The sequence below is a fragment of the Chiloscyllium plagiosum genome, unplaced genomic scaffold, assembly GCF_037043375.1.
Source record: "Chiloscyllium plagiosum isolate Xiang-an unplaced genomic scaffold, Cpla_swu_hap1 HiC_scaffold_29, whole genome shotgun sequence".
NCBI classification, from domain to species: domain Eukaryota; kingdom Metazoa; phylum Chordata; class Chondrichthyes; order Orectolobiformes; family Hemiscylliidae; genus Chiloscyllium; species Chiloscyllium plagiosum.
The window spans coordinates 86,823,378-86,895,466 of record NW_028270167.1 but is presented as its reverse complement, the minus strand read 5'-3'; the positions used below and the strand labels follow the sequence as shown (position 1 = coordinate 86,895,466).

General features: G+C 46.1%; 1 long non-coding RNA gene across 1 annotated transcript; it reads left to right on the top strand.

Annotated features, from left to right (window-relative positions):
* Positions 1–18,056: 18,056 nt before the first annotated feature.
* On the top strand, positions 18,057–66,585 carry LOC148142421 (uncharacterized). Its single transcript, XR_015752093.1, has 3 exons — positions 18,057–18,179; positions 56,227–56,614; positions 66,436–66,585. It is a non-coding gene; the product is annotated as an uncharacterized LOC148142421 (long non-coding RNA).
* The last annotated feature ends 5,504 nt before the right edge of the window (positions 66,586–72,089 follow it).

Below are 72,089 nucleotides of genomic sequence, written 5' to 3'. Positions count from 1 at the left end.
GTTGGGCCACTCCTTCTTTTCATTCAGACATTTACATCTTGCAAAACATTCTCTTGGCCAAACAAACCACAGCAAGTCCATCCAGGTTAACAGGGATAGAATGTAAAGTGTAAAAACAATTTGATAACATTTGCAAGATCCTTTGCTTCAAACCAATTTAATGCCAATGCTCTGGTGGTTGTTTTCAAACTCTCCTCAAGGTGAGACATTTATTCAGCAACCAACAATTCAATGTGTGTGTTTAATTAAATACACTCTACAAAAGTATTGCATGCAATAAATACTGTCAGAAGCAAGTACTCCATCTGAAGAAATACTTTTATATTGAAATCTCCACTGAAACCTACTCTTCCATCATAAGATCAGCGGCAATGTGCAATTTACTTAAACAAGCTGACATCTGGCAAGTGGACAACCTGACAGTGAAGCATTGCCTCACCACTGCTCCTGATAATGCGTCAGTCTGTATACTCTGAAGTTTAGTTTGCTTCCATTTAAATCAAAGATTTTAAATATTTCATCGTTTGTAACAAATTTGAGTTCCAATCATGAGCAAAAGCTCAACACGATTTCATCATTGAATCCAGGGGAAGGTAAAGATTGTTGTTAATTAAAGGAAGCGGTGCGTAAAGCTGACGTTGGGTGGGAGGGGCATCATGTAGTTCAGTGGGAATGAACAGGTTTCTTTAAAACATGCTGATGTTAAACCCCAGGCCTGGGGATTCAGAACAACTTTTTAAATTCAGGACAGTAGGACTAAAAAAAAAAATGAATTAAGAGAGAAAACAACATGAAATTAAACCAGTGAGAGAGATGAAAGTGTTTGACAAAGCTTTCTACAGATAAAGCGAAAGCTGATCAGAAAATACAAATATGTACTAGAGTGGCAGCGAACGATCATGATCACTGCAACCAATATTCTGAGTATTTCGAAGGTTGATCTTCAGATGTTGGGATTGTATTAATTTTCAGTACGACTTCTGTTCACTAATGACCAATTCATGGATCTGCTCATTTTCACTAGGACATTGCTTCTGTTGTATTATTGAGAAGTGGAGTGAATGTTCCTCTCTGAAGACAGACCCAAAATATCATCTTTATTCTCAGTTTTTCACAGCGTCACAATGGCAAGTTTTCCTGCCTCTGCCAGTTGTCGGTGCATAACTGTCTTTTCTGATTACCTTTTGTTTTATCTCTAGGAACCTATTTCAAACACTTGTTTAGGTCTCATGCCAGTTTAATTTCATATTGTTTTCGCTTACTGCATTATTTTGTTAATCCTGAATTACTGAATACAAAAATGTTCCTAAGCACCAGGCGCAGGGCTTAACGTCTGCTTTATATATATATTCTTTTAAAAAATAACTTTTTTTGAAAAATTCAACCTGTTCTGAGATGTTAATGCACAGCTCTGGAGCATGTGTCGGGACACTACCACTGTACTACAAGATACCTCTTCCACCCAACATCAGCTTTACGCTCGTCTTCATTTAATTAACATCAATCTTTAAATTCCTATGGATTCCATGATCAGATCCTGTTGAGCATTTGCTCATGATTGAAACTCAAATTTTTTACAAATGATGAAACCATTAAAACCTTTGATTTAAATGCAAGTGAACCAAACTACAGACTGTCACATTATCAGGAGCAGTGGGGAGGCAAGGCTTAACTGTCAGGTTGTCCACTTGACAGATGTCAGCTGGGTTGTGTCTTTGAGCAAAGTGGAGAAAGAGAGGTCTGCAGATGCAGGAGATCAGAGCTGAAAATGTGTTGCTGGAAAAGCGCAGCAGGTCAGGCAGCATCCAGGGAACAGGAGAATCGACGTTTCGGGCATAAGCCCTTCTTCAGGAAGGGCTTTCCTGAAGAAGGGCTTATGCCCGAAACGTCGATTCTCTTGTTCCCTGGATGCTGCCTGACCTGCTGCGCTTTTCCAGCAACACATTTTCATCTTTGAGTAAAGTGCACATTATCGCTGATTTTGTGAGGGAAGGTTATGCTTCCAGTGGAGAGATCAGTATCAAAGTATTTCTTCAGATGAAGTACTCGATTCCGACAGTAGAATTGGACACAAAACCCTATTTTCCTCATTAAAAAAAGAGTAGTGTTTATTTAATTACACAGACAGGAGTGTTCCCTCCCAATGGGGAATACTTCAGCGATCCAGGACATTCGACCTCAGACATTTGGATGACCATCCTCCAAGGCGGACTTCGGGACAGGCAGCAGCGAATAGTAGCCGAACAGAGGCTGCCAGCTTAGTTCAGTACCCACAGTGAGGGCCTCAACCGGGAACTTGTGTTCATGGCACACTACAGATGTCCACCATTGCACTATACACACACACACGCACTCCCATATACGCACACATAGATAAGGACGCACGTGGGAAGCTAGGGAAGTAATTTCTAGGCCAGTTGCTGAGATATTCATATCATCGATAGCAACAGGCGAGGTGCCGGAAGACTGGGGTTTGGTTAACATGGATGGGAAAGATGGGAAGGAAAACCCAAGGAACGAAAGACCGGTGAGTCTGACATCAGGGGTGGGACGGTTGTTGGAGTGAATCCTGATGTAAAGCATTTCCATGTATTTGGAAAAGCAAGGAATGATTCGGGATAGGCAATATGGTTTTGTGCATGGGAATTCGTGTCAACATTGACTTGATGTTTTGAAGAATTGTTGAAGATGATTGATAGGAAGGCATTTGGCATGCTTTCCTTCATTGGCCAAAGCATGTAGTATTGGAGTTACGAGAACATATTGCGGCTGTTCAGGACTTTGGTTAGGCCGCTTTTGGAATATTATGTGCAATTCTGGTCTCCCTCCTATTGGAAGGATGTTCTGAAACTTGAAAGCATTCAGAAAAGATTTACAAGGATGTTGCCAGGGTTGGAGGATTTGAGCTACAGGGAGAGGCTGAATCGGCTGGGGCGGTTTTCCCTGGAGTGTCAGAGGCTGGGGGGTGACCTTGTCGAACTTTATATAATCATGAGCAGAATGGATAGGATATAGAGACAAGGTCTTTTCCCTGGGGTGGGAGAGACCAGAACTAGAGAGGATAGGAAATGCGAGAAGGAAGGTATAAAAGTGACCGAAGGGGCAACTTTTTCTCGCAGAGGGTGGTGTGTGTATGGAATGAGAGTCCAGAGTAAGTGGTGGATGCTGGTACAATTACAGAATTTAAAAGGCATCTGGATTGGTACATGACTAGAAAGGGTTTGCAGGGATATGAGTTGGGTGCTAGCAGGTGGGACTAGATTAGGTTGGGATATCTGGTCGGCATGGACGGGTTGGACCGAAGGGTCTGTTTCCATGCTATACATCTACATGACTCTATGAAAGAAGAGCATTGGACATGATCTATATGGAATTCAGTGAGGCACTTGAAAAGGTTCCTCATGGTAAACTGTTTAGCAAAGTAAGATCATGTGGAATATCGGGAGAACTAGCCATTTCACTGTAGAATTGGCTCAAAGGGAGGAGACAGAGGGTGTTGGTGGATGGTTATTTTTCTGTCTGGAGGCCTACGACCAGTGGTGTCGCACAAGGATCGGTGCTGGGTCCACAGTGTTCAATCAGTTACATAAATGACTTGGATGCGAAGATAAGATGCATAGTTCCGAAATGGAAGATGGTTAAAGTTGGACGTGCAGTCGACAGCGAAGATGCTTACCTCAGAGTACAACAGGATCTTGATCAGATGGGCCTCTGGGCTGAGGAGTGGGAGATGGATTTTAATTTAGATAAATGTGAAGTGCTGCATTTTGGGAAGGCAAATTAGGGCACGGCTTGTACACTTTATGGAATGGTCCCTTGGAGTGTTGCTGAACAAAGGGACTTTGGAGTGCAGGTTCATAGTTCCTTGATAGTGGAGTTGCAGGTAGACAGCATAGTGAAGAAGGCATTTGGTATACTTTCCTGTCATGGTCAGAACATTGAGAATAGGAGTTGGAAGGTCATGTTTTGGCTGCACAGGACATTGGTTAGGCCACGTTTAGAACGCTGTGTTCACTTCTGGTCTTCCTGATGAAGGAACGATGCTGTGAAATTTGAAAGGGTTCTGAAAAGATTTATAAGGATGTTGCCAGTGTTGGAGGGTTTGAGCTATTGCGAGAGGCTGAATCGACTGGGGCTATTTCTCCTGGAGCATCAGAGGCTGAGGGGTGAAGTTACAGAAATTTTTAAGATTGAGAGGGGCACGGAGAGGGTGAAGAGCTATAGAATTTTCCCCTGTGTGGGGGATTCCAGAACTGGAGGGCATAGGTTTAAGGAGAGGGAAAAGATTTGGGAGAGATCTAAGGGGGAAATTGTTCATGCAGATGGTGGTGTTTGTATGAAATGCGCTGCCAGAGGAAGTGGTGGATGTGTGTACTGTTACATTTAAAAGGCACGAGGATGGATATTTCAATAGGAAGCGTTTGGAAGGAAATGGGGGAAATGCGAGCAAATGGAACTGGACTAATTGAGGATATTTGGTCTTAATAGACGAGTGGGACCGAAGGGTACTGATCAGCTCCATGACTCCTTGATTCTACTTGGAGCACTGCATGGCAACGAGGCTGGCCCATCCTTCACAACACCGGGAACTGGTAGAACCTCAGTACGGAGTGACACTTGGTGTTTGTGCACCGAGGGTCTATGCTCAGCTTGATGCAACAACACACAAAGTGGTGGGGGGACATCATGTTGAGGGCGATGTTGGGTATGTTCACATACTACATTCGCTTGGCGCCTGCCCCATCCATTGTGCCATCGCCACGTTGTGACCACTTCCGAAAACCCAAAGCTTGATTCTGCACCAATTCACACACAGCCGCCCTCACACGCTCCTGAACACTTTCCCCAATTCGAAACACTTCACCCCTCTCCACACCCACCAGAGGACTACCGTTGGAATGATAATAAGAACACATCCTGCAGTTAGAAACAAGGGGCTCTCGTGTTTGAGACACTGTTATCACCACCTTTGTGTGGCATTGTATCTGTCTTTCTGTTCCTGTCTCTGTTTCTCTTTCCCTGACCCCCACACCCTACTTCTCTCTTTAGTGGGTGTTAGTGGTTCGTTCTGGAGGCTTATAAACAGCGGTGTCCCACAAGGATCGGTGCTGGGTCCACTGTGTTTTCTCAGTTACACAAATTACTTGGATGTGAACATAGGAGGCACAGTACCTAAGTGGCAGATTTCACTAAAATTGGAGGTGCAGTGGATAGCGAAGAAGCTAAGCTAGAGTTAGGGGGGATATGGGTGAAATGCAAGCAAATGGGACTGTATTAATTGAGGATACTTGGTCTTAATGGTGAGTTGGACCGAAGGGTCTATTTCTGCACTGAACAGCTCCATGTCTCTGTGACTCTATTTGGAGCGTTGCAAGGCTACGAGGCCAGTCCCATCCTTCCCAGCACCGGGGACAGATAGAACCATCAATACAGAGTGACACTTGGTGTTTGTGTGCACACAGCCTGATGCAGCCGCACACAAAGGGGGGCCCATCAGGGTGAGGGCGGTGTTGGGTATGTTCATCCCCCCTTATCTACGGTTTTGTACTTGGACTCCCTGCAGACACAGTCTATCCTAGGCTGCCAGATCAAGTGGATGTTGCCTCGGGTGACTGAAACAGTGCAGTTTTGGGGATAGGCCAGATCAGCGCCATGCCCAAGAACAGAGAGTGCATCACACCTGGTAACCAGGTTTTTACTCATAAATGGGGCGGGAGTAGTACTCCTAAAAGACCAGTGTCTGCTTCACTTTGGCCGTGCACTCCTCCCTAGATTTTATGCACACCCCAACCCCTCTGAGCTATTTTCCCAGCACCTTTGGGCAATGTGTCCTGACTGTTTAGGGAATGAAGGATCAGTCAGCCGAGTTCCCACAGAACATGGCCTCACTCTTGCCTCAATTTCCCTTGGTTCCCAAAGTCAGTTGGAACTGATCCCAGATGGTCATGAGTCTGTGCACTGACAGCGGGTCCCAGCAGAAAACGGCGTCAAAATCCGTGTACAGGGAGGCGTTGACCAGCAGGCATCTACTGCTGGAATAGGCTCCCTTTTCTGGGTCACATCCATCCTGATGGACTCAGCAAAGGGCTCTATACAACACACAAACAAGGCCGGTGAAAGTGGGCAGCCCTGCCTCACCCTGGATCTGACGGGGAAGCTTCCAGATCCCACCCGTTTATTGAGACTGCGCGAACGATGTTGTTGTGGTGCAGTCGGATCCAATTGCAGACTCCCTCCCCAAAGCCAGTTTTGGAGAGTAGGTCCCACATGGAGGTGTGTGTGATATTCTGTCAAAAGTCTTCTCCTGGCCCAGGCTGATGAATTCAGTTTATTGAGGACATGACAAAGATGGTTAGTGAGACAAAAGTGGACGATATTGATTTCAGTCCTCCTCATGACAGACTGGTACAAAAGCTTGCTATAGGGATGAGATGGCAAGATGTATACAGAACTGGAGTAGTAGGAAGACAGAGGGGGCAGTGAATGAATGGTTTAAGGAATGGAGACTTGTGATTATTGATGTTCTTCAGGCATCAGTGCTGGGAGCTCTGCTGTTTATGGTCGATTTGGAGGAAAACGTGGTTGGTTATTTAATAGGTTTGCATATTACACAAATATTGTTGGAATTTCAGATAGTGAGGAAGATTGTCAGAGGATACAGCAGTTGGAGTTGAGATTACATATAGTGTGGAAACAGGCCATTTGGCCCAACAAGTCTACACCGCCCCGCCGAAGCGCAACCCACCCATACCCCTACATTTACCCCTTAGATAACACTACGGGCAATTTAGCACGGTGAGAACGTTCAAACTCCACACAGTCAGTCGCCTTAGGCGGGAATTGAACCCTGGTCTTCGGCGCTGTCAGGCAGCAGTGCTAACTACTGTGACATCGTGCCGCCCAACAAAAGGGAGGTGATCCATTTTCAAAGGTCAAGTGTAGATTTAATAGTGAATGGTAGAACCCTTAGGAGTATTAACTTGCAGAGCGCTGTGGGTGTGCAGGTTTACAGATCATTAAAGGTGGCAGCTCAGGCTTTTAAGGGAGTGAAAAATGCCTATGGCATGCTTGCCTTCACTGGAAGGGGCATTGAGGATATGGATAGATGAGTTACGCTGGAGCATCATAGAACTTTAATGAGGCCACACTTGCGATACTCTGTGCAGTTCTGGTCACCGGAAGGATGTGGATGCTTTGGAGATGGTACAAAAAAGGTTTACCCGGATGTTGTCTGGTGTGGGGAAGTTTAGCTGTGAAGAAAGGTTGGATAGACTGGGGCTGTTCTCAATAGAATGCAGGAGGTTGAGGGAGCTGATCGAGGTTTATAAGATTGTCAATGGCGTGGACAGAGTGGACAGTATGAGGCTTTTTTCCCAGGGTTGAAGGGGTACAGGGACCACAGGTTCAGGGTGCGAGAGAGGGAGGAAGGGAGAAGTTTAAAAGAGATGTGAATGACAAGTTTTTCACAGAAAGGCTGCTGAGTGCCTGCATTGTGCTGCCAGAGGAAGTGGTGGAAACAGACACGACAGCAGCTTTCAAGAAACACCTGGACGAAGACATGACTAGGAAGGGAAGAGAGGAATAGGAATCCTGTAAGGGAAGACAGTTGTAGAAAGTAAGGACAAAATGACTTGTCACAGGCTTGGAGGGCCGAAGGGCCTGTCGCTGTGCTGCGTTGTTCTTAGTTCTCTTCTTCTCTGTGTTCTACGATCTAAGACCTGAGCAAGCCGCAGCTCCATGAGAGCTATTTGAGATTGTGAAACAGCACGAATTTTAGTTTCTGGCATTCCAGCAAATAATCAAGATTTGACCAGCATTGCAGAGAAGAAAGGAATCATGATTTAGCTACTGCTACATTGCTCTAAATGGGACCTTGCTGTGCATCAATTGTCATCATGCCATCTTTGCACGCAGTGAGATTTCTCATCAGCCAACTCCTAGGTTTGGAATGCTTTCAAAAACGTCTGGCCTGAAAATCAACTTTCGGCTGACATATTTTATGTTTGATGTTGGTGAGAGAGACAATCCCTGGGATCTTGCTCTGCCATCTCTAAAAAAAAAAATCCCTGACTTTTAATTGATCCCGTTTCTTTTATCCCAGGGAATTATTATTCGCTTGGAAAATCCAAAGAGAGAGTGTGAGAGTTTGGGCAAGGTGAACATTGAAAATGGCATCCGCCAAGAGGAGAACACAATCCTGAGGCCTATTCCACAGGCCGCACTCCGTGGGGCCCCACTTCAGGTGTGTCCCTTTATTTTCCCAAAGACTGGTTTCATCTGTTGGACCCTAGTTTTTTTAACAGTCCTCTGGTTAATTGGGTCCTGTCAGATTATGTGCCTATCATTTTAAAACAGGTTTGAAGCCTGGGGTTAAAGTAACCAAGGTCTTCAGATTTGACACAAAGCTTTTAACTCCCACGTCCCCACCCACAGCGAGTGTCTGAATGACAGAACTTCCCAAAGAGGAAAGTAAAATCCTAAATGTCAAACTGTCTCTTAAAGACTTGTTATAATGTCAGAGTAATAATGTGTGAATGTTCACATTGAGAGTGAGAGAGAGACTTGTAAATGGGAGAGAGGCAGGAGAAAGACAGACAGGGTGGGTGGGAGGGAGAGACATTTGAGATTGTGAAGTAGCAGTTATGTCAATGCCTGTAGTTGCAACAAATACTGAACATTTAAGCAGCCCCCATCAGAAATATGGAACTAATCTTGCTGCTGACAGGTTTCTGCCTGTGAGATCATGCTGTGCTCTGAGAGCCTGCGGCAATGCGATCGAAGCAACGAGCGTTTCAATAAACCAATAGCTTTAATGCTGCCAGGTAGGTCTATAATTGAAATCCCTGAACTTTTTCCCAATTTGATCGTACTCGGGTTTGCTGAGAAATGTTTTGTGTGAAGGAATAACCTCTTGCAGTATAATGTGTTTGAAAACCAAGCCGCCTCTCCAGTTCCAATAACCTTTTTCTCTCCCACTCTATCCGTCCACCCCTTGCAGGAATTCCTATTTTGAAACTACGACAGGACAAGAAATCCTTCCCTTGCATAGACCTTTCCTTCAGAGGGGAGTGGCGGACATCAGCCTGAGGCCTATTCGACAGGCTGCACCCCATTGGGCCCGTGTGAGTTGTGTCTATTTTTTAGCCTGAGGTTTGATTTCCTCTGGGATGCCCTCGATTTTTAAAGGTCTCTGGCTAACTGAGATTGATTGTGGCTCTGTCATTTTAATGCAAGTTTGAAGCCTGTGGTGAAAATAAACAGGGCCTTGGGATTTGACACAAGCATGTTAAGTATCTGACACACAGAACTCCAAAAAGAGGAAATTAAAACCCTGAATGTGAAACTTTCCTTAAAAACTTGGTATAATGTCAGAGTAATGTGTGGTGTGTGGGGCAGGATGGACGAGACAGGATAAAGACAGAGTGAAAGAGCGCGGGGGAGAGAGAGAGCGTTACACCTGGCTGTCACACTGACATCAGGAAAATCCCAGAGGGAACCTCAGCAAATATCCCCACGGTCCGGCCAGTTCTTCGAGGCTACTGAGGGTCATTGTTTAATGTTTTCAAACTGCACAGCTAACCTTTAGAAAGCATACAAATGCTTAAACTGTTTAAAAGGAAAGGAGGAATGATCAAGCTGTTCTGTGCTAGAGTTAACATGACAATGTTCACTGAGATCCAACGAAGTTGAAGTTCTGACATTAATGTCTCAACAGGACAGGCAGCTCTCTGGGAGGGGATTGAGAGACATTGCAATGTGTCTGACACTCTGGGATGGAGACAGTAAACCCCTCAGGGACTAAAAATCTGCAGAAGAATATGTCAAATTAATTCTGATGTTTTTTCTCTATCTGTCGAGAGATAGAGCACCTCCTACTGTCTGGTAGAGATTGTCTGTGGTGGGGGGTGTTCCGGGGTTGGGGGGAGAGAGAGCGGGACAGACAGATTGATGTGCATGTGTGTGTCGAGAGAGAGGGATAGATAGAGATAGATCATTTGGTATCTGCGGCAACAGTTGACACTGAAACAGCTTCACACAGGAGAAAAGAATTAGATTCTCGGGCCGGCTGCTGCTGTAGTGCTGCGCTGGGAACAATGTCAGCTGAGTTGTATCTTTGAGTAAAGTGCACATTATAGCTGATCTTATGAGGGAAGGATATGCTTCAGTGGAGAGATCAACATAAAAGTAGTTCTTCAGGTGAAGTACCCGTTTCTGACAGTAGCATTGGACTCAAAACCCTGTTTACCTCATTAAAAAAAGAGCAGAGTTTATTTAATTAAACATACGCACATTGAATTGTTGGATGCTGAATAAATGTCTCGCCACGAGGACAGTCTGGAAGCATCCACGGGAATGTAGTCATCAAATGGGTCCGAAGCAGAGCGATATGCAAATGGAATCAAATTGTATTTGCACTTTGCATTTACCCCTGTTGACCTAAGAGATGGGTGAATGTGCTGTGGTTCGTTTGGCCATGAGATTGTTTTGCAAGTCGTACTAAATTGGAGGAAGGCAAATTTTGACGGTATTTGCCAAGAACATTCAATGTCGGATTGGAAGCAGATACTCGCATTTAAAGGAACAGCCGTCAAAAATGAGTTAATCAGAGTACAGAAGTAAGGTGGAATACAGGGCGGGTAGATGTAAGGTGGAGTAAACATTCACATTAGAAACCCTGGACTAAAACCCTCTGAAATTGGGTCATGAGATGGGGAATTCATATTTAAACTAAGAGTCAGTGAGCCCTCTGGCTGAGACAGACGAGGCAATATGCAAGCTCAGGGGCAGCTGTCTGGAACAGGGGTAAGATAAAGGGAGGCCCCACAAATGCCTCAGCTAAAAGACAGTGAAGGAGCAAGTGAGGGCTGCAGAAACTGGCGATCAGAGTGGAAAAGTGTGGCGCTGGAAAAGCACAGCAGGTTAGGCAACATCCGAGAAGCAGGAGAGTCAGCATTTCGGCCATCAGTCCATCATCAGGAATGTGGGGCGGGGGGAAGGGAACTGAAAGATAAACTGGGGGTTAGTTGATGGTGGGGCATGGGGGAAGAGAGCTGGGAAGGTGATGGGTAAATGCAGGTGGGGAGAGGGTGATAGGTCGGAGGGGAGTGTGGAGCAGATTGTTGGGCAGGAAGATGGACAGATAGGACATATCACGTGGGCGTTGCTGAATTGGAGGTTTGTTTCTGGGATGAGGTGGGGGTGGGGAGATGAGGAAACTGGTGAAGTTGATGTTAATTTCGCGTGGTCGGAGGGCCCCAATGTGGAAGATGATGCGTTCCTCCTTCAGGTATTTTGTGGCTTGGACTTGGCGTGGTGGCGTCCCAGCTCTTGCATGTCTTTGGGACTGTCAGAGTGGGAGTTGAAGTGTTCAGCCACAGGGTTTGTTTGGTGCCTGTGTCTCAGAGATGTTTCCTGAAACAATCCACAAGACGGTGTCCTGTCTCCAAATGTAGAAGAGACCATTTTGTGTGCAACCGACACAATAGATGAGGTGTTAGGATGCACAGAGAAATATCTGCCAGATGTGGAAGGATCCTTGGGGCCTTTGTCAGAGGAAAGGGGGGAGGTGTGGATGCAGGTTTTACACAGCTTGCTGCGATAAGGAAGGTGTCGAAGTGGAGGGTGGTTTGGTGGGGTGTGTGGGACTAACCAGGCAATTACTTTTGGAATACCTTCTGTGGACTGCTTCCACATTCACTCCGTGACTCGCTGGTGAGGTCCACGCACACCCACCAACCGACCCGTCACTCCCTGCACCTTCACATACCACCGCATGAAGTGTAAAACCTGCATTCAAACACCTTCCTGCTCACCCCTGTCCAAGGCCCCAAAGGATCCTTCCACATCTGGCAACGATTTTTTTGTGCATTCAAACACCTCATCTACTGTGCCTTTTGCTCTTGGTGGTGTCTCCTCCACATTGGGGATACAGGACGACAACCGATTCGGGATAGGCAATATGGCTTTGAGCATTCGAATTCGTGTCTAAATGACTTGATGTTTTGAAGAGGTTTGATGAGAAGGCGTTTGGTATGCATTTCATCATTGGACAGAGTCTTAAGCATAGGGGTTGGGAGAGTATATTGCAACTGTACAGGACATTGGTTAGGCCGCTCTTGGCATATTATGTGCAATTCTGGTCTCCCCTCTATTGGAAGGATGTTGAGAAACTTGAAAGGGTTCAGAACAGATTTACTAGCATGGTGCCAGGGTTGGAGGATTTGAGCTACAGGGAGATGCTGAATAGTCTGCTGCTGTTTTCACTGGTGTGTCAGAGGCTGAGGGGTGACCGTGTAGCATTTTATAAAATCATGATGAGAATGAATAGGATAAATAGACAAGGTATTTTCCCTGGGGTGGGGGAGCCCGGAAAGAGAGGGGATAGGTTTATGGTGAGAGGAGAAAGATATAAAAGTGACCGAAGGGGCAACTTATTGCTCGCAGAGGGTGGTGTGTGTATGGAATGAGCGGCCAGAGTAAGTGGTGGATGCTGTTAAATTACAGCATTTGAAAGGCATCTGGATGGGAACATGAATAGGAGTGGTTTGGAGGGATATGGGCCGGATGCTGGCAGGTGGGACTCGATTGGGTTGGGATATTTGGCCGGGATGGACGGGTTGGACCGAAGAGTCTGTTTCCATGCTGTACATCTCTATGACTCTGTGAAAGCAGAGTGGTGGACGTGATCTATATGGACTTCAGTGAGGCACTTGAAAAGGTTCCTCATGGTAAATTGTTTAGCAAATTAAGACCATGTGAGGCACAGGAGCAAATTAAGGCTGCGAAGGACATTATTTAGGCCACGTTTAGAATGCTGTGTTCACTTCTGGTCTTCCTGATGTAAGAACGATGCTGTGAAATTTGAAAGTGTTCTGAAAAGATTTATAAGGATGTTGCCAGTGTTGGAGGGTTTGAGCTGTAGGGAGAGGCTGAATTGACTGGGGCTATTTCCCCTGGAGCATCGGAGGCTGAGGGGGAACCTTACAGAAGTTTTCAAAATTACGACGGTTATGGAGAGAGTGAAGAGCTCTATTCTTTTCCCCTGTTTGGGGGATTCCAGAACTGGAGGGCCTAGGTTTAAGGAGAGGGGAAAGATTTGGAAGAGATCTACTGGGTAAAATGTTCACGCAGATTCTGGTGTGTGTATGAAATGCGCTGCCAGGGGAATTGGTGGACGTGTGTCCTGTTACTTTTAAAAGGCACCAGAATGGATATTTCAATAGGAAGAGATTGGAAGGAAATGGGGGAAATGCGAGCAAATGGAACTGGATTAATTGAGGATATTTGGTCTTAATAGACGAGTGGGACCGAAGGGTACTGGTCAGCCCCATGGTTCTGTGAGACTATTTGGAATGTTGCATGGCAACGTGGCCAGCGCATCCTTCCCAACACCAGGAACTGGTAGAATCTCAGTACGCAGTGACAATTGGTGTTTGTGTACTGAGGGTCTATGCACAGCTTGATGCAGCTCAACACAAAGGGGGTGGGGGGAACATCAGTTTGAGGGCGATGATGGGTATAATCGCATTCTACATTCGCTTGGCGCCTGCCCCATCCATTGTGCCGTCGCCACGTTGTGGCCACTTCTGAAAACCCAAAACTTGATTCTGCACCAATTCACACGCAGCCGCCCTCACACGCTCCTGAACACTTTCCCCAATTCGAAACACTCCACCCCACCCCACCCCCACCCAGAGGACGACCGGTGGAATGATAATAAGAATACATCCTGCAGTTAGAAACCAGAGGCTCAAGAGTTTGAGACACTGTTACCGCTACCTTTGTGTGGCACTATATCTGTCTTTCTGTTCCTGTCTCTGTTTCTCTTTCCCCGACCCCCACACCCTACCTCTCTCTTTAGTGGATGTTAGTGGATCGTTCTGGAGGGTTATAAACAGTGGTGTCCCACAAGGATCGGTACTGGGCCAACTGTGTTTTCTCAGTTACATAAATTACTTGGATGTGAACACAGGAGGCACATTACCTAAGTGGCAGATTTCACTAAAATTGGAGGTGCAGTGGATAGCGAAGAAGCTTCCCTAGAGTTAGGGGGGATATGTTTGAAATGCAAGCAAATAGACTGTATTAATTGAGGATACTTGGTCTTAATGGTGAGTTGGACCGAAGGGTCTGTTTCCGTCCTGAACACCCACATGACTCTGACTCTATTTGGAGCGTTGCAAGGCAACGACGCCAATCCCATCCTTCCCAGCATCGGGGACAGGTAGAACCATCACTACGGAGTGACACTTGGTATTTGTGTGCACACAGTTTGATGCAGCCGCAGACAAAGGGGCCATCAGGGTGAGGGCGGTGTTGGGTATGTTCATCACCCCTTATCTACGGTTTTGTACTTGGACTCCCTGCAGACACAGGCTATCTTAGGCTGCCGGATGAAGTGGAAGTTGCCTCGTGTGACTGAAACAGTGCAGTTTTGGGTGATGGGCCAGACCAGCGCCATGCCCAAGAACAGAGAGTGCATCACACCTGGTATCCAGGTTTTTTCCCATAAATGGGGAGGGAGTGGTGCTCCTAAAAGACCAGTGTCTGCTTCACTTTGTCCGTGCACTCCTCGCTATATTTTATGCACACATCAACCCCTCCGAGCTATATTCCCAGCACCTTTAGGTAATCTGTCCTGCTTGTTTAGGGAATGAAGGATCAGTCAGCTGAGTTCCCACAGAACATGGCCTCACTCTTGCCTCAATTTCCCTTGGTTCCCAAAGCCAGTTGGAACTGATCCCAAATGGTCATGAGTCTGAGCACTGACAGCGGGTCCCAGCAGAAAATGTTGACAAAATCCTTGTACGGGGAGGCGTTGACCTGCAGGCCTCTACTGCCTGGAACAGTTACCCTTCTCAGGATCACATCCATCCTGATGGACTCAGCAAAGGTCTCTATACAACACACAAACACGCCGGTGAAAGTGGGCAGCCCTGCCTCACCCTGGATCTGACGGGGAAGCTTCCAGATCCCACCCGTTTATTGAGACTGCGCGAACGATGTTGTTGTGGAGCAGTCGGATCCAGTTGCTGACTCCGTCCCCAAAGCCAATTTTGGAGAGTGAGTCCCACATGGAGGTGGGTGTGATATTCTGTCAAAAGCCTTCTCCTGGCCCAGGCTAATGAGGCAGGTGTCCACCCCTGACCTGTATGTAGGTGATCATACATCCTTCAGGAGTATAAGGCGCTCAGAGAGATTGTCCTGCCCAGTACAACACAGATTTGGTTGGAATGGATCACCGATCCCAGAGCAGACCAGACTCAGTTGGTGATGACCTTAAGACAGTATTTTATAGTCTACACGCAGCAATGATATTGGCTTCAATTTCTAATTTCCTCCCTCCTCCCCCTTCCGCTTGTGGATGAGCGTGATGATACCTTTCTGATGTATTTGCTCATGGTTCCTGCCAGAAACAAACTGTCATACACCTCGTGCAGGTCCTGGCCAGTCAAATACCACCGAGCCGAATACATCTCGATAGAAAGCATGGTTTTGTGTAGAAGAGGCCATGCCTCGGTTAATGAATTAAGTTGATTGAGGACATGACGAAGATGACTGGTGACAGAAAAGTCGACGATATTGACTTCAGTCTTCCTCATGACAGACTGGTACAAAAGCTTGATATCAGGGGTGAGATGGCAAGATGTATACAGAACTGGGGTAGGAGGAAGACTGAGGGGGCAGTGAATGGATGGTTTAAGGAATGGAGAGTTGTGATTATTGGTGTTCTGCAGGGATCAGTGCTGGGAGCTCTGCTGTTTATGGTCAATTTAGAGGAAATCGTGGTTGGTTATTTTGTAGGTTTGCATATTATTGTGGAATTGCAGATAGTGAAGAAGATTGTCAGAGGATACAGAAGTTCGAGTTTAATCCGGAAAAATGGGAGTTGATCCATTTTCAAAGGTCAAGTGTAGATTTAATAGTGAATAGTAGAACCCTTAGGAGTATTAACATGCAGAGCGATGTGTGTGTGCAAGTTTACAGATCATTGAAGGTGGCAGCTCAGGCCTTTAAGGTCGTGAAAAAGGCCTATGTCATGCTTGCCTTCACTGGAAGGGGCATTGAGGATATGGATTGATGAGTTACGATGGAGCATCATAGAACTTTAGTGAGGCCACACTTGCGATACTGTGTGCAGTTCTGGTCACCAGAAGCATGTGAATGCTTTGGAGCGGGGACAGTAAATGTTTACCCGGATGTTCCCTGGTATGGGGGAAGTTTAGCTGTGAAGAATCGTTGATAGACTGGCGCTGTTCTCAATAGAATGCAGGAGGTTGAGGGAGCTGATCGATGTTTATAAGATTTTTACTGGCGTGGACAGAGTGGACAGTATGAGGCTTTTTTCCCAGGGTTGAAGGGGTACAGGGGCGAGAGGTCCAAGGTGCGAGTGACGAAGGAAGGGAGCAGTTTAAAAGAGATGTGAAAGACACGTTTTTCACAGAAAGGATGCTGAGTGCCTGCAATGTGCTGCCAGAGGAAGTGGTGGAAACAGACACGACAGCAGCTTTCAAGAAACACCTGGACGAATACATGAATAGGAAGGGAAGAGAGGAATAGGAATCCTGTAAGTGAAGACAGTTTTGGAAAGTAAGGACAAAATGACTTGGCGCAGGCTTGGCGGGCCGAACGGCCTGTCACTGTGCTGCGTTGTTCTTCGTTCTCTTCTTCTCTGTGTTCTAAGATCCAAGACCTGAGCAAGCTGCAGCTCCACGAGATTGTTCCCATACATATTCAACAGAGCGTGTGTCAATACCCCTTCCACAGGAGGAGAGAGAGGGGGTGCTATTTGAGATGGTGAAACAGCAGTAATTTCAGTTGCTGGCATTACAGCAAATAATCAAGACTTGACCAGCATTGCAGAGTAGAAAGAAATCATGATTTAGCCACTGCTGCATTCCTCTACATGGGATCTTGCTGTGCATCAATTGTCATCATTGCATCTTTGCTCGCAGTGAGTTTTGTCATCAGCCAACTCCTCATTTTGGAAAGGTTTCAAAAAGGTCTGACCTGAAAAACAACTTCCGGCTGACATGTTTAATGCTTAGATGTTGGTGAGAGAGAGAGAGAGAGAGAGAGAGACAATCCCTGGGATCTTGCTGTGCCATCTCTAAAAATATTTTCCCTGTCTTTTAATTGATCCCGTTTCTTTTATCCCAGGGAATTTTATTCGCTTGGAAAATCCAAAGAGAGAGAGAGAGAGTTTGGGCAAGGTGAACTTTGAAAAGAGCATCCTCCAAGAGGAGAACACAATCCTGAGGCCTATTCCACAGGCCGCACTCCGTGGGGCCCCACTTCAGTTGTGTCCCTTTATTTTCCCAAAGACTGGTTTCATCTGTTGGACCCTAGTTTTTTAACAGTCCTCTGGTTAATTGGGTCCTGTCAGGTTATGGGCCTGTCATTTTAAAACAGGTTTGAAGCCTGGGGTTAAAGTAACCAAGGTCTTCAAATTTGACTCAAAGTTGTTAACCCCCAAGTCCCCACCCACAGCGAGTGTCTGACTGACAGAACTTCCCAAAGAGGAAAGTAAAATCCTAAATGTCAAACTGTCTCTTAAAGACTTGTTATAATGTCAGAGTAATAATGTGCGAATCTTTACATTGAGAGTGAGAGAGAGACTTGTAAATGGGAGAGAGGCAGGAGAAAGACAGAGAAGGTGGGTGTGAGGGAGAGACATTTGAGATTGTGAAGTCGCAGTTTTGTCAGTGCCTGTAGTAGCAACAAATATTGAACATTTAAGCAGCCCCCATCAGAAATATCGAGCTGATCTTGCTGCTGACATGTTTCTGCCTGTGAGATCTTGCTGTGCTCTGACAGCCTGCGGCAATGCGATCGAAGCAACGAGCGTTTCAATTAACCAATAGATTAAATGCTGCCCGGTGGGTCTATAATTGAAATCCCTGATCTTTTTTTCCCAATTTGATCGTAATTGGGTTTGCTGAGAAATGTTTTGTGTGAAGGAAAACCTTTTGCTGTGTAATATGTTTGAAAACCAAGCCGCCTTTCCAGTTCCAGTAACCTTTTTCACTCCCACTCTCTCCACACACCCCTTGCAGGAATTGTTATTTGAAACTATGACAGTACAAGAAATCCTTCCCTTGGATAGACCTATGCTCCAGAGGGGAGTGGCGGACATCAGCCTGAGGCCTATTCGACAGGCTGCATCCCATGGGGCCCGTGTGAGTTGTGTCTATTTGTTAGCCTGAGGTTTGATCTCCTCTGGGATGCCCTCGATGTTTAAAGGTCTCTGGTTAACTGAGATTGATTGTGGCTCTGTCATTTTAATGCAAGTTTGAAGCCTGTGGTGAAAATAATCAGGGCCTTGGGATTTGACACAAGCATGTTAAGTGTCTGACACACAGAACTCCAAAAAGAGGAAATTAAAACCCTGAATGTGAAACTCTCCTTAAAAACTTGGTATAATGTCAGAGTAATGTGTGGTGTGTGGGGCAGGATGGACGAGACAAGATAAAGACAGAGTGAAAAAGCACGTGGGAGAAAGAGAGCGTTACAGCTGGCAGTCACACTGACATCAGGAAAATCCCAGAGGGAACCTCAGCAAATATCCCCACGGTCCGGCCAGTTCTTCAAGGCTACTGAGGGGTCATTGTTTAATGTTTTCAAATTGCGCAACTCACCTTCAGAAAGCATAACAATGCTTAAAATGTTTAAAAGGAAAGGAGGAATGATCAAGTTTTTCTGTGCTAGAGTTAACATGACAATATTCACTGAGATCGAACGAAGTTGAAGTTCTGACATTAATGTATCAACAGGACAGGCAACTCTCTTGGAGGGGATTGAGAGACATTGCAAAGTGTCTGACACTCTGGGGTGGAGACAGTAAACACCTCAGGACAATAAATCTGCAGAAGCAGATGTCAAATTAATTCTCATGTTATTTCTCTCTCTGTCGAGAGATAGAGCAGCTCCCTCTGTCTGGTAGAGATTGTCTGTGCTGGGGGGTGTTCCGGGCTTGGGGGGAGAGAGAAAGGGACAGACAGATTGATGTACATGTGTGTGTCGAGAGAGAGGGATAGACAGAGAGAGTATTTGGTATCTGCAGCAACAGTTGACACTGAAACAGCTTCACACAGGAGAAAGGAATTAGATTCACGGGCCGGCTGCTGCTGTAGTGCTGGGCAGGGAACAATGTCAGCTGGGTTATGTTTTTGAGTAAAGTGCACATTATCGCTGATCTTATGAGGGATGGATATGCTTCAGTGGAGAGATCAACATAAAAGTAGTTCTTCAGGTGAAGTGCTCGCTTCTGACTGAAGCATTGGACACAAAACCCTGTTTACCTCATTAAAAAAAGAGCAGAGTTTATTTAATTAAACATACGCACATTGAATTGTTGGATGCTGAATAAAGGTCTCGCCACGACGAGAGTCTGGAAGCATCCACGAGAATGTAGTCATCAAATGGGTCCGAAGCAAAGCGACATGCAAATGGAATCAAATTGAATTTGCACTTTTCATTTACCCCTGTTGACCTAAGAGATGGGTGAATGTGCTGTGGTTCCTTTGGCCATGAGATTGTTTTGCAAGTTGTACTAAATTGGAGGAAGTCAAATTTTGACGGTACTTGCCAAGAACATTTCATAGCTGATTGGCAGCAGATACCGGCAGGTAAAGGAACAGCTAAAAAATGGGAAGCCGTCAAAAATGAGATAATCAGAGTACAGAAGTAAGGTGGAATACAGGGCGGGTAGATGTAAGGTGGAGTAAACATTCACATTAGACACCCTGGACAAAAACCCTCTGAACTGAGATCATGAGATGGGGAATTCATATTTAAACTAAGAGTCAGTGAGCTCTCTGGCTGAGACAGACGAGGCAATATGCAAGCTCAGGGGCAGCAGTCTGGAACAGGGGTAAGATAAAGGAAGGCCCCCACAAATGCCTCAGATAAAAGACAGAGAGCAGCAAGTGAGGGCTGCAGAAGCTGGCGATCTGAGTGGAAAAGTGTGGCGCTGGAAAAGCACAGCAAGTCAGGCAACATCCGAGAAGCAGAAGAGTCAGCATTTCGGCCATCCGCCCATCATCAGGATTCTGGGACGGGGGGAAGGGAACTGAAAGATAAACTGGGGGTTAGTTGGTGGTGGGGCTGGGGGGAAGAGAGCTGGGAAGGTGATGGGTAAATGCAGGTCGGGAGAGTGTGATAGGTCGGAGGGGAGTGTGGAGCAGATTGTTGGGAAGGAAGATGGACAGACATGACATGTCACGTGAGTGTTGCTGAATTGGAGGTTTGTTTCTGGGATGAGGTGGGGGTAGGGGAGATAGGAAACTGGTGAAGTCGATGTTAATTTCGCGTGTTCGGAGGGTCCCAAGGTCGAAGATGAGGCGTTCCTCCTTCAGGCATCGGGTGGATTGGAATTGGCAGTGGTGGTGCCCCAGGTCTTGCATGTCTTTGGGACTGTCAGAGTGGGGTTGAAGTGTTCAACCACTGGGTTGTCGGGTTTGTTTGGTGCCTGTGTCCCAGAGATGTTTCCTGAAACAATCCACAAGACGGTGTCCTGTCTCCAAATGTAGAAGAGACCATTTCGTGTGCAACCGACACAATAGATGAGGTGTTAGGATGTACAGAGAAATATCTGCCAGATGTGGAAGGATCCTTGGGGTCTTTGTCAGAGGAAATGGGGGAGGTGTGGATGCAGGTTTTACACAGCTTGCTGCGATAACGGAAGGTATCGAAGTAGAGGGTGGTTTGGTGAGGTGTGTGGAACTAACCAGGCAATTACTTTTGGAATACTCTCTGTGGACAGCTTCCACATTCACTCCGTGACTCCCTGGTGAGGTCCACGCCCCTCCACCAACCGACCCGTCACTCCCTGCACCTTCACCTGCCACCGCATGAAGTGTAAAACCTGCATTCAAACACCTTCTTGCTCACCCCTGTCCAAGGCCGCAAAGGATCCTTCCACATCTGGCAACGATTTTTTTGTGCATTCAAACACCCCATCTACTGTGCCTTTTGCTCTTGGTGGTGTCTCCTCCACATTGGGGATACCGGACGACAACCGATTCGGGACAGGCAATATGGCTTTGAGCATTCGAATTCGTGTCTGAATGACTTGATGTTTTGAAGAGGTTTGATGAGAAGGCGTTTGGTATGCATTTCATCATTGGACAGAATATTAAGCACAGGAGTTGGGAGAGTATATTGCAACTGTACAGGACATTGGTTAGGCCGCTCTTGGCATATTATGTGCAATTCTGGTCTCCCTTCTATTGGAAGGATGTTCAGAAACTTGAAAGGGTTCAGAACAGATTTACTAGCATGGTGCCAGGGTTGGAAGATTTGAGCGACAGGGAGACGCTGAATAGTCTGCTGCTGTTTTCACTGGTGTGTCAGAGGCTGAGGGGTGACCGTGTAGAATTTTATAAAATCATGATGAGAATGAATAGGATAAATAGACAAGGTATTTTCCCTGGGGTGGGGGAGCCCAGAACGAGAGGGGTAGGTTTACGGTGAGAGGAGAAAGATATAAAAGTGACAGAAGGGGCAACTTATTGCTCGCAGAGGGTGGTGTGTGTATGGAATGAGCGGCCAGAGTAAGTGGTGGATGCTGTTAAATTACAGCATTTGAAAGGCATCTGGATGAGTACATGAATAGGAGTGGTTTGGAGGGATATGGGCCGGATGCTGGCAGGAGGGACTCGATTGGGTTGGGATATTTGGCCGGGATGGACGGGTTAGACTGAAGAGTCTGTTTCCATGCTGTACATCTCTATGACTCTATGAAAGCAGAGTGGTGGACGTGATCTGTATGGACTTCAGTGAGACACTTGAAAAGGTTCCTCATGGTAAATTGTTTAGCAAATTAAGACCATGTGGAATATCGGGAGACCTAGCCATTTCACTGTAGAATTGGCTCAAAGGGAGAAGACAGAGGGTTTTGGTGGATGGTTCTTTTTCTGTGTGGATGACTATGACCAGCGGTGTCGCACAAGGATTGGTGCTAGGTCCACAGTGTTTTGTCAGTTACATAAATGACTTGGATGTGAATATAAGAGGCATAGTTTCTAACTGGAAGATGGTAATAAAGTTGGAGGTGCAGTCGACAGCGAAGAAGCTAACCTCAGTGTACAACAGGATCTTGATCAGATGGGCCACTGAGCTGAGGAATGGCAGATGGATTTTAATTTACATAAATGCGAAGTGCTGCATTTTGGGAGGGCAAATTAGGGCAGGACTTGTACACTTTATGGAGTGGTCCTATGGTGTGTTGCTGAACAAAGGGAGTTTGGAGTACAGGTTCATAGTTACTTCATAGTGGAGTTGCAGGTAGACAGGATAGTGAAGAAGGCATTTGGTATGCTTTCCTGTCTTGGTCAGAACATTGAGAATAGGAGTTGGAAGGTAATGTTTTGGCTGCGCAGGACATTGGTTAGGCCACGTTTAGAATGCTGTGTTCACTTCTGATCTTCCTGATGTAAGAACGATGCTGTGAAATTTGAAAGTGTTCTGAGAAGAATTATAAGGATGTTGCCAATGTTGGAGGGTTTGAGCTGTAGGGAGAGGCTGAATTGACTGGGGCTATTTCCCCTGGAGCATCGGAGGCTGAGGGGTAACCTTACAGAAGATTTTTAAAATTAAGAAAGGCATGGAGAGGGTGAAGAGCTGTGGACTTTTCCCCTGTGTGGGGGATTCCAGAACTGGAGGGCATAGGTTTAAGGAGAGGTGAAAGATTTGGAAGAGATCTAATCGACAAAATGTTCACGCAGATTCTGGTGTGTGTATGAAATGCGCTGCCAGGGGAATTGGTGGATGCGTGAACTGTTACTTTTAAAAGGCAGCAGGATGGATATTTCAATTGGAAGAGTTTGGAAGGAAATGGGGGAAATGCGAGCAAATGGAACAGGATTAATTTAGGATATTTGGTCTTAATAGACGAGTGGGACCGAAGGGTACTGATCAGCCCCATGATTCTGTGACACTATTTGGAATGTTGCATGGCAACGTGGCCAGTCGCATCCTTCCCAAAACCGGGAACAGGTAGAATCTCAGTGCGCAGTGACACTTGGTGTTTGTGGACTGAGCGTCTATGCAGAGCTTGATGTAGCTCCATACAAAGGTGGTGGTGGGGGGAACATAAGGTTGAGGGCGATGTTGGGTATATTCGCATTCTACATTCGCTTGGCGCCTTCCCCATCCATTGTGCCGTCGCCACGTTGTGGCCACTTCTGAAAACCCAAAACTTGATCCTGCACCAATTCACACGCAGCCGCCCTCACACGCTCCTGAACACTTTCCCCAATCCGAAACACTCCACCCCACCCCACCCCCACCCAGAGGACTACCGTTGTAATGATAATAAGAATACATCCTGCAGTTAGAAACCAGAGGCTTTCGAGTTTGAGACACTGTTACCGCCACCTTTGTGTGGCACTGTATCTGTCTCTCTGTTCCTGTCTCTGTTTCTCTTTCCCTGACCCCCACACCCTACCTCTCTCTTTAGTGGGTGTTAGTGGTTCGTTCTGGAGGCTTATAAACAGCGGTGTCCCACAAGGATCGGTGCTGGGTCCACTGTGTTTTCTCAGTTACATAAATTGTAACATAGGATGTGAACATAGGAGGCACAGTACCTAAGTGGCAGATTTCACTAAAATTGGAGGTGCAGTGGAGAGCGAAGAAGCTTCCCTAGAGTTAGGGGGGTATGTTTGAAATGCAAGCAAATGGGACTGTATTAATTGAGAATACTTGGTCTTAATGGTGAGTTGGACCTAAGGGTCAGTTTCCGTGCTGAACACCCACATGACTCTGTGACTCTATTTGAAGCGTTGCAAGGCAACGAGGTCAATCCCATCCTTCCCAGCATCGGGGACAGGTAGAACCATCACTACGGAGTGACACTTGGTATTTGTGTGCACACAGCTTGATGCAGCCGCAAACAAAGGAGCCATCAGGGTGAGGGCGGTGTTGGGTATGTTCATTCACCCCCCCCCCGCCCACCTAATCTACAGTTTTGCACTTGGACTCCCTGTTGACACAGGCTATCTTAGGCTGCCAGATGAAGTGGAAGTTGCCTCGGGTGACTGAAACAGTGCAGTTTTGGGGGATGGGCCAGATCAGCGCCATGCCCAATAACAGAGAGTGCATCACACCTGGTAACCAGGATTTTACCCATAAATGGGGAGGGAGTGGTGCTCCTAAAAGAACAGTGTCTGCTTCACTTTGGCCGTGCACTCCTCGCTAGATTTTATGTACACCTCAGCCCCTCTGAGCTATATTCCCAGCACCTTTACGTAATCTGTCCTGACTGTTTAGTGAATGAAGTATCAGTCAGCCTAGTTCCCACAGAACATGGCCTCACTCTTGCCTCAATTTCCCTTGGTTCCCAAAGCTAGTTGGAACTGATCCCAGATGGTCATGAGTCTGAGCACTGACAGCGGGTCCCAGCAGAAAACGGCAACAAAATCCGTGTCCAGGGACGCGTTGACCTGTAGGCCTCTACTGCGTGGAATAATCTCCCTTGTCAGGGTCACATCCATCCTGATGGACTCAGCAAAGGGCTCCATACAACACACAAACAAGGCCGGTGAAAGTTGGCAGCCCTGCCTATCCCTGGATCTGACGGAGATGCTTCCAGATCCCACCCGTTTATTGCGACTGCGCGAACAATGTTGTTGAGGAGCAGTCGGATCCAATTGCAGACTCCCTCCCCAAAGTCAATTTTGGAGAGTAGGTCCCACATGGAGGTGTGTGTGATATTCTGTCAAAAACCTTCTCCTGGCCCAGGCTAATGAGGCAGGTGTCCACCCCCCTGACCTGTATGTAGGTGATCGTATCCCTCAGGAGCATAAGACTCTCAGAGAGATTGTCCTGCCCAGTACAACACAGGTTTGGTTGGAATGGGTCACCGACCCCAGAGAAGACCTGACTCCGTTGGTGATGACCTTACGACAGTATTTTGTAGTCTACGTGCAGCAATAATATTGTCTCCAATTTCTAATTTTCTCCCACCAACCCCTTCCGCTTGTGGATGAGCGTGATGAAAACTTTCCTTGTGGATTTGCTCATGGATCCAGCCAGAAACAAACTGTCATACATCTACTGCAGGTCCTGGCCAGTCAGATCCCACCGAGTCGAATACAGCTCGATAGAAAACATGGTTTTGTGTCGAAGAGGCCATGCCTCAGTTAATGAATTCTGTTTATTGAGGACATGACAATGATGATTGGTGAGACAAAAGTGGACGATATTGACTTCAGTACTCCTCATGACAGATTGGAACAAAAGCTTGCTATCAGGGGTGAGATGGCGAGATGTATACAGAACTGGAGTAGTAGGAAGACAGAGTGGGCAGTGAATGGATGGTTGAAGAGAGGAGAGTTGTGAATATTGGTGTTCTGCATGGATCAGTGCTGGTAGCTCTGCTGTTTATAGTCGAATTGGAGGAAAACGTTGTTGTTTATTTAATAGGTTTGCATATTATACAAATGTTGGTGGAATTTCAGGTGGTGAGTAAAATTGTCAGAGGATACATCAGGATATAGATCATTGAGAGACATGGGCCGAAAAAAATGCCAGTTGGAGTTTAATCCGGACAAATGGGAGGTAATCCATTTTCAAAGGTAAAATGTAGATTTAATAATGAATGTTGGAACCCTTAGGAGTATAAACATGCAGAGCGCTGTGGGTGTGCAGGTTTACAGATCATTGAAAGTGGCAGCTCAGGTTTTTGAGGTTGTGAAAAAGGCCTATGGCATGCTTGCCTTCACTGGAAGGGACATTGAGGATATGGATAGATGAGTTACGCTGGAGCATCATAGAACTTAAATGTGGCCACACTTGCGATACTGTGTGCAGTTCTGGTCACCAGAAGGACGTGGATGCTTTGGAGAGGGTACAGAAAATGTTAACCCGGATGTTGCCTGGGATGGGGAAGTTTAGCTGTCAAGAAAGGTTGGACAGACTGGGGCTGTTCACAATAGAATGCAGGAGGTTGAGGGAGCTGATCGAGGTTTATAAGATTTTTACTGGCGTGGACAGAGTGGACAGTATGAGGCGTTTTTCCTGGGTTGAAGGGGTACAGGGGCCACAGGTTCAAGTGGCGAGTGACGGAGGAAGGGAGCAGTTTAAAAGAGATGTGAAAGGCACGTTTTACACAGAAAGGCTGCTGAGTGCCTGCAATATGCTGCCAGAGGAAGTGGTGGAAACAGACACGATAGCAGCTTTCAAGAAACACCTGGACGAATACATGAATAGGAAGGGAAGAGAGGAATAGGAATCCTGTAAGTGAAGACAGTTTTCGAAAGTAAGGACAAAATGATTTGTCACAGGCTTGGCCGGCCGAACGGCCTGTCGCTGTGCTGCGTTGTTCTTAGTTCTCTTCCTCTCTGTGTTCTGAGATCCAAGACGTGAGCAAGCTGCAGCTCCACGAGTTTGTTCCCACACCCTTTCCACAGAGCGAGTGTCAATACCCCTTCCACAGGAGGAGAGAGAGGGAGAGCTATTTGAGACTGTGAAACAGCAGTAATTTTAGTTTCTGGCATTACAGCAAATAATCAACACTTGACCAGCATTGCAGAGTAGAAAGGAATCATGAATTAGCTACTGATACATTTCTCTATATGGGATCGTGCTGTGTATCAATTGTCATCATGCCATCTTTGCACACAGTGAGTTTTCTCATCAGCTTACTCCTCATTTTGGAAAGTTTTCCAAAAGATCTGGCCTGAAAATCAACTTCTGGCTGATATGTTTAATATTTAGATGTTGGTGAGAGAGACAATCCCTGGGATCTTGCTGTGCCATCTCTAAAAATATTTTCCCTGTCTTTTAATTGATCCCGTTTCTTTTATCCCAGGGAATTATTATTCATTTGGAAAATCCAAACAGAGAGAGAGAGAGTTTGGGCAAGGTGAACTTTAAAAAGAGCATCCTTTCAGAAGAGAACACAGTCCTGAGGCTTATTCCACAGGCCGCACTCCATGCGTCCCACTTCAGTTGTGTCCCTTTATTTCCCCAAAGACTGGTTTCATCTTTTTGGACCCTAGTTTTTTAGCAATCCTCTGGTTAATTGGGTCCTGTCAGATTATGGGCCTGTCATTTTAAAACAGGTTTGAAGCCTGGGGTTAAAGTAACCAGGTCTTCAGATTTGACACAAAGTTGTTAAACTCCTCGTCCTCAAACGCAGCGAGTGTCTGACTGACAGAACTTCCCAAAGAGGAAGTAAAATCCTAAATGTCAAACTGTCTCTTAAAGACTTGTTGTAATGTCAGAGTAATAATGTGTGCATCTTTACATTGAGAGTGAGAGAGAGACTTGTAAATGGGAGAGAGGCAGTAGAAAGACAGACAGGTTGGGTGTGAGGGAGAGACATTTGAGACTGTGAAGTAGCAGATTTGTCAGTGCCTGTAGTTGCAACAAATGTTGAACATTTAAGCAGCCCCCATCAGAAATATCGAGCTGATCTTGCTGCTGACATGTTGCTGCCTGTGAGATCTTGCTGTGCTCTGACAGCCTGCGGCCATGCGATCGAAGAAACGAGCGTTTCAATTAACCAGTAGCTTGGTTGATTCTGCAAAACTTGATTCTGCACCAATTCACACCCAGGCGCCCTCACACGCTCCTGAACACTTTGCCCAATTCGAAACACTCCACCCCACCCCACCCCCACCCAGAGGAGAGCACACAGCTTGATGCAGCCGCACACAAAGGGGCCATCAGGGTGAGAGCAGTGTTGGGTATGTTCATTCCCCTCCTAAACGACGGTTTTGTATTTGGACTCCCTGCAGACACAGTCTATCTTAGGCTGCCAGATGAAGTGGAAGTTGCCTCGGGTGACTGAAACAGTGCAGTTTTGGGGGATGGGCCAGATCAGCGCCAAGTCCAAGAACAGAGAGTGCATCACACCTGGTAACCAGGTTTTTACCAATAAATGGGGAGGGAGTGGTGCTTCTAAAAGACCAGTGTCTGCTTCACTTTGGCCGTGCACTCCTTGCTAGATTTCATGCACACATCAACCCCTCTGAGCCATATTCCCAGCACCTTTGGGCAATGTGTCCTGACTGTTTAGGGAATGAAGGATCAGTCAGCCGAGTTCCCACAGAACATGGGCTCACTCTTGCCTCAATTTCCCTTGGTTTCCAAAGCCAGTTGGAATTGATCCCAGATGGTCATAAGTCTGTGCACTGACAGCGGGTCCCAGCAGAAAACAGTGACACAACGTTGTTCGGGGAGGCGTTGACCTGCAGGCCTCTACTGCCTGGAATAGTCTCCCTTGTCAGGGTCACATCCATCCTGATGGACTCAGCAGGGCTCTATACAATACACAAACAAGGCCGGTGAAAGTGGGCAGCCCTGCCTAACTCTGATCTGACGGGGAGGCTTCCAGATCCCACCCGTTTATTGAGTCTGCGCGAACGATGTTGTTGAGGAGCAGTCTGATGCAATTGCAGACTCCCTCCCCAAAGCCAATTTTGGAGAGTAGGTCCCACATGGAGGTGTGTGTGATATTCTGTCAAAAGCCTTCTCCTGGCCCAGGCTAATGAGGCAGGTGTCCACCCCCCTGACCTGTATGTCGGTGATCGTATCCCTCAGGAGCATAAGACTCTCAGAGAGATTGTCCTGCCCAGTACAACACAGGTTTGGTTGGAATGGATCACCGATCCCAGAGAAGTCCTGACCCAGTTGGTGATGGCCTTAAGACAATATTTTGTCGTCTACATGCAGCAATGATATTGGCTCCAATTTCTAATTTCCGCCCTCCTCCCCCTTCGGCTTGTGGATGAGCGTGATGAATACTTTCCTGATGGATTTGCTCATGGCTCCTGCCAGAAACAAACTGTCATACATCTCCTGCAGGTCCTGGCCAGTCAAGTCCCACCGTGTCGAATACAGCTCGATAGAAAACATGGTTTTGTGTCGAAAAGGCCATGCCTCAGTTAATGAATTCAGTTTATTGAGGACATGACAAAGATGGACGATATTGACAAAAGTGGACGATATTGACTTCAGTCCTCCTCATGACAGACTGGTACAAAAGCTTGCTATCAGGGATGAGATGGCAAGATGTATAAAGAACTGGAGTATTAGGAAGACAGAGTGGGCAGTGAATGGACGGTTTAAGGAACCATTCATTTACTGTGATTATTGGTGTTCTGCAGGGATCAGTGCTGGGAGCTCTGCTGTTTATGGTCGATTTGGAGGAAAACGTGGTTGGTTATTTAATAGGTTTGCATATTATACAAATATTGGTGGAATTGCAGATAGTGAGGAAGATTGTCAGAGGATACAGCAGGATATAGATTACTTGGAGACATGGGCCGAAAAAAACGCCAGTTGGAGTTTAATCCGGACAAATGTGAGGTAATCCATTTTCAAAGGTCAAGTGTAGATTTAATATTGAATGGTAGAACCCTTAGGAGTATTAACATGCAGAGCGATGTGGGAGTGCAGGTTTACTGATCATTGAATGTGGCAGCTCAGGCTTTTAAGGTAGTCAAAAAGGCCTATGGCATGCTTGCCTTCACTGCAAGGGGCATTGAGGATATGGATAGATGAGTTACGCTGTAGCATCTTAGAACTTTAATGAGGCCACACTTGCGATACTGTGTGCAGTTCTGGTCATCGGAAGGATGTGGATCCTTGGAGAGGGTACAGAAAATGATTACCCGGATGTTGCCTGGTATGGGGGAAGTTTCGCTGTGAAGAAAGGTTGGATAGACTGTGGCTGTTCTCAATAGAATGCAGGAGGTTGAGGGAGCTGATCGAGGTTTATAAGATTGTTAATGGCGTGGACAGAGTGGACAGTATGAGGCTTTTTCCCAGGGTTGAAGGGGGACAGAGGCCACAGGTTCAAGGTGCGAGTGACGGAGGAAGCGAGCAGTTTAAAAGAGATGTGAGAGACACCTTTTTCACAGAAAGGCTGCTGAGTGCCTGCAATATGCTGCCAGAGGAAGTGGTGGAAACAGACACGATAGCAGCTTTCAAGAAACACCTGGACGAATACATGAATAGGAAGGGAAGAGAGGAATAGGAATCCTGTAATTGAAGACAGTTTTAGAAAGTAAGGACAAAATGACTTGGCACAGGCTTGGAGGGCCGAACGGCCTGTTACTGTGCTGCGTTGTTCTTAGTTCTCTTAGAACATAGAACAGAGAAAAATACAGCGCAGTACAGGCCCTTTGGCCCTCGATGTTGCGCCGATCCAAGCCCACCTAACCTACACTAGCCCACTATCCTCCATATGCCTATCCAATGCCCGTTTAAATGCCCATAAAGAGGGAGAGTCTACCACTGCTACTGGCAGGGTATTCCATGAACTCACGACTCGCTGAGTAAATAATCTACCCCTAACATCTGTCCTATACCTACCACCCCTTAATTTAAAGCTATGCCCCCTTGTAATAGCTGACTCCATACATGGAAAAAGGTTCTCATGGTCAACCCTATCGAAACCCCTAATCATCTTGTACACCTCTATCAAGTCACCCCAAACCTTCTTTTCTCCAATGAAAACGGCCCCAAGTGCCTCAGCCTTTCCTCATACGATCTTCCTACCATACCAGGCAACATCCTCTGCACCCGTTCCAGTGACTCCACATCCTTCCAATAGTATGACGACCAAACCCGCACACAATACTCCAGATGCGGCCGCACCAGAGTCTTATACAACTGCAACATGACCTCAGGACTCCGGAACTCAATTCCTCTACCAATAAAAGCCAGTGCGCCATATGCCTTCTTCACCGCACTATTTACCTGGGTGGCAACTTTCAAAGGTCTGTGTACATGGACACCAAGATCCCTCTGCTCATCCACACTACCAAGTATCCGACCATGAGCCCAGTACCCCATCTTCTTGTTACTCTTACCAATGTGAATTACTTCACACTTACCGACATTGAACTCCATTTGCCACCTTTCTGCCCAGCTCTGCAGCTTATCTTTATCCCGCTGTAACCTGACACATCCTTCCTCACTTCAACAACTCCACCGACTTTCGTATCATCCACAAACTTGCTCACCCAACCTTCTAGCCCCTCCTCTAGGTCATTTATAAAAATGACAAACAGCAATGATCGCAAAACAGATCCTTGCGGAACACCGCTAGTAACTGCACTCCAAGATGAACCTTTAACATCAACTACTACCCTCTGTCTTCTTCCAGCCAGCCAATTCCTAATCCAAACCTCCAACTCACCCTCAATGCCATACCTCCGTGTTTTTTGCAGTAGTGTACCTGGGGAACCTTAACAAACGTCTTACTAAAATCCAAATGCACCACATCTACCGCTTTAGCCTCGTCTACCTCCTTAGTCACCTTCTCAAAGAATTCAATAAGGTTTGTGAGGCACGACCTGCCCTTCACAAAACCATGCTGACTATCCTTGATCACATTATTCCTATCCAGATGTTCATAAATGCTATCCCTTACAATTCTCTCTAAGACTTTGCCCACAACAGAAGTGAGACTCGCTGGCCTATAGTTACTAGGGTTATCCCTACTCCCTTTCTTGAACAAGGGAACCACATTTGCTATCCTCCAGTCGTCTGGCACTATTCCTGTAGACAACGAGGACATAAAAATCAAGGTCAATGGCTCTGCAATCTCCTCCCTTGCTTCCCAGAGAATCCTAGGATAAATGCCATCAGGCCCAGGGGACTTATCTATTTTCACCCTTTCCAGAATTTCCAACACCTCTTCCCTACATACCTCAAAGCCGTCCATTCTAATTAATTGTGGGTCAGTATTCATATCGGCAATAATGTCCTGTTCCTGAGTGATTACTGACGAAAAGTATTCTTCTTCTCTGTGTTCTACGATCCAAGACGTGAGCAAACTGCAGCTCCACGAGCTTGTTCCCATACCCTTTCCACAGAGCGAGTGTCAATACCCCTTCCACAGGAGGAGAGAGAGGGAGAGCTATATGAGATTGTGAAACAGTACTAATTTTAGTTTGTGGCATTACAGCAAATAATCAAGACTTGACCAGCATTGCAGAGTAGAAAGAAATCATGATTTAGCTACTGCTACATTGCTCTATATGGGATCTTGCTGTGCATCAATTGTCGTCATGCCATCTTTGTACGCAGTGAATCTTCTCATCAGCTTACTCCTCATTTTGGAAAGGTTTCAAAAAGGTCTGACCTGAAAATCAACTTCTGGCTGACATGTTTAATGCTTAGATGTTGCTGAGAGAGAGACAATCCCTGGGATCTTGCTCTGCCATCTCTAAAAAAAAAACTGTCATTTAATTGATCCCGTTTCTTTTATCCCAGGGAATTATTATTCGCTTGGAAAATCCAAAGAGAGAGAGAGAGACAGTTTGGGAAAGGTGAACATTGAAAAGAGCTTTCTCCAAGAGGAGAACACAATCCTGAGGCCTATTCCACAGGCCGCACTCCGTGGGGCCCCACTTCAGTTGTGTCCCTTTATTTTTTTTTCAAAGACTGGTTTCATCTGTTGAACCCTAGTTTTTTTAACAATCCTCTGTTTAACCGGGTCCTGTCAGATTATGGGCCTGTCATTTTAAAACAGGCTTGAAGCCTGGGGTTAAAGTACCCAAGGTCTTCAGATTTGACACAAAGTTGTTAACCCCCACGTCCCCACCCACGGCGAGTGTCTGAGAGACAGAACTTCCCAAAGAGGAAAGTAAAATCCTAAATGTCAAGCTGTCTCTTAAACACTTGTTATAATGTCAGAGTAATAATGTGTGAATGTTCACATTGAGAGTGAGAGAGAGACTTGTAAATGAGAGAGAGGCAGGAGAAAGACAGAGAAGGTGGGTGGGAGGGAGAGACATTTGAGATTGTGTAGTAGCAGTTATGTAAGTGCCTGTAGTTGCAACAAATATTGAACATTTAAGCAGCCCCCATCAGAAATATCGAGCTGATCTTGCTGCTGACATGTTGCTGCCTGTGAGATCTTGCTGTGCTCTGACAGCCTGCGGCAATGAGATCGAAGAAACGAGCGTTTCAATAAACCAATAGCTTTAATGCTGCCTGGTGGGTCTGTAATTATAATCTCTGAACTTGTTTTTCCCAATTTGATCGTGCTTGGGTTTGCTGAGGATTGTTTTGTGTGAAGGAAAACCACTTGCTGTCTAATTTGTTTGAAAACCAAGCCGCCTTTCCAGTTCCAATAACCTTTTTCGCTCCCACTCTCTCCACCCATTCCTTGCAGGAATTGCTATTTTGAAACTATGACAGGACTAGAAATCCTTCCCTTGGATAGAAGCTTCCTCCAGAGGGAAATGTCGGACATCAGCCTGAGGCCTATTCGACAGGCCGCACCCCATGGGGTCCGTGTAAGTTGTGTCTATTTGTTAGCCTGAGGTTTGATTTCCCCTGGGATGCCCTCGATTTTAAAGGTCTCTGGTTAACTGAGATTGATTGTGGCTCTGTCATTTTAATGCAAGTTTGAAGCCTGTGGTGAAAATAAACAGGGCCTTGGGATTTGACACGAGCATGTTCTGTGTCTGACACACAGAACTGCAAAAAGAGGAAATTAAAATCCTGAATGTGAAACTCTCCTGAAAAACTTGGCATAATGTCAGAATAACGTGTGGTGTGTGGGCAGCATGGACGAGACAGGATAAAGACAGAGAGAGAGAGAGAGAGAGAGAGCGGGAGAGAGAGAGAGATGTAGCTGGCAGTCACACTGACGTCAGGAAAATCCCAAGAGGGAACCTCAGCAAATATCCCCACGGTCCGACCAGTTCTTCGAGGCTACTGAGGTGTCATTGTTTACTGTTTTCAAACTGCACAGCTAACCATTAGAAAGCATAAAAATGTTTAAATGTTTAAAAGGAAAGAAGGAATGATCAAGCTTTCCTGTGCTAGAGTTAACATGACAATGTTCACGGAGATCCAACGAAGTTTAATCCTGACATTAACATCTCAACATGACAGGCAGCTCTCTGGGAGAGGGTTGAGAGACATTGCAATGTGTCTGACACTCTGGGGTGGAGACAGTAAACCCCTCATGGAGAATAAATCTGCAGAATAATATGTCAAATTAATTCTCATGTTATTTCTCTCTCTGTCGAGAGAGAGAAGCTCCCTCTGCCTGGTAGAGATTGTCTGTGCTGGGGGTGTGTGCCCGGGTGGGGGTGGGACAGAGAGGGACAGATAGATTGATGTACATGTGTGTGGAGAGAGAGAGGGATACACAGAGAGAGACTTTTGAGATTATTTGGTATCTGCAGCAACAGTTGACACTGAAACAGCTTACCACAGGAGAAAGGAATCAGATTCTCGGGCCGGCTGCTGCGGCAGTGCTGAGCAGGGAACAATGTCAGCTAGGTTGTGTCTTTGAGTAAAGTGCACATTATCGCTGATCTTATGAGGGAAGGATATGTTTCCAGTGGAGAGATCAACATAAAAGTATTTCTTCAGATGAAGTACTCGCTTCTGACAGTAGCATTGGACACAAAACCCTGCTTACCTCATTTAAAACAAGAGCAGAGTTTATTTAATTAAACATACGCACATTGAATTGTTGGATGCTGAATAAATGTCTCGCCACGAGGAGAGTCTGGAAGCATCCACGAGAATGTAGTCATCAAATGGTTCCGAAGCAAAGGACATGCAAATGGAATCAAATTGTATTTGCACTTTGCATTTACCACTGTTGACCTAAGAGATGGGTGAATGTGCTGTGGTTCCTTTGGCCATGAGATTGTTTTGCAAGTTGTACTAAATTGGAGGAAGTCAAATTTTGATGGGTACTTGCCAAGAACATTTAATAGCTGATTGGCAGCAGATACTCGCAGGTAAAGGAACAGCTAAAAAAATGGGAAGCCGTCAAAAATGAGATAATCAGAGTACAGAACTAAGGTGGAATACAGGGCGGGTAGGTGTAAGGTGGAGTAAACATTCACATTAGACACCCTGGACTAAAACCCTCATGAGACGGGGAATTCACATTTAAACTAAGAGTCAGTGAGCTCTCTGGCTGAGACAGACGAGGCAATATGCAAGCTCAGGGACAGCAGTCTGGAACAGGGGTAAGATAAAGGAAGGCCCCCACAAATGCCTCAGATAAAAGACAGTGAGGATCAAGTGAGGGCTGTAGATGCTGGCGATCTGAGTGGAAAAGTGCGGCGCTGGAAAAGCACAGCAGGTCAGGCAACATCCGAGAAGCAGGAGAGTCAGCATTTCGGCCATCAGTCCATCATCAGAAATGTGGGGCGGGGGGAAGGGAGCTGAAAGATAAACTGGGGGGGTTGGTGGTGGGGCTGGGGAAGGTAGCTGGGAAGGTGATGGGTAAATGCAGGTGGGGAGAGGGTGATAGGTCGGAGGGGAGTGCGGAGCAGATTGTTGGGAAGGATGATGGACAGTTAGGACACGTCAAGTGGCCGTTGCTGAGTTGGAGGTTTGGTTCTAGGATGAGGTGCGGATGGGGGAGATGAGGAAACTGGTGAAGTCGATGTTAATTTCGCGAGGTCGGAGGGTCCCAAGGTGGAAGATGAGGCGTTCCTCCTCCAGGCATTGGGTGGCTTGGATTTGGCAGTGGTGTCGTCCCAGCCCTTGCATGCCCTTGGGACTGTCAGAGTGGGGTTGAAGTGTTCAGCCACAGGGTTGTTTGGTGCCTGTGTCCCAGAGTTGTTTCCTGAAACAATCCACAAGACGGTGTCCTGTCTCCAAATGTAGAAGAGACCACTTCGGGTTCAACGGACACAATAGATGAGTTGTTAGGATGCACAGAAATATGTCTGCCAGATGTGGAAGGATCCTTTGGGGCCTTTGTCAGAGGAAAGGGGGGAGGTGTGGATGCAGGTTTTACACAGCTTGCAGCGATAAGGGAAGATGTCGAAGTGGAAGGTGGGTTGGTGAGGTGTGTGGAACTAACCAGGCAATTACTTTTGGAATAATCTCTGTGGACTGCTTCCACATTCACTCCTTGACTCCCTGGTGAGGTCCAGGCCACCGCCCCCCCCCCCCCACCAACCGACCCGTCACTCCCTGCACCTTCACCTGCCACCACATGAAGTGCAAAACTTGCACCCACACCTTCCTGCTCACCCCTGTCCAAGGCCCCAAAGGATCCTTCCACATCTGGCAACGATTGTTTTGTGCATCCAAACACCTCATCTACTGTGTCTTTTGCTCTTGGTGGTGTCTCCTGCACATTGGGGATACAGGACGACAACCGATTCGGGACAGACAATATGGCTTTGTGCATGCGATTTCGTATCTGACTGACTTGATGTTTTGTAGAGGATTGATGAGAAGGCGTTTGGTATGCTTTCCTTCATTGGACAGAGTATTAAGTATAGGAGTGGGGGATCATATTGCAGCTGTACAGGACATTAGTTAGCCCACTCTTGGAATACTTTGTGCAATTCTGGTCTCCCTTCTATTGGATGGATGTTCAGAAACCTGAAAGGGATCAGAAACGTTTTACAAGGATGTTGCCAGGGTTGGAAGATTTGAGCAACAGGGAGAGGCTTAATAAGCTGTGGCTGTTTTCCCTGGAGTGTCAGAGGCTGAGGGGTGACCGCGTAGAATTTTATAAAATGATGAGGAGAATGGATAGGAGAAATAGACAAGGTATTTTCCTTGGTGTGGGGGAGCCCAGAACTGGAGGGGAAAGGTTTAGGCTGAGAGGAGAAAGATATAAAAGTGACCGAAGGGGCAACTTTTTCTCACAGAGGGTGGTGTGTGTTTGGAATGAGCGGCCAGAGTAAGTGGTGGATGCTGTTAAACTTACAGCATTTAAAAGGCATCTGGATGGATACATGAATAGGAGTGGGGGTTTGGAGGGATATGGGCCGGGTGCTGGCAGGGGGAACTAGATTGGGTTGGGATATCTGGTCGGCAGGGACGGGTTGGACCGAAGAGTCTGTTAGCATGCTGTACATCTCTATGACTCTCTGAAAGCAGAGCAGTGGACGGGATCTATATGGACTTCAGTGAGGCACTTGACAAGGTTCCTCATGGTAAACTGTTTAGCAAATTAAGATCATGTTTAATATCGGGAGGACTAGCCATTTCACTGTAGAAGTGTCTCAAAGAGGGTGGATGGTTATTTTTCAGTCTGGAGGCCTATGACCAGCGGTGTCGCAGAAGGATCGGTGCTGGGTCCACTGTGTTCTGTCAGTTACATAAATGACATGGATGTGAATATAAGAGGCATAGTTCCTAACTGGAAGATGGTAATAAAGTTGGAGGTGCAGTCGACAGCGAAGAAGCTAACCTCAGACTACAACAGGATCTTGATCTGATGGGCCACTGGGCTGAGGAGTGGCAGACGGATTTTAATTTAGATAAATGTGAAGTGCTGTAATTTGGGAAGGCAAATTAGGGCAGGACTTGTACACTTTATGGAATGGTCCCGTGGAGTGTTGCTGAACAAAGAGACTTTGGAGTGCAGGTTCATAGTCCTTGCTAATGGAATTGTAGGTAGACAGGATAGTGAAGAAGGCATTTGGTATACTTTCCTGTATTGACCAGAAGGTCATGTTTTGGCTGCACAGGACATTGGTTAGGCCACGTTTAGAATGCTGTTTTCACTTCTGGTCTTCCTGCTGTCGGAACGATGCTGTGAGATTTGAAAGGGTTCTGAAAAGATTTATAAAGATGTTGCCAGTGTTGGAGGGTTTGAGCTGTAGATAGAGGCTGAATCGACTGGGACTATTTCCCCTGGAGCATCGGAGGCTGAGGGGTGACCTTACAGAAATTTATAAATTTATGAGGGGCATGGATAGGATGAAGATGTAAAGACTTTTCCCCTATACTGGAGGGTATAGGTTTAAGGAGAGGGGAAAGAATTGGAAGAGATCTAAGGGGCAAACTATTTACGCAGATGGTGGTGTGTGTATGAAATGCGCTGCCAGAGAAAGTGGTGGATGTGTGTATTGTAACACTTAAAAGGCACCTGGATGGGTATTTCAATAGGAAGAGTTTGGGAGCAAATTAGCGAAATGCGAGCAAATGGAACTGGATTAATTGGGGATATTTGGTCTTAATAGACGAGTGGGACTGAAAGGTATGTTTCTGTACTGAACGGCTCCGTGACTCTGTGACTCTATTTGGTGCGTTTAACCCTCTCTCTCTACACACACGTATAATTCCATTTACCTCTATCTGTATCTCTCTCTCTCTGTCTGCATCTCTCTCTCTCTGTCTCCCGTCACACAGATAATCTCAACCAGAGGAAGCTGCTATATCTGACGACAGGGAGAGAATTTACATGCGTTGAGAATTACTTTGTCATATTCTACTGAAGATTTATTCTCCGTGAGGGGTTCACTGTCTTCACCCCAGTGTGCAGGATACATTGCAATGTCTCTCAGTCCCCTCCCACAAAGCTGTCTGTCCCATTGAGATGTCAGTGTCAGGACATGAACTTCGTTGGATTTCCCTCAACATTGTCATGTTATTTCTAGCACAGGAAAGCTTGATCATTCCCTGTTTCCTTTTCAGGCTTTTTAAAGCTTTGTAATGTATTTCAGTGCAGTTTGAAAATATTAACCATTGACCCCTCAGGAGCCTCGAAGATTCTCTGTCCCTAAATCTACCACCAAACACAAAACTGGCCGAACCGTGGGGATAGCTGCTGAGGTTCCCTCTTGGGATTTTCCTGGAGTCAGTGTAACTCCCAGATATAACTCTCTCTCTCTCTCTATCCCTCTCTCTCTCTGTCTTTATCCGTATCTAGTCCATCCCGGCCCACACATCACATATTACTCTGACATTACACCAAGCCTTTGAGGAGAATTTCACATTCAGGGTTTTAATTTCCTCCTGTGTGTCAGACACTTAACATGGTTGTGTCAAATCCCAAGGCCCTGGTTATTTTAACCTCAGGCTTAAAACTTGCTTTAAAATGGCAGAGCCACATCAATCTCAGTTAACCAGAGACCCTTAAAAATCCAGGGAATCCCAGAGGAAATCAAACCTCGGGGTAACAAATAGACACAACTCACACGGCACCATAGGGTGTAGCCTGTCGAATAGGCCTCAGGCTGATGTCCGCCCCTCCCCTCTCGAGGAAGCTTCTAGCGAAGGGAAGGATTTCATAGTCATACTCATAGTCTCAAAATAGCAATTCCTGCAAAGGGTGCGTGGAGAGAGTGAGAGAGAAAAAGATTATAGGAACTGGAAAAGGGGGGGAGGGGTGGTGATTTTCAAACAAATTACACAGCAAGATGTCATTCCTTCACATAGAAAACCCCTCAGCAAACCCAAGTATGATCAAATTGGGAGAAAAGTTTGGGGATTTCAATCCAAGAACCATCGGGCAGCCTTAAAAGGTTTAGTTTATCAAAACAGTATCAGAGCACAGCAGGATCTCACAGGCAGCAACATGTTATCAGCAAGATTAGCTCGATATTTCTGAGAGGGGCTGCTTAAAAGTTCAATATTTGTTGCAACTACACGCACTGACATAACTGTTATTTCACAATTTCAAATGCCTCTCCCTCCTTCCCTCTCTCTCTTTCTCCTTCCTCTCTCTCGTTCAGAAGTCTCTTTCTCACTTCCACTGTCAATTTGAACATTCACACATCATTACTTTAGAAAAAGTCTTTAAGAGACAGTTTGAAATTTAGGGTTTTAATTTCCTCTTTGGGAAGTTCTGTCTCTCAGACACCCGCTGCGGGTGGGGACATGGGGGTTAACAAGTTTGTGTCAAATCCGAAGACCTTGGTTACTTTAACCCCAGGCTTCAAACCTGTTTTAAAATGACAGGCATCAATCTGACAGGACCCAGGTAACCAGAGGCCTGTTAAAAAAACAGGGTCCAGCAGATTAAACCAGTCTTTGGGGAATAAAAAGACACAACTGAGGTGGGGTCCCACAGAGTGCGGCCTGTGGAATAGGCCTCAGGACTGTGTGCCAAACTTGCAGGATGCTCTTGTTCAAAGTTCACCTTTTCCCAAACTATCTCTCTCTCTTTGGATGTTCCAAGCGAATAATAATTCCCTGGGATAAAAGAGACAGGGTCAATTAAAGGACGGAGAAAAAAAACGCTCAGAGAGATGACACAAGAAGATTCCATGCGAATTCCTCTCCTAGTAACATCCAAAAGTTAAACATGTCAGATGAAAGTTGAATTTTCACACCAGACAATTTTGAATTCTTTACACTATGAAGTTTTAGCTGATGAGAAGACTCACTGCCTCTAAAGGTAGCCTGGTGTCAGTTGATGCACGGCAAGATCCCACATGGAAGCATGTAGCAGTAGCCACATCATCTGATTATTTTCTCCTCTGCAATGCTGATCAAGTGTTAATTATTTGCTCTAATGCCAGAATCTAACATTACTGCTGTTTCACAATCTCAAATAGCTCTCCCTCTCTCTCCTACTGTGGAAGGGATATTGACATTCACACTGTGGACAAATTATGGAGCAAACTCATGGAGCTGCAGATTGCTCAGGCCTTGGATTCGAGAACACAGAACAACACAGCACAGGAACTGGCACTTCCACCCTCCAAGCCTGCGCCAACTCTTTCTGTCATTATTTTCTAAAAGTATCTTCTAAAACTGTTTTTTTTTCCTCCAGACATCGGGTGGCTTGGATTTGGTCGTGGAGGTGGCCGAGTACGTGCATGTCTTTGGCGGAGTGTTGGGGGAATTGATGTGCTCAGCTGCAGGGCGTTGGGGTTGTTTGGTGCGTGTGTCCAAGAGATGTTCACTGAAACATTCCTCAAGTTAGCGTCCTGCGTCCACAATGTAGAGGAGACACCAGCAAGAGCAACAGACAGTAGATGAGGTGGTTGGATGTGCAGGAAAATCTCTGCCAGATGGGAAAGGATCCTTTGGGGCCTTGAACATGGAGGTGTGGCTGCTGGTTTTACACTTTGTTCGGTGACAGGGCAAGGTGCCAGGAGTGGAGGAGGGGATTGGTGGGGACGTGGACCTCACCAGGGAGTCATGGAGAGAATTTGGAAGCAGTCTGCAGTGACTGTTCCCTCCGTGACTCACTGATCTTAAGTCCACACTCCCCTCCAACACATACTCCTCTCCTGGTACCTTCCCCGCCTCCGCAAGAGGTTAAAGCCTGCGCCCACACCTCCCGCTCACGTCCGACCAAGGCCTCAAAGGATCGTTCCACATCCGGCTGAGATTTTTCTGCGCATCCAAACACCTCATCTATTGTGTCCGTTCACCCGATGTGGTTCCTGCGACATTCGGAGAACGGACACCGTCTCGCAGATTGTTTCAGGGTACATCTCTGGGACACAAGCACCAAACAAACCCCACTGACCTGTGGCTGAACACTTCACCTCCCCCTCCCACTCTCCCAAGGACAAACAGGCCGATTCCGCCCATCCCCTCTGGAGGAAAGGTTTGTCCAAGGGAAGGATTTCTTATCCTGTCGTAGCTTCAAAACAGCAATTCCTGAAAGGGGTGGGTGCAGAGAGTGGGAGAGAAAGAGATGATTGGAACTGGAAACGGGAGGAGATTTTCAAACAAATTACACAGCAAGCGGTCATTCTTCATACATAACATCCCTCAGCAAACCCAAGTTCGATCAAATTGTGAAAAAAGTTCGGGAATTTCAATCCCAGATCCATCGGGCAGACTTAAAGCTATGGGTTTATCATAACAGTTGTTGCTTCGATCGCAATGCCACAGACTGTCAGAGCACAGCAGGATCTCACAGGCAGCAACATGTCAGCAGCAAGATCAGCTCCATTTTTCTGATGGCAGCTGTTTAAAAGTTCAATATTTGTTGCAAATACAGGCACTGACATAACTGCTATTTCACAATCTCAAATGCCTCTCCCTCCCTTTCTCCTGCCTCTCTCACGTTTACAAGTCTCTCTCTCTCTCACACTCCCAATGTCAATGTGAACATTCACACATTATTACTCAGACATTATAAGTCTTTCAGAGACAAGTCGACATTTAGGGTTTCAATTTCCTCTTTGGAATGTCCTGTCTCTCAGACACTTGCTGGGGGTGGGGACTTGGGGTGTTTACAAGGTTGTGTCAAATTCAAAGCCCTTTTTCCTTTAACCCCAGGCTTCAAACCTGTATTAAAATGACAAGGCCACAATCTTACAGGACCCAGTTAACCAGAGGCCTGTTAAAAAAAGGGTCCAACAGAGGCACCCACTCTTTGGGGAAATAAAGAGACACAACTGAGGTGGGGCCCCACGGAGTGCGGACTATGGAATAGGCCTCAGGACTGTGTGCCCTCTTGGAGGATGCTCTTGTTCAACTTGACCTTGCCCCAAACTCTCTCTATCTTTGGATTTTCATAGTGAATATTAATTCCATGGGATAACAGAGATGGATCAATTAAAAGAAAGAGCAAGACATTTTTAGAGATGGCACAGCAAGATCCCACAGATTGTCTCTCTCTATCTCTCTCAGCAAGATCCAAATATTAAACATGTCAGCTGGAAGTTGATTTTCAGGCCAGACATTTTAGAAACCTTTCCTTAATGAGGAGTTCTGGAATTCCCCCAACACCGGGGAAAAGTCTTTAGCTCTTCACCCTATCCACTCCCCCCATAATTTTATAAACTTCTGTAAGGTCATCCCTCAGCCTCCGATACTCCAGGGAAAAAAGCCCCATACAATTCTGCCTCTCCCAATAGCTCAAACACTCCAACCCTGGAAACGTCCTTGGAAATCTTTTCTGAATGCTTTCAAGTTGCATGACATCCTTCCTACAGCAGGAAGACCAGAAATGAACACAGTATTCCAAACATACTCTAACCTATGTCCGATACAGCCGCAGCACAACGCCCACCTCCCTTACTCAATTTTCTGGCCAACAAAGGAAGGCATACCAATGGCTTCTTCACTATCCCGAGTACCTGCAACGCCACTGTTAAGGAACTATGAACTTGCACTCCAAAGTCTCTATGCTCAGTAACACCTCCCAGGACCTTACCCTACACTGTCTAAGTCCTGCTTTGATTTGCCTTCCCAAAGTGCAGCACCTTACATTTTCCTAAATTAAACTCCATCTGCCACTCCTCAGCTTATTGGTCCATCTGAGCAAGCTCCTGTTGTAATCTGAGGCAAGCTTCTTCGCTATCCACTGCACCTCCAATTTTGGTGAAATCTGCGACTTAGTAACTGTGCCTCCTATGTTCACATCCAAGTCATTTATATAACTGAGAAAGCACATTGGACCCATAACCGATCCTTGTGGACACCGCTGTTTATAGACCTCCAGACCGATCCACTAACACCCTCTGTCTCTTCTCGTTCAGCCAATTCTACATCAAAGTGACTAGTTCACCCATTATTTCACGTTATCCAACCTTGTTAAACAGTCTACCATGAGGAACCTTGTCAAGTGCCTTATTGAAGTCCATATAGTTCACGACCACAACTCTGCTTTCTTCAATCCTCTTCAAAAATTCTTCAAAAGGCCAAGTCAGTGCGACACGAATTCCCATGCACAGCGCCATATTGCCTATCCCGAACCAGTCCTTGCGTTTCCCAATGCATGTAAGTGCTGTCCATCAGGATTCACTCCAATAACCTTTCCACTACTGATATCAGACTCAGTGGTTTATAGTTCCCCTTGGTTTTCCTTCCAGTCTTTCCCATCCACGTTAGCCAACTTCCAGTCTTCCGCCACCTCATCTATGGCTATCGACAATACAAATATCTCAGCAAATTGCCCAGAAATTACTTCACAGCTTCCCATAGAGTTCTAGGGTACACCTGATCACGTCCCGGGTTTTCATCATCGTTTCCGTGATTTAAAACATCCAGTACCGTCTCCATCTGTCATGTGGACATTATTCAAGATGTCGCCATTTATTTTTCCAAATCTCTAGTTTTTCATATCCTTTTCCAAAGTGAACACTGAGGCAAAATATTCATTTATTATCTCCCCACCTCCTGCAATTCTACACATAGACTGATCTTACAGTTGCCCTATTCTCTCTCTCATTACCTCTATCTTCTCAATGTATTTGTAAAATTCCTTTGCATTCTCTTAAACCCTATTGCCAAAGTTATCCCATGTCCCCTTTTGGCCCTCCAGAATTCCCTCTTAAATGTACTTGTACTGCCTTTATACTCTCAAGGGATACACACAATCCCTGCTGTCTATTCCTGACGCATGTTGCCTTCTTTAACATGACGAAAACTTTACCTTCTCCAGTCCCCCAGCACTCCCTGCACCTATGCAGGGAGAGAGGGTCAGTTTATTATCCAGTAGCTCCTTGGTTCTGACACTGGGCTTATGTGGTGAGATGTGGTGTGGTGAAAAACACAGGAGGGAGATGCTTCAGAGGCAGAGGGAAACTCCGATTGTATTAAAACATTGACAAGAAAATAAATATTCAGAACAACCAGTGCGAGGCATCAAGTGAATTGAGACTTGTCTCACAGCTGTTAACTCCCAAGTTCACCCTTGAGGCTCTAACTTGGTACAGTGGATTTTGACTTACAGAGAGCTGTTAATTACTGGGTGACAGGGGAAAGGAGAGAGAGAGAGAATAAACACTAATCCTGGGGTCCTCTCGGGTTTCCTTTCCCTGGGCCCTGCCCTACACCGTCAGCCCTGACGCCCACCATTTCTCCCCTCTGATACTGAGCTGGGACAGAGGGTCTCGATTACCTTCTTCCCATCCCCAGAGTGGTTTCTGTTGGTTTGGAGAGTGGTGGATGTCCCTGGCACGACCCCCAGTTGGTCTCTCGGCTCTCCAGTCACATCTCACCAGTACATGGAGGGTTGTGGATGTGAAGATTGCTCGCTCTCCTTTTCCTGAGTCTGTGACTGGCTGTAGCCGATTTCCTTGCTGCTGGTCAGACCACTTACTCAACAAACCCCAGAGATCAGGGTTCCCCAGTTATACTGGCTGGAGGTTTCCCCAATCTCCCGCCAAATCTGGATTGGATCATTGAGCTATTGTCACTCCTCTCGGGGATGAATGAGCTTCCTGAGTATTCGATGAGTGTGAATGGTTCTCCAATTAAAGTCAGTGGGTGGACCATAGTTCTAAATGTCCATTATTTCTCTTCGATGTGTGTAGGTTAAGATGTTGCGGATAGTTTGATGGCCTTCCCATTTAAGACAAACAGATTTGCATGTCGTACAAAAGCGTGGAGTACTCAGTATCTCTGCATCCAAGCAAATGATTAAAAGTTGAATGGTTGTGTAATTTTGCAAGCTGCAGAATGTCTCTGTTGTTTGCTCCTCAGGCTGGTGCTTATTGTCTTGAAGAGTGTGGTGCTGGGAAGGCACAGCAAGTCAGGCAGCATCCGAAGAACAGGAGAGTCGATATTTCAGGCATAATCCCTTCATCAGGAATAGGGGGCTGGGGGAAGGGTGCTGAGAGATAAATAGGAGGGTGAGAGTGGGGTTGTGTGAAGGTAGCTGGAAAGGTGATTGGTAGATAATGGCGGGGTGATGATGGTGATAGGTCGCAGCAAAGGGTGGAGTGAAAGGTGGGAAGAAAGATGAACATGTAGGACAGTTCATGAGGGTGGTGCTGAGTTGAAGGGTTGGATCAGGGATGATGTGGGGTGGAGGGCAAATGAGGAAACTAGTGAAGTTGATGTTGATGCCATGTGGTTGGAGGGTCGTAAGGTAGAAGATGAAGTGTTCTGCTTCCAGACGTCGGGGTCTTGGATTTAGCAGTGGAGGAGGACCAGGACTTGGCCACAGGGCAGTGGGGTTGTTTGGTGCGTGTGTCCCAGGGATTTTCCCTGAAACTTTCCTCACGTTCGTGTCCTGTCTCCTCAATGGATAAAGGATACCATCAAGAGCAACAGACACAGTAGATTAGGTGGTTGGATGTGCAGGAAAATCTCTGCCAGATGTGGTAGGTTGCTTTGGGGCCTTGGCCAGAGGTGAGCAGGGAAGTGTGGGTGCATGTCTTACACTTCGTGCGGTGGCAGGGGAAGCTGCAGGGTGATTGTGGGGTGTAGGGAGGGGGGGGGGGTGGTGGCGTGCATATCACCAGAGAGTCACAGAGCGGATTTGGAAGCAGATATTTTTCTCCCTCTGTGACTCCATGGTTAAGTCCACACTTCCCACCAATCCACACTATACTCCCGGCACGTTCCCTTCTGACCGCAAGAGGTGTAAAACCTGCACCCACACCTCTCCCTCACCTCTGACCAAGGTCCGAAAGGATCCTTCCATATCTGGCCGAGATTTTCCTGCGCATCTGAACAACTCATCTATTGTGTCCATTGCACCTGATGTGGTCTCCTCGACATTGGGAGATAGGGCACTAACACGCAGATCATTTCAGGGAACATCGCTGGGACACATGCACGAAACAAACACAATGCCCTGTGACTGAACACTTCAACTCCCCCTCCCACTCCGCTATGAACATGCAGGTCTTGAGCCTCCTCCCCTACTAAATCCAAGTGTCTCAACGTCTGGAAGAAGAACGCCTTATCTTCCAACATAGGACCCTCCGACCACATGGCTTCAACATCGAATTCACCAGTCTCCTCATCGCCCTTCCACCCAACCTCACCCCAGAACCAACCCTACAACTTGGAACCGTCTTCTTGAGGTGTCCTATCTGTCCATCTTCCTTCCCAACTATGCACTGCACCCTCCACTCCGACCTAACACCCTCTCCTCCACCTGCATCTACCTATCACCTTCCCAGATACCACCCCCAGCCTCGCCACCAAACACCCCGTTTATTTTTCAGCTCCCTTCCCCGCGTCCCACATTCCTGATGATGGGCATATGGCCGAAACGTCGACTGTCCTGTTTCTCGGATCTTGCCTGAACTGCTGTGCTTTTCCAGCACCAAACATTTCGACTCTGATCGCAAGGATCTGCAGCCCTCACTTGCTCCTTCACTGTCTTTTAGCTGAGACATTTGTGGAGGCCTTCCTTTATCTTACCCCTGTTCCAGACTGCTGCCCCTCGGCTTGCTTATTGCCTACTCTGTCTTAGCCAGAGAACTCAGTGACTCCTCGTTGAAATGTGAATTCCACAAACCCATGTCCAAGTCTAGAGGGTTTTAGTCCAAGGTGTCTAATGGGAATTTGTACCCCACCTAACACCTACCAGCCCTGTATTTCATCTTGGTTCTGTATTCTGATTATCTCATGTTTGGCAGCTTCCCATTTTTAGCTGTTCCTTCACCTGCGAGTAACTGCTCCCAATCAAATATTGAATATTCTTGCCAAATACCATCAAAATTTGCCTTCCTCCAATTTAGTACAACTTGCAAAACACTCTCTTGGCCAAATGAACCACAGCACATTCATCCATCTCTTCAGTCATAAGGGACGGTATGCAAAGTGTAAAAGCAATTAGATTCTATTTGCATGTTCCGTTGCTTCGGACCCATTTGATGACGACATTCTCGTGGCTGGTTCCAGACTCTTCTCGAGGCGAGACATTTATGTAGCATCCAACAATTCAATGTGAGTGTTTCATTAAATAAAGTCTATTCTTTTTTTTAATGACGGAAATAGGGTTTTGTGTGCAATGCTGCTGTCAGAAGCATGGACTTCATCTGAGGAAATACTTTCATGCTGATCACTCCACTGGAAGCATTACCTTCCCTCACAATATCAGCGATAAGGTGCACTTTACTCAAAGACAAAAAGCAGCTGACATCTTGCAAGTGGACAACCTGACAGTGAAGCATTTCCTCCCAACTGCTCCTGATAATGTGACAGTCTGGAAACTCTGTAGTCTGGTTTGCTTGCATTTAAATCAAAGACTTTAACTGTTGCATCATTTGTAACAAATTTAAGTTCCAGTCAGGAGCAATAGCTCAACACGATCTGATCATGGAATCCAGGGGAAGGTAAAAATTGTTGTTAATTAAAGGAAGACGTGTATCAAGCTGATGTTGGGTGGGAGGAGCGAATTGTGGTACAGTGGAAGTGTCCCAACCCGTGCTCCAGGGGTGTGTGTTAACATCTCCGAAGAGGTTGATTAGACAAAAAGGTTAGTTTATCTAAAAAGCTGACGTTAAACCCTGCTTCTGGGGATTCGGAACACTTTCGAATTCAGTAAAGCACGTTTAATCAAAATAATGCATTAAGAGGAGAGAAACAACATGAAAATAAGCTAGTGAGAGACAAAAACAAGTGTTTTAACAGCTTTCTCAAGATAAACTAAAAGGTAATCATAACAGACAGATATGCACCGACAACTGGCAGAGGCAAGGAAACCTGCAATTGTGACGGTATGAATAACAGAGAAATAAGGATGATATTTTGGGTCTGTCTTCAGAGAGGAACAATCACTCCACTTCTCAATAATAGAAGAGAAGCAATGTCTTAGTGAAAATGAGCAGATCGATGAATTGGTCATTAGTGAACAGAAGTAGTACTGGGAAATTAATATAATCCTAGAATCTGAAGATCAACATTCGGTATCCTCAGAATATTGGTTGCAGTGATCATGATCTTTCGCTGCCACACTGGTACATATTTGTCTTTTCTGATCAGCTTTTGCTTTTTCTGTAGAAAGCTTTTTCAAACAATTTCATCTCTATCACTGGCTTAATTTCATGTTGTTTTCTTTCTTAATGATTTTTCATCGTCCAACTGTACTGAATTTAAAAATGTGTTCTGAATCCCCATGCCTGGGGTTTAACACCAGCATTTATAAACCAACCTGTTCATTCCCACTGTACCACAAGACACCCATCCCACCCAACATCAGCTTTATACACTTTCATTAATTAACAACAATCTTTACCTTCCCCTGGATTGCATGATTAAATTTTGTTGAGCTTTTGCTCATGATTGGAACTTAAATTTGTTTCAAATGATGAAACAGTTACAATCTTTGATTTAATTGCTAACAAAGCAGACTGTAGATTCCCCCACCTGACCCAAGTTCCAACCTTCCAGCTCAGCAGTGTCCTCATGACCTGTCCTACCTGTCAATCTCCCTTCCCACCTATCCGCTCCACACTCCCCTCTGACCTATCGCCTCCATTCCCACCCCATTCACCTATTGCACTCTTTGCTACCTTACCCCACCTTCCTCTCTGACCTATCGCCTTCATCCCCCCCCCCCACTTAATCGCTCCACCTTGGAGGCTTCCTGCCTCTATTCCTGATGAAGGGATTTTGTCTGAAACGTCGATTTTCATGGTCATTGGATGCTGCCTGACCTGCTGTGCTTTTCCAGCACCAGTCTGATCTAAAGACTACAGAGGATGAAGACTGTCACTTTTTCAGCAGCAGTGGGGAGGCAATGCTTCACTGTCAGGTTGTCCACTTACCAGATGCCAGCTGAGTTGTGTCTTTGAGTAAAGTGCTCATTATCGCTGAGCTTATGAGGGAAGGGTATGCTGTCAGTGGAAAGATCAACATAAAAGTATTTCCTCAGATGAAGTGCTGCTTGTGACAGTAAGTATTGCATGCAAAACTATTTACCTCGTTAAAAACACAAGTGGAAGTTATTTAATTAAACACACACATTGAGTTGATGGTTGCTGAATAAATGTCTCACCGTGAGCAGAGTTTGGAACAAGACACCGGTGCACTGGCATTAAATTAATTTCAAGCAAAGGAACATGCAAATGGAATCAAATTGTTTTTACACTTTGCATTCTATCCCTGTTGACCTAAGAGATGGATGGACATGTTGCGGTTCATTTTGCCACAATGATTGTTTTGTAAGATGTAAATGCCTGGCTGTATCAAAAGGAGAGTCCCAACAGGGACAGTGACATAAGTTGAGGACTCAAGGGCAGAGTCATTAACTGGTTCAGAGTAGAGATGGTTCAGGTTGGTGACTCTTTTTTATGCTTCTCTCTGTCTGTTTAACTTCATTTGCTGAGGGATGGACTAGAACTTGGGGCAGTTACTGCCACGATGCAGTGGGGAAGACCACTATCTCAGGTCTTCCTGCTGAAGGGAAATTGGGGTTCGCTCAGTTATCAGACCCTCCCCGTGATTCCCGTAGGTATAATTTTGTGCGTGTAAGAGAGCGTTTTTGGTTTTTGGTTCAAGTCATTTCCAATGTTTTGTGTGTTTACTTGAACAGAATATTCTTTGTTGTAACATCCTTTCCTGTCACAGAGAGAATAGGGCCCCTCATATATCAGCAAAGCGGCCTTTGTGTGGAGCCACAGAAAATGGAGGAGATACTAAATGAATATTTTGCCTCAGCAGTTATTGTGGAAAAGAATATGGAAGATGGAGACTGTAGGGAAATAAATGGTGACATTTGCAGAATGTCCATATTAAACAGGAGGAAGTGCTGGATGTCTTTAAATGGGTAAATGTGGATAACTCTCCAGGACCTGATCAGGTGTACCTTAGAACTCGGTGGGAAGCAAGGGAAGTGATTGAAGGCCTCTTGCTGAGATATTTGTATCATCGTTAGGCACAGGTGAGGTGCCAGAAGACTGGAGGTTGGCTAACATGGTGCCACTGTTTAAGAAGAGTGGTAAGGACAAGCCAGGGAACTATAGACCAGTAAGCCAGACGTTGGTGTTGGTAAGATGTTGGAGAGAATCCTGAGGGACATCATGTCCATATATTTGGAAAGGCAAGGACTGCTTAGGGATAGTCAACATGGCCTTATGTGTGGGAAATCATGCCTCACAAGTTTGATTGAGTTTTTTGTGGAAGTAACAAAGAGGATTGAAGAGGGCAGTGCGATAGATGTGATCTATGTGGACTTCAGTTAGGCGTTCGACAAGGTTCCCCATGGGAGATTGATTAGCAAGGTTAGATCTCATAGAATACAGGGAGAACGAGCCATTTGGATACAGAACTGGCTCAAAAGTAGAAGATAGAGGGTGGTGGTGGAGGGTTGTTTTTCAGACTAGGGCCCTGCGACCAGTGGAGTGCCACAAGGATCAGTGCTATGTCCTCTACTTTTTGTCATTTCAAGAAGGCGTTTGGTATGCTTTCCCTTATTGGTCAGAGGGTTGAGTACAGGGGTTGGGAGGTCATGTTGCGGCTGTACAGGACATTGGTTGGGCCACTGTTGGAATATTGTGTGCAATTCTGGTCTCCTTCCTATCGGGTAGATCTTGTGTAACTTGAAAGGGTTCAAAAAAGATTTACAAGGATGTTGCCAGGGTTGGAGGATTTGAGGTACAGGGAGAGGCTGAATAGGCTGGGGCTGTTTTCCTTGGAGCGTCGGAGGGTGAGGGATGACCTAATAGAGGTTTACAAAATTATAAGGGGCATGGATAGTTTAAATAGGCAAAGTCTTTTTCCCTGGGGTCGGGGAGTCCAGAACTAGAGGGCATATGTTTAGGGTGAGAGGGGAAAGATATAAAAGAGACCTACGTGGCAACCTTTTCACACAGAGGGTGGTACGAGTCTGGAATGAGCTTCCAGGGGAAGTGGTAAAGGCCGATACAATTGCAACATTTCAGAGGCATTTGGATGGTGATATGAATAGGAATGGTTTGAGGCATGTGGGTCGGGTGCTGGCATGTGGGATTCGATTACGTTGGAATATCTGGTCGGCATGTACGGGTTGGATCAAAGGGTCTTTTTTCCATGCTGTACATCTCTATCACTTATGACAGGCTCTGAATGAGACTGTTTGCAGTGACAGTATGGTCACTGGGGGGTGTGTAGATATGGACAGGCTCTCTATGAGACTGTTTGCTGGGACTGCATGGTTACTGGGAGTTGGGAGCAGGGTCAGTGTGAGATTGTTTGCTGTCATCACGTATTTGCTGGATGGTCTATAGATCAGGTCAGAGTCACTGTGAGACTGTTTACAATCGCGGTATATTAACTGGCGGGTGTGTCGATGAGGCCACGGTCACTGACAGACCGTTTACATTAACCGTACAGTTACTGAGAATGTGTAGTTGAGGCTGGACTGACTGTGAGACTGCTTACAGTGATGTCATACTTCCTGGGAGGTGTGTCAATGAGTTCACACTCAGTGTCAGACTGTTGAGGGTTCCCTTGTGGGGATGAGTCCAGCACATTCTGTGTTTTCACTGGAGAGTTGCAGAATAGCTGGTGCCCTGATTGAACATCCTCGGATTCTGTGAGGATGAGAAAGGGGTGATGCTGAGAGGCTGTGTCCCCAGTGGGAGAAACAAGAACCAGGGGGCACACTTCAGAGTAAGGAGTCTCCCATCAAAGACTGGGAAGATTGAAAATTCATAGAATATTCTAGCGCAGTTCAGGCCCGATATCTCTCGATGTTGCACTGACCTGTGAAAATGGTCCAGAGCCCATCTATCCTACACTATTGTATTTTCATCCATACGTTTATCCAAAGACCAGTTAAATGCCCTTAAAATTGGCAAGTCTACTACTGTTGCAGGCAGTGCACACCACGCCCATGCTACTCCCTGAGCAAAGAAACTACCTCTGGCATCTGTCCTACATCTATCATCCCTCAGTTTAAAGCTACATCCACTCGTGCTGGCCATCACCTTCTGAGAGAAAGGCTCCCCTTGTCCATCCCATCTAACCTTCTGATTATCGTAAATGCCTCAATTAAGTCACCTCTCGATATTCTTCTCTCTAACAAAAACCTCAATTTCATCAGCCATTCCTCATAAGGCCTGCCCTCCATACCTGGCAACATGCCAGGAAATCTCTGCAAACTTTCCAAAGCTGCCACATCCTTCCAGTAATGCAGTGATAAGATCTGTCCACAACACTCCCAAATGCGGCCGCACCAGAGTTTCGTACAGCTGCAGCATGACCTTGTGGCTCTGAAACTCGATCCCTCTACCAACAAAAGCGAACACACCGTTTGTCATCTTAACAACCCTATCAATCTGTGTGGCAACTTTCCGGGGTCTATGTTCATGGAGACCGAGATCTTTTTGTTCTTCTACGCTACCTAGATTCTCACCATTAGCCCAGTACTCTTTATTTCTGTTACTCCTTCCAAAGTGAATCACTTCACACTTTTCCACATTAAACCCCATTTCCCATCTCTCAGCCCAATTCTGCATCTTATCTATGTCTCTCTGTAACCAGCAAGTTCCTTCAGGAGTGTCCACAGCTCCAATAATAACCTTAGTCTCACCAGTAAATTTACTAACCCAACCTACGCGCTCATCAAGGGAATTTATAAAAATGGCAAACAACAGTGGCCCCAAAACAGATCCTTGCAGAACCCCACTAGTAACTCAACTCCAGGATGAAGATTTCCCCTCAACCACCATCTTCTTTCAACTCGTCAATTTCTGATCCTATCCATTAAACCACCCTCAATCCCATGCCTCCGTCTTTTGTGCAATAGCCTACCGTAGGGAACCTTATCAAACGCCTTACTGAAATCCATATTCACCACATTAACCGCTTTGCCCTCATCCACCTGTCTGGTCACCACCTCATCGAACTCAATAAGATTTGTGAGGCATGACCTACCCTTCACAATATCATGTTGACTATCCCGAAACAATGTATTTCTCTGTCAATTATTATAAATCCTATCTCTTCTCCAAAACTTTACCCACAGACGACGTAAGGCTCAATGGTCTTCAATTACCAGGGTTGTCTCAACTCTCCTTCTTGAACAAGGGAGCAACATTAGGCATTCTGCAGTCTTCTGGCACTATTCCTGTAGACGATGACGACATAAAGATCAAAGCCATGGACTCGGCAGTCTCCTCCCAGGCTTCCCAGAGAATCCTCGGATAAATCACAGCCGACCTAGACTTATCCATTTTCACACACTCCAGAATTGCAAAGGCATTCTCCTTGTGAACCTCAATCCTGTCTAGTCTCGCCTCAGTATTCTCCTCGACACCATCGTCTTTTTCCAGTGCGATTACTGACAAAAAATATTCATTTAGCGCTTCCCTGATCTCCTCCGACTTCACGCACAACTTCCCACGACTATGCACCGAATCGTTCTCTGGTCATTCTTTCATTCCTGATATACCTATAGAAAGTCTTAAGGATTCCTTTGATCCTAGCTGCCAACGACTTCTCTTGTTCCTTCCTGGCCCTTCTTAGCTCTCTCTTCAGTTCATTCCTGGCTAATTTGTCAATCTGAAGTGCCCCAACTGAGCGATCACGTCTCATCCAAACATAAGCCTTCTCCTTCCTCTTGAAAAGAGATTCAACTTCCCTTTTAATCCACGGATCCCTCACTCAACTACTTCCTCCCTGTCTGACAGGTGCATACTTATCAAGGGCACGCAATAGCTGTTCCTTGAATAAGCTACACATTTCAATTGTGACCATCCTCTACAGTTTCCTTTCCCATCCTATGCATCCTAATTGTTACCTAATTAGATCATCATTGCCTTTTACCCAGCAATTTCTCTTGCCCTGCGTTATATACCTATCCCTTTCCATTGCTAAACCAAACATAGCCAAATTGTGGTCACTATCAACAAAGTGCTCACCTACCGCCAAATCTAACACCTGGTCTGGTTCATTACCTAGTACCAAAGCCAATATGGCTTTGCCCCTTGTTGGTTTCTCTATATACTGTATCAGGAAACCATCCTGCATGCATTGGACAAAAACTGACCCATCTAAAGTACTCGAACTATTGTATTTCCAGTCAATATTTGGAAAGTTAAAGTCACCCATAAAAACTACCCTATTACTCTTGCTCCTATCCAGAATCATCTTTGCTGTCCTTTCCTCTACATTTCTGGAACTATTTGGAGGGCTATAGAAAACTCCCAACAGGGTGACCTCTCCTTTCCTGTTCGAACCTCAGCCCATACTACCTCAATTCCTTCCCATGCAGGGTTGTGGGGCTGTGGAATTCTCTTCCCAAGAGAGCAGGGAAGAATAGGTCACTGAAGGTATTCCCAGCTAAGTGGCTTAGGGGCCATCGGGAAGGTGAATTTAATGCTGCTATGAAGTATCCAAAATGATCTTTTTAAAAATTATAGATAATAAAAATCTGACCTGTGTTGGGATGGACATTGCCCGAAAGGAGCATGTGAATAACTAGGGACCACGACAGGGCTGGAGTCTTGCCTGGAGGGAAACCATGTGACTTGTTCTAAATCTCGGTCTCCTGCAGCAAGAAGAGAGGGTTTTTCTGGAACTTCCAACCCAGGGAAGGACAGATGGGTTATTTTGCGCAGCCTTTGGTATGAGCCAACGCAGGAAGATTCAGACCGTATGTTTCCAGAGAGTGTGCCCTTTCTCCCTCAGAGGAGAGACTCTCAGCAGCTCACGTACAGCACGCAGGCTGGGATTCAGGGAAGTGAGCGGTTCAGTAGAAAAGCAGAATGATCAGTTCTGCTCATTTTCGAGTTGGGAGTTTAATTATTTATCTTTTATTTTTAAGAAGTGTGTTTTATCTTGACTTCTCTTCATGCGCCTGAACAATCTCCCATTCTGTATTATCTTAGGCACATTACTTTTTCTGCACCTACACTGCTGGTTTACAAAAAGGAGGTATTTTCCAGAAACTCCCTTGTGTCTATCCCCGTGCATAGACAGAATGATATCACAAGGCAGGAGCTGGTGTGGAATGCACTTCCTCACAGTATGTGGTGGGATAACCAGTTGCAGGTTCACAGAGGGCTGGGGAATAATTGTTCCCATTGTATCTCTTTAAACAGTCGATTTAGCAGATTCAAACTCAGCTGCTTCACCAGGAAAGACACCGAGGTCTCCATCTCAGTGCTTGCACATCGACAAAACCGTTTGTGAAATATCCAACATTCTCAAATCGAGAGGCTGTCACATTGCATCTGAGGATTGGAGGATGGACAGGTGAGCCGGAGTCACAGCTTTCCAGAGAAATCCCTTGGGATTTCCAGAGAAATGTCTGAGCTGCTCAGTTCTTGACTGGACCGAGGAGGGCCCAGCAGTTTAACTTCTCCAATCATTGGAGCTGCACAATGGGTGGTTTTCGTTCAATTCATCACATTCAAATGATAACCGTGACTTTTAGAATAACCTTTCCCTGTCTGATATGAATACCCTGTGACACAGCCCGTTGAGAGCATTTACAAATTGCATGCTCCTCATATTTACAAATTTTCCTTATCATTTGTGTAGCCATTGCTCGAAAAGGGATTTATTGAGAACCTGTTTATTTGGATGCAGAGGAATTGTGAGCTGTGCTGCATTAATGTTTCCCCCAGTGTTGTTTTATGGTCCCATTTTCTACTCCACCCTCCTTCATCCACTCACCTTCCTTTTTAATTTGTCGAACGCCTGTTAGATTTTGAACATTTCTGCGGTCTGGTGGAATCACGCAGGCCTGAAATATTTCTCCCAGAAGTTAGCAGCACTTTCAGATACAAGTACGAAGATGAGACAGTGAGGTTATATCAGTGTGTGTAGCAAACAGTGAACTGACACTGTCCCAGCAATCCTACTTAGAAATTATTGTCTGTTTGCCAGATCAAGAAAAACTGAGCTCAGATTAGGTCACCATTTTCTAAGCCATTTCTTCAACGCTTATTTTCACAGAATCTCTATGGTGTGGAAGCACGTCATTTGGACGATCCCAGTTCACACTGACCCTCCGAAAAGGATCCCACCCAGACCCATTCCCCCCAGCATTTCCCGGTAATCCTGATTTCCCGCGGTTAATCCAGCTCGCTTGCACATCCCTGGACACGATGGACAATTTAGCATGGCTGATTCACCTAAGCTGCAAATCTTTGTATTGTGGGAGGAAATCGGAGGACCCAGAGGAAACCGACACAAACACGGGGAGAACGTCCGAACTCCACACAGTCACCTGAGGCTGGAATCGAACCCGGGTCCCGAACACTGTGAGGCAGGAGGTGCTGACCACTGAGATACTGTGCCACGCTGAACAGGAGCAGAATCTAGTTTCCAACTCCAGGGAGAGGTGAGAGGTTAAAGTGTCTCAGAGTTCTCGACATATTGTACGCTTTGTTAATCAGGCTGTTTGATGACTGAATAGGAGAAGGTGAGGGCTGCAGATGTTGGAGCTCAGAGTCGAGAGCGTGGTGTTGGAAAAGTACAGCAGATCAGGCAGCATCCGAGGAGCAGGCGAATCGATGTTTCAGACCTCATGAAGGTCTTAGGCCTGAAACGTCGACTCTCCTGCTCCTCGGATGCTGCCTGACCTGCTGTACTTTTCCAGCACCACCCTCTCGAGTTTGATAATTGAACTGAAAGTAAATGACACAACAACAAAGTGAATGCAGCATTAGGGAGACTTGACTGGATTAGTTCAATTCTCAGAGAATGTTAGGCCGAGTTGAAAACGTTTGTTATGAACCAGATGAATCCCCCTCAAAACATTTCAAGGACTCAGTCTCTGGATATGTCAGATACTGCGTCCCGGATGTGATTTGATTGGTTAAACTACTGGGCTGTAAACTTATACATATACTGCAGTTCAAATGCAAACAAAGGAGCATTCGCAAAATAACGTGTGATTTAACTACTATTCAAACTGTTCCAGTGTAGCAGCATCCCAGAAATACACCCTTTGTAAAGGCCAATTCAGCAAAACTCATTTCCTTCACTTGTTCGAACAAAACATGAAACAGGTAGGACAGGTCAAATACATACAATCAGCTGTATAATTGCATAAAATACTGATTACAGCCCATTCTGGGGAATTTTAATTCTTTCCCGGTTATGAGGAAAGACACCACGATCCATGAGGAGGTTAGAGAACATATTGATGAGAACGGTTTCAGGGATTTGGGAATTCAGGGAATGTCAGGGTGCTCTGTTTAGAATAGAGAAAGATTTACTGGCAGAATTCAAACTCCTAAAGAAGAGCAAAAGTTTACACAGTGAGCTCTTGTCACCCATCAAGCACTGCAAGAGAGGGAAGTGGAAACAGGTCCAATAGCAACTTCCTGAAAACTATTGGATTTAGGAACAAAACCATAAAATGAGGAGAACTGGAAAACTCCCTCAAATCTCAACCCAGTCACGATAAGGTGGAATGCCCCCTCTCCTGTATGGATCATTCTATGATTGTGAGATGGAATGAGTTATTTCCAATCCCCCGTAAAGTTGCATGATTCCAACCATGATGGCAATGCAGCAGCTCAGCTTCTCCTCGAGGAGCTCCTCATCCTGGGTCAAAGAGCAATCTCCACTCAGCAGCACCTCGTCACTCACCCTTACTGATCTGCAAACGGTACCCTTGAATAAAACCGAAATGATACAGCTCAGGAAATAAAGAACAAATGTCTAGCTGTACGATGGAGCTTGAAAAAACTCTGAATATGCTGTCCAAATGATCCCTATCTCTTTCTCACTGAGTCTTCCTTTGAGCTGGGATACGTATCCTGATCTTCGCAAGGCACTTATGGCAGTGGGAGAAAGTGAGGACTGCAAATGCTGGAGAGTCAGAGTCGAAATATATGCCGCTGGTCAAGCATAGCAGCTCAGGCAACAGCCGAGGAGAAGGGGAGTCAATGTTTCGGACATCGGCCTTTCATCAGGAATCTGAAGGGGAAGGGAACTGAGAGATAAATAGGGGGGGTTGGGAGTGGGTGGGGAAGGTGGTTGGGAAGTTGGATGCAAGTGGGGGTGGGAAGGTGGTGGGTCGGTAGGGAGGGTGGAGTAGATAGGTGGGAAGGAAGGTCTCCCCGATATAGAGGACACCACATCGAGAGCATTGGACACAATGGATGAGGTGGGTGGATGGGGTTCAAGGTCAGAGATGCAGGAAGTGAAGGCGATATGCTGGAGGGCATTGTTGATCACATGGTAATGGACGCAATTTCCCTCCTCTCTTGAAACTCATTCTTCCAACTGCAGCAAGGATAGAATCCCACTGGTCCCCAGCTTCCATCCCAGTAATCTCCGGTTACAGAGGATTATCCTCTGCCATTTTCACTACCTGTAATCAGACCCTATCACCAAACATATATTTCCCTCCCTATCCCTATCTGCGTTCCGCAGAGACTGTCACTTCCGTGACTCCGTCGTTAGGTCCATGCTCTCCATCAACCCACCCTCCACTCCTGGCACCTTGCCATGTCGTAGCAAGAGGTGTGAAACCTGTGCCCACATCTCCACTCTCACCTCACATCCAAGACACCAAAATGTCTTTTCACATTCGCACAGATTTTCCTGCACATCAAAACACCTCACCTACTGCGTCAGTTGCTCTCAATGTGGTCTCCTCTCTATCTTGGAGACAGGATGCCAACTCGTGGAACGTTTCACGGAACATCTTTGGGACAAATGCACCACACAACCCCACCCCCATGTCGCTGAACATTTCAATTTCCCCTCCCATTCTGCCAAGGACATGCAAGTTCTGGGCCTCCTCCACCGCCGAATCAAAGCCACCCAAGAACTGGAGGAAGAACACCTCATCTTTGTGCATTGGGACCTCCCAGCCAAACAGCATCAACAGTGACTTCAGTCGTTTCCAAATCTCTCCTCGCCCACACCTATTTCAAGATCAATCTTTCCAACTCGGCACTGCCCACTTGACATAGTCATACCTGTTCATCTTCCTTCCCACCTATCCGCTGCACCATCGCCACTCACCGATCAGAATTACCTCCAACCTGCATACACCTGTCACCTTCATCCCAGATCCAACCTCTATTTATCTCTCAGGTCCCTTCCATCTCCACATTCCATTTGCCAGAAATGTCGACTCTCCTTTTCACCGGATGTTTCCTGACCTGCTGTGCTTTTCCAGTGCTGCATTACATATGAAAGTGGTCCGAGACGTATTGGATGTGTTTGTGGTCATCTTTCAAGACCGTAGACTCTCAAACAGTTCCCATGGATTGGCAGGCAGCTACGGCATCCTACTGCTTTTGAAACTGAAGCAAGGAGTGAACAGAATGACAAACCGGTTAGTCTGACATCAGAAGTGGGAAAAATACTGGAATCGATCATATAAGATATAACAGCAGAACAACTGGAACACAGTGCGAGAACTGGGCACTGTCAGCATGGATTTACAAAAGGGAAATCATGCTTGACAAGACTACTGCAATACCCTGGGATTTCTCACATTGAACTGGTCGGGAGCGAGTGGATGTGGTTTACTGGGATTTTCAGAAGGCTACTGAGGAACCATGTCAGAGTTTAGAAAGGAAAATTAAAGCAGATGAAATTGGTGCAGTGTGCTGACACGGAGAGAGAACTGGTTGTCAGCCAGGAAACAAAGTGTAGGAATGAACGGGTCTTTTTCTGAATGGCAGCCAGTGGGTATCAGTGCTTGGGCCCCAGCTATTAACAATATATGCTTACGATTTAAGAGGAAGGAATTAGATGTAAAAACCTCCAAATTGGCAGGTGCCACAACGCAGAGTGGGAGGGTGAGCTATGAGGAATGGACAGAGATGCTTCAGTCTGACTGGGACTAGTTGTGTGAGTGGGTAACTGCATGGCAGGTGATGTAGAGAGGCGGTAAATATCAGTTTGTCCCCTTTGGGAGGAAGAACAGGCAAGTGTATTATTCACAGAATGGTGAGAGATTGAGAAATGGTGAGGCACAAAAAGACCCGGGTGTCCTCGTGCACCAGTCAGGGAAAGTAAGCATGAAGGAGCACCAGGGACTGAAGACGTGGTTAAATGTGTGTCCCCTTTGGGAAGGCAGTTTATTGACTGAATGATGCTCGACTGGGAACAGGAGGGTGTTTCAGTCAGAGCTGACTGTCCTTGTACACCATTCGGTGAATGTCACAGGCGGGGCAGCGGCGGTGAAGAAGGCAAACGGTATGTTCGCCGGCATAGCGAGAGGATTCGGGTAAAGGAGCAGGGAAGGCTTGCTGTTGTTGTACAGGGCATTGGTGAGACCACCCCCGTGGAGTAGTATTATGTGCAGTGTTGTTTTCCTTTATCTGGGAAAGGATGCTCTGGCTACTGAGGGAGCACAACGGTTTACCAGATTGATGCCTGGGATGGCACGGATGGTTATGAAGAGAGATTATATTGGTTAGGACGATATTCACTGCTGTTGAGAAGAATGAAGTTGGATCTCATAACCTGCAAAATTCCAACCTGACCAGACAGTGTAAACACAGGAAGGATGTTCCTGATGACCAGGCAGCCCAGAAACAGAGATCACAGTCTAAGGATACAGGCTGGATCAATTAGGATTGAGATGAGGAGAAATCTCTTCACCCAGTGAGCACTGAGCCTTTGATATTCACTGACACAGAAAATCGATGAGGCTATAGCACTGAAAGCTTTCAGAACGGAGACAGATATAATTCTTGGGGCGAAACGGATTTTGTAAAAGTAGGACAGGGGACTGAGTTGGATGATCAGCCATGATCACATGAAATGGCTTAGCAGGCATTGTTGGGCTGAATGGCCAACTCCTGATTCTGTTTTCTTTAATTCTCGTGGGCTGCCATATATGTTCAATGAGCCAAAATGATTTAATGATACATTTATCATCATCTGAGCTTGAAATAAATCCAGGAAAATCACAGACTGACTGTTGGACACACTCTGCAAATCTGGCTGCATCTGTGCAGAGAAAGCCAGTGAACATTTCATTTGTTGGTAACTCTTCAAGCCTGGGGTTGGGTGTGGCTTTTTAAACAATATTCATGCTGTAAAACCCTTTGAGAATCAAGGCACTTTTGTCATACTTGTTCTTACGTGGATCAGCACAGGTAGGGAGGATGATGCAGATGAAATTGGTTGTGTATATTGCATGTCCGTAATCTTAGCTCCAGGACAACTCTGCTATTTTAACTGTCTGCTCTTCCACTTGAGTTCACGCTTTTCAGGCAGTTGATTTTTTGAATTCCTCCAAAATAATTACTTCGCCAAGGGCATCATAGGTTTGCTCTATTTTTAAAGCTGTAATCCATCTCTTGAAATTAGTCTGTTCCATCCTTTCAAACTCAGTATAGGTTTGTCCAGAGATATTCCTTAGATGCCTGAAACGTTGTCTCTCGGCTTCTGGTGCAAGCTAATACGTACTTTAAAAGGCCTTTTCCAACTTCTCAAACTCGGCAGATGCATCGTCTGATCGCAATGCGAAGACCTCATGAACACGATCTGCATGTATTGTTTGGATGAACAAAGCCCACGTGGTCACTATCCACTGCATTGTTACGCCATTCTTTCAAATAAGTTAACATAGGTCTCGGCATCCTTCCCATCAAATTTACGCAGTGATTGAACACACATAAACAGTTTCCCATCAGGTTTTCGGGACCATGGATTTGCTGAGCCCCACTCTCTTCCTCGCTAGAGTTGCCTTCAATCTTCTTCTCAATATTTTGAAGCGCATTTTCCTTTCGAAGCGTCAGTTTTTGAAGTTCAAAGTATCTCTCTTTTTCTTTCTCTTCTGTGAAAGCTCTTTGTTGTTTTTTTCTTTCTTTTCTGATTTTAACCTTCACTTAAACGGGTTGTTTTCTGCGGCCGTTTCCTTCTCTCTCGTCTCTAACTCAATCTACTTTATTTGCAGTTGCATTATTGTAATCTCTACATTTTCTGGTGGTGTTTGAAGCAAAATTAAACGCTGAGCTACTGCTGAAACCATCTCATAATTCCTCATATTAGGTTTAAAACAGATAAAAGTGTATTCACAAAATTACGGAATGAAACATAAAGAACCGTTTAAAGAACAGTTTCTTTCCAAACTCGACTTTATTATGCTGTTCCTGAAATATACAACAGTCCAAAAAACAAACCCGCTTAAATACAAAGTCAAAATGAAGCAAAGACTTCCAGTCAAAGTTAGAAAGGGAGAAGGAGAGTGCGAGTCTCCCAGCGTGTTTTCACACAGCTCCATTGCTGAACTAACTCAAACAAGACTTCAGCTTTTCGGACTTACCACTCCCCTTTCATTGTACAGTTCAGTCATAAGGCATGAAAGCTTTTGCCAAAAGTTTCATCCGTTCACATATAAACAAAAAGGCAACTCAGTAAACCCTTCCATCTCTGTTTCAAATCAGTTGTTTCGAAGCCCGAAATTTATAAACGACACCAGGAAAAACATCGAGGACACTGTTTCTGTCAGAAAGGGAACAGCTTTTTGAAAAAAAGGACCAGCTTTGTGACAATGAACCGAAAAGGTTAGAGAAATGGGAGGGAGTGGAGTGTAGGGGCTCGAGGTTTCAGAGAACGGGAGGGGTGTAGAGGTTCGAGGTGACAGAGATAGAGAGGGGGTGCAGGGGCTGAAGGGGGTTACAGAGATAGGGAGCAGTGTAGGAGCTGGAGGAAGTTATAGCGATAGGGCGGGGGTGTGGGGGCTGGACGGAGTTTTAGAGATGAGTGGTGTGGTAGCTGCAAGGTGTTGCAGAGATAGAGAAGGTGTGTGGGGGATTGAGGGGGTTACAGAGATAGCTAGGTAGTGGAGAGACTGGAGGGGGATGCGAGATAGCGAGGATGTTTAGGGGCTGGAGGAGCTTAAAGAGAGAGGAAGTGGTTGACGGTGCTGGAGGGCGTTACAGAGATTGGTCGGGAGTTTAGAGGCTGGAGGGGGTTAGTGAAAGGGAGGGTGTGTCGGAGTTGAAATGGTTTCCAGAGATAAGGAGAGGGTGTAAAGGCTGGCGGAGTTTGCGGAGATAGTGAGAAGGTGCAGTGGATGGAGGGGTTATGGAGGAAGGGAAAGGCTGTAAGGGTCGGAGATGGTTACAAAGAAAATGAGGCGTGTAGGGAATAGAGTTTCCTGAGTTAAAAAGGGGGATGTACTGGTTGGAAGAGGTGACAATGATCCAGAGGGAGTATACGGGCGAGATGTTAAACAGCGACGGAATTGTGGAGGGGCTGGAAACGCTGACAGAGGCAGGGAGGAAATGAGAGAGGTATGGAGTGTTTTATGGGCTGGAAAAGTGACAGAGGTGGCATGGAGGTGAGAGAGATAGGGAGCAGTGTAGGTGCTGGAAAAGCTGAAAGAGATAGGAAGGAGTTGAGAGAGATAGGTATGAGTGCAGGGACTTATAAAGCTAACAGAAAGGGATAGGGATTGGTGGAGTAGCTGAAGGAAGTGACACCGGCAGGCAGGCTTGTAGGACCTGGAGGAGATCAGCCTTGAAGGAGTTTGTGCATCGTGAGGGTCATAGTGGCTGGCAGAAATTACAGAGATAGGGAGGGTTCTGGAGCTTCTAAGAGGTGACAGAGATAGGGAGAAATGGAAGGGCAGGAAAGAGTTTAAAGAGATAGCGATGGGTGTAGGGGCTGAAGGATGTGACTTAAATAGGGAGAGGTTTAGGGTCTGGAAGCTGTTGGCAGAGATTGGGAGAGATGTAGGGCCTGAAGTTTGTTAGAAAGGTAGGGAAGGCGAAAGGGGTCTGTGGGTGTCAGAGAGATGTAAGTGGTAAAGCGATTGGAGGAAGTTAGAAAGAATTGAATGAGTGCAACACCAGGGTGGTAGGAGATTGAGGGAAGAGTGTAAATTTGGAGGAATTTTCGGTGATCGATAGGTCTGGGATAGACGATGAATATTGTGGAGGTAAGTTTGGTTGCAGAGATCGAGATGGATACCACCGCAGGTGGCATTGGCAATCAAAGATGCAGATGGCCAGGGAGGCAGCTTGAAAATAGAATTCCACAATGACTCAATGAAGAACAAATTGTAGGAATCGATTCAACAGACAAGGGACTGGAAGTAACTGAAAGAGGGTCCAATCACAAGAGTCATAGAGACAATGTCACACAGCACAGGCGAGGCCATTCAGTTCAAGTAAAAAGTAAAAAGCCGTTTCGACACCGCAAAGCGCTTCTTCCTAACGTCTGTGTGCTCGGGCCAGAGTTGGGAGAGCTACCCCACAGACTGTTCAAGCAACAATGTGACATAAGTAAGCCTCATTGTGTTAGATCAAATGCTGACATGGAAACCTCCTCCTGACTCCTCTCCCTAGCCTCATGGCGTCAGGTCAAACACTGACCCGGAAACCTCTTGGTAACCCCTCTCCCTCAGCCTCATGGTGACAGATTAAACACTGACACAAAAACCTCCAGCTGACTCCCTTCCCTCAGCATCTTAACGTCAGATCAAACACTGACACGGAAACCTCCTGCTGACTCCCCTCCCTCACCCTCATGGTGCCAGATCAAACATCGACACGGGGAACTACTGCTGATTTGCCTCACTTAGCCACAAGGGGTCAAATCAAACACTGACACAGAAACCTGCTGATCACTCCCTTCCGTCAGCCTCACGATGTCAGTTCAAACACTGACATGGGAACCTCCTGTGGACTCGCCTTCCTCATTCTCACGTTGTCAGATCAAACACTGACAGGGAAACCTCCTGCTGTCTCCCCTCCCTGAGCCTCACGGTGCCAGATCAAACACCGACACGGGAACCTACTGCTGATTTGCCTCCCTTAGCCTAACGGGGTCCAATCAAACACTGACACGGAAACCTGCTGTTCACTCCCTTCCGTCAGCCTCACGATGTTAGATCAAACACTGACATGGGAACCTCCTGTTCGTCTCCCCTCCCTCAGCCTCCAACATATCATCTTGCAGCCAGCAAAGCTGTTGAAAATGGCATTGAAGAAAGCATCAATTAAGACACCGTGCCACTGAGCCTCACCACGACCTCTATGTGACCATCTCCAAAATCTGTCCAAACAGCTTTCAAACTGGAGCTGGACAGTTATTCAGACAATCCCTCAATACGTTTTATGACGATAATATGATAAAGGTCGTGTACAAATCTCAGTAAGGGCCTTTCACACCCAAGAGTAAATTATTCTTAAGTGCAAGGACTTTGAAAATATACAAACATTTTGCTTGTACTAATATTGCGTGTTAATAGTCACACAAACATTTTCACGCAACAGCACCACTGTGTGTTTGAACATTCTACAGTCGCATACAATTGCATTTTCAAATGATTCTATACATTTCACAACTCATTAACATTAGATTAGATTACCTATAGTGTGCAAACAAGCACTTTGGCCCAAAGAGTCCACACCGACTCTCCGAAGAGCAACCCAGCCAGACCCATCTCCCTCTGACTCATGCAACAAACACGATGGGCAATTTAGCATGGCCAATTCACCTGACCTGCACATTTTTGGATTTTGGGAGGAAACCCACGCAGGCATAGGACGAACGTGCAAAGTCTACACAAACAGTCCCCAAGGCAGGAATTGAACCTGGGACACCGGTGCTGTGAGGCATCAGTGCTCACCAGTGAGCCACCATGCCAGTCAATATGACATGAAAATGTCAGTGTCTGTGTGATGTTTAGTATGCAAGCCATGCCTCTGAACAATTGACAGATTGTTTCAAACAGAAAATCACTTTAGCAATTCACAACAGGCAAGGCACTGACTGGACCCAACCATCATCCGCTCACAAAAACCAAAACTCAGAGTCCGGTATAGATCATGTTTAGGCAACACTTTTCATTCTGATTTATTCATGGAAGGTCATTGGGCCAGTATTTACTGCCTGTCCATTGTTGCCCCAAAGAAAGTGGGGTTGAGCTGACACGTTGAGCCGCTGCATGTGCTGTCGGTCATGAGTGAGTGAAGTTGAAAGAACAGCAATGCATTTCCAAATCAGGGTTTTGGGTGGCTTGGAATGGAACTTCTATATATCTGCTGCCCTTGTCCAATTATGGTGGTCGCGGTTTCAGAGGGACTTCGTAAGGAGCCTTGGTAAATTTCTGCAGATTACCACGGAGATGGCAGGCACTGCTGCTACTGTGTGAAGGATGAGGAGTGAACCTGCATTCAGCCAGACAAATTGAGGAATTGTGTTTCATATTCAACTTGTGTCTTATAGATGGTGGGCAGGCTTTTGAAAATCATGATGCAAGTTATTCCGGCCGAGTTCCTCGCCCCTGACATTTTGTTGTTACCAATGAATGTATATAGGTCAAAATGTGGCGCGCTGGAAAAGCACAGCAGGTCAGACAGCATCCAAGGTGCAGGAGAGTCGACGTTTCAGAGATAAACGCTTCACAGACATGGAAAATTAATTCATCTGGTCAGTCCAGTTCTGGTTAACATTAATCCCCGGGATATTGGTAGTGAATGATGGTTCAGTTCTGTATCGTGTGTAATGCAGATGTCACTTGTCACTTTTGTGCACACGCTTGCACGTTTTGCATTCATGCATAATCGCGAACATTGTCAAATCGTGATCATTGTGCAATCATTGGCGAACACCCACACTTGTGAGTTTATGGTAGATGGATGGCTATTTATGAAGCACTTAAGAACTGCTGGGCCGAGGACAGAGGGCACTCTTATATCACTCTGATAGTGTCACTCCATCAAATCTGGGAAGCTTTTTTTTTAGATTCCCTACAGTGTGGAAAAAGGCCCTTTGGCCCAACAATTCCATACTGACCCTCCGAAGAGTAACCCATCCAGACTCATTTCCTTCGGACTAATGCACCTAACACTATGGGAAATTTAGCATGCCAATACAACTAACCTGCACATCTTTGGACTGTGGGAGGAAACTGGAGCACCCAGAGGAAACCCACGTAGAAACGGGGAGAATGTGCAAACTCCACACAGACAGTCGTCCGAGGCTGGGAGCGAACCCGGTTCCCTGGTGCTGTGTGGCGGCAGGGCTAACCACTGAGACACCGTGCTTGCTTCATGTTCAGTCTGCTCCAAAGCTGTGTAATAGCATTATTGAAAAGATTAATATTCAAATATCTACCCGAAGGAGCTTATTGGGGACTTGGTTAGCTCAATCAGGTGGATGTCTAGTTTATCTTACAGGTTAATGCAAACAGTGTGAGTTCAATTCCTGCATTAACTGAGATAACTATAAGGAAAGTCCGAAATAACCTTTCCCTTTCTTGAGGCATGATGACTATCGAGTTAAACTGCCACCAGAGGTCTCTGTCAAACGAAAGAACAACCCTATCAACCCTGAAGAGTATGGTGCCTTACTTTTCCATTTCCCAAACCCACCAAACCTCACACCTTCTTTTGTACAACGTATATCTTAAACCAGTGCAGAGTTTTCTCTGTATTCCCATTTGCTCTTAATCCTTGATGCCACAGGTTTTCAAAGGCAAGTATGATGATGTTAAGTGCAGTGACTCTTGCCTCACCTCTAGAATACAGCTGTGTGTTTTCTTGTTGTCTGTCTTTAAATCAAGGCTTCAATGAGGTCACAGGATGAGTGGCATTGGCAGAACACACACTGCGCTTCAGTAAGCAGGTTAGTGATGAGGAGTTGCTGATGACGCCACTGTAGATGACATCTTCCATCAGTTTATGAATGTGGATGAGGATAGGGCAGTTGACGTGGTATACATGGTATGCTGTTGTAGAAAATGCAGAGACATGGAATTGAGGGTAATTTAGCAGTTTGGATTAGAAACTGGCTTTCTGAAAGAAGGCAGTAAGTGGTGGTTGATGGAAAATATTCGGTCTGTAGTCCAGTTACTAGTGGTGAGCCATAAGGATCTGTTTTGGGACCACTGCTGCTTGTCATTTTTATAAATTGCTTAGACGCAGGCATCGGTGGATGGATTAGTAAATTTGCAGACGACACTAAAGTCGGTGGAGCAGTGGACAGTTTGGAAAAATGTTATAGGTTGCAGGGGGAGTTGGATCAACTGCAGAATTGAGCTGAGAGGTGGCAAATCGAGTTCAATGCAGATCAATGTGAGGTGATGCACTTTGGGAAGAATAACAGGAAGGCAGAGTACTGGGTCAATGGAAAGATTCTTGGAAGTGTGAATGTGCAGAGGGATCATGTGCACAGATCCCTGAAAGTTGCCACCCAGGTGGATAGTGCTGTTAAGAAGGCATATGGTGTGTTAGGTTTCATTGGTAGAGGGACTGAGTTCCGGAACCGCAATATCACGCTGCAACTGTACAAAACGTTGGTGCGGCCACACTTGGAATATTGTGTACGATTCTGGTTGTCCCATTACATGAAGGATGTGGAAGCACTGGAAAAGGTGCAGAGGAGCTTTATCAAGATGTTGTCTAGTCTGGAGGGAAGGTCTTATGAGGAAAGCCTGAGAGACTTGGGTCTATATCTCATTGGAAAGAAGAAGGCTAAGTGGGGATTTGACAGAGACATACAAGATGATCAGAGTATTAGATAAGGGAGACAGTGAAAGGCTTTGTCCTAGGATGATGACGTCAGCTTGTACGAGACGGCATAACTACAAATTGGGGGGTGATAGATTTAAGACAGATGTCAGAGGCAGGTTCTATACGTAGAGAGTGGTAAAGGCGTAGAATGCCCTACCTGCTAATGTAGTCAACTCAGCCACAGTAGAGTGATTTAAACAATCCTTATATAAGCACATGGATGATTTTGGGATAGAGTGGAGGGGGAGTGAGCTGAGAATAGTTCGCAGATCGGTGCAATATCGAGGGCCGAAGGGCTTGTTCTGTACTGTATTGCTCTATGTTATTTGTTCTAAACCAATGGGGCAATCATTGATTGTCTGATGTTCTGTCTCTGTGTGTCCAGTTTCCCAACATTGTCACGAAGGTGCCAGTGCTGAAGTCGAGCAAGAACAGCTTGAATGGAATGTTTTGAGGGCCCAGAGCCTTTGCATTCTCCAATCTCTCCAACCGCTTGCAGATACCATGCAAAAAGGAATCGATTCAGCTGAAGACTGTCATCTGCAGGAGACTAATATAGGTAATTGCATCGACACTTCTGTCTGAACATTTTTGTGAATGTTGCAGTATTTTGTTTTCGAATGTTGTGCTTGTCTCTTCCACCATTGAGGAAGGCAATATTTGTGGATCCACTTCCTCGAATGAGTTGTTTGATTGTCTGCTACTGTTCACCTGACTGCATGTGACAGGATTGCAGACATAAGGTGTGATTCATTGGCTAAATCTTTGTATCACTTACAGTTTACGCGATTTGGTGAGTATATGGTCCTGTTTGGTAAATTCACCTCATTTTTAGGTGTACCTGGTACTGCTCTTGTCAGGCGCTCCTGTATTCTCCATTGAGCAACGGTTCATGCACTCGCTAAAGGGTCAGTGTAAAGTGCAGCATATGCCAGGCAGCGATGGTAAAAATTGTGCTGGAGCTCAAATCTGCTGCTGTTGGTACTGACCCGAATCATCACATACAGCCAAGAGTTGAGTTACTAGATCTATTCGAAATCTGCACCGTTCAGCACAGTGAAAGTGTCACACAATGACAGAGGGTATTTACAATGTCAAAGTGGGACTTTGTCTCTACAATTGCTGTATGCGGTAGTCACTGTTATCAATATGGTCACTGAACAATGTGTCTGCAGCTGGTAGATTGAGGTCAAAGATGTTCCCTCCCCTTTGTCGCATTCTCCCCATCCAGCAGGTAAAAACAATGACTGCAGATGCTGGAAACCAGATTCTAGATTACAGTGGAGCTGGAAAAGCACAGCAGTTCAGGCAGCATCCGAGGAGCAGTAAAATCGACGTTTTGGGCAAAAGGCTGAGCACCTCTTGGTGGTAGTTTTGAAATGGCCAACCCAGTATACAGTTTCCACTTTCGCTGCTCTCTCAGTGCTTCCTGTAAGTGTTTTTCAATATGGAGGAACACTGATCGTTCAGTTGAGGGAGGGGAGTCAGCAAGAGTTTCTGTGTCGCTGTTTGAACTGAAACCTTGAAGCTGAGTGAGGGGAGTCAGCAGGAGATTTATGTGTCAGTGTTTGATTTGAGCCCGTGAGGCTAAGGGAGGCAAATCAGTAGTAGGTTCCCGTGTCGGTGTTTGATTTGGTACCGTGAGGCTCAGGGAGGGGAAACAGCAGGAGGTCTCCGTGTCAGTGTTTGATCTGACACCATGGGACTGAGGGACAGGGGTTTCCAAGAGGTTTCCGTGTCAGTGTTTGATCTGATGACAAGAGGCTGAGGGAAGGGAGTGAGCAGCAGGTTTCTATGTCAGTGTTTGATTTGACGCCTTGTGGCTTAGGGAGGCAAATCAGCAGTAGGTTCCCGTGTCGATGTTTTATCTGGCAGCATGAGGCTCAGGGAGGGGAGTCATCAGGAGGTTTTCGTGTTAGTGCTTGATCTGACACCATAATGATGAGGGAGGTGAGTCAGCAGGAGGTTTCCATGTTCGTGTTTGATCTGACAACAAGAGGCTGAGGGAGGCGAGGCGGTAGGATGTCTAAGTGTCAGCGTTTGATTTGACACCATGGGACTGAGGGAGAGGGGCTACCAAGAGGTTTCCGTGTCAGTGTTTGATCTGATGACAAGAGGCTGAGGGAGGGGAGTCAGCCGGAGGTCTACATGTGAGTGTTTCCTCTGACACCATGGGGATTGAAGTAGAGGGGTTACCAAGAGGTTTTCGGGTCAGTGTTTGACCTGACGCCATGAGGCTGAGGGAGAGGAGTCAGGGGGATGTTTCCATGTCAGAGTTTGATCTGAATCAATGAGGCTTCCCGAAGTCACGCTGTTGCTTGACCCGTCTGTCAGGCAGCTCTCCCAATTATGGCCCGACAACACAGTCGTTAGGAAGAAGGGCTTTGCGGTGTAGAAACGGCTTTTTACTTTTTACTTTAACAGAATGGCCTCGCCTGTGCTGTGTGACATTGTCTCTATGACTCTTGTGATTGGACCCTCTTTCAGTTTCTTGCAGTGCCTTGTCAGTTGAACAGATTCCTCCAATTTGTTCGTCATTGAGTCATTGTGGAATTCTATTTTGAAGCTGCCTACCTGGCCATCTGTATCTTTGCTTGCCATTGCCACCAGCGGTTATATCCATCTCTATCTCAGCAACCCAACTTACCTCCATAATATTCATCGTCTATCCCAGACCTATCGATTTTCGAAAATTCCTCTAACATTTACATTCTTCCCTAAATCTCCTCCTACCACCCTGGCGTTGCAGTTGTTTCATGTCTTCCTAACTTCCTCCAATCCCTTTACCACTTACATCTCTCTGACACCCTCAGGCCCCTTTCGCCTTCCCTACCTTTCTAACAACCTTCAGGCCCTACATCTCTCCCAATCTCTGCCACAGCTGCCAGACCCTAAACCTCTCCCTATTTACGTCACATCCTCCAGCCCCTATACCCATCGCTATCTCATTAAACGTTCCTGCCCTTCCATTTCTCCCTATCTCTGTCACCTCTTAGAGGCTCCACTACCCTCCCTATCTCTGTAACCTCTTCCATCTACTATGACGCTCACGATGCACAAATTCCTTCAAGGCGGACCTCCTCCAGGTCCGACAGGCCTGCCTCCCTGTGTCACTTCCTTCAGCTCCTACACCAATACCTATCCATTTCTGTCACCTTTACAAGTCCCTACACGCATACCTATCTCTCTCACCTCCTTCCTATCTCTTTCAGCTTTTCCAGCACCTACATTACTCCCTATCTCTCTCACTTCCATGCCACCTCTGTCACTTTTCCAGCCCCTAAAACACTCCGTATCTCTCTCATTTCCTCCCTGTCTCTGTCAACCTTTCCAGCCCCTACACCATTCCCTAGCTGTTTAACGTCT